This window comes from Nicotiana tabacum, chromosome 24, assembly GCF_000715075.1.
Source record: "Nicotiana tabacum cultivar K326 chromosome 24, ASM71507v2, whole genome shotgun sequence".
Taxonomy (NCBI): Eukaryota; Viridiplantae; Streptophyta; class Magnoliopsida; order Solanales; family Solanaceae; genus Nicotiana; species Nicotiana tabacum.
In genome coordinates this window covers 86,791,180-86,863,268 of record NC_134103.1, presented here as the reverse complement: position 1 = coordinate 86,863,268, position 72,089 = coordinate 86,791,180, and the positions used below count along the sequence as shown (strand labels likewise).

At 38.4% G+C, this 72,089-nt stretch overlaps 4 protein-coding genes and 1 non-coding gene across 8 annotated transcripts in view; 2 read left to right on the top strand and 3 right to left on the bottom strand.

Annotated features, from left to right (window-relative positions):
* LOC107791871 (uncharacterized) overlaps positions 1-15,557 on the bottom strand; it is a 22,545-nt gene extending 6,988 nt beyond the window's left edge. For 2 of the 3 annotated variants that reach the window (XR_012706511.1, XM_075247218.1), the window contains exons 1-11: positions 15,305-15,529; positions 14,619-14,787; positions 13,961-14,059; positions 13,100-13,191; positions 12,720-12,820; positions 10,837-10,927; positions 9,327-9,385; positions 9,059-9,179; positions 8,914-8,982; positions 7,116-7,168; positions 1,030-1,138 (exon numbers count right to left, since the gene is read on the bottom strand). Coding sequence is in view for 1 of the 3 variants with exons in the window: in XM_075247218.1 (XP_075103319.1) it covers positions 1,030-1,138; positions 7,116-7,168; positions 8,914-8,982; positions 9,059-9,179; positions 9,327-9,385; positions 10,837-10,927; positions 12,720-12,820; positions 13,100-13,191; positions 13,961-14,059; positions 14,619-14,751 (927 nt within the window). In the remaining 2 variants the exon portion in view is untranslated. Of the gene's footprint in view, positions 1-1,029; positions 1,139-7,115; positions 7,169-8,913; positions 8,983-9,058; positions 9,180-9,326; positions 9,386-10,836; positions 10,928-12,719; positions 12,821-13,099; positions 13,192-13,960; positions 14,060-14,618; positions 14,788-15,304 lie in introns of all 3 variants that reach the window. The other variant, XR_012706510.1, reaches the window with a different exon arrangement.
* A 10,818-nt stretch (positions 15,558-26,375) lies between these two features.
* LOC107782996 (histone deacetylase HDT1-like) lies at positions 26,376-28,723 on the top strand (the record flags this gene model as incomplete). Its single annotated transcript, NM_001325350.1, is given in 9 exon segments — positions 26,376-26,446; positions 26,550-26,767; positions 26,886-26,902; positions 26,981-27,019; positions 27,102-27,259; positions 27,966-28,016; positions 28,107-28,197; positions 28,460-28,586; positions 28,660-28,723. Coding segments are annotated over 9 exon segments (836 nt in total), but the record flags the coding sequence as incomplete, so codon positions are not given.
* Positions 28,724-30,365: 1,642 nt separating this feature from the next.
* On the top strand, positions 30,366-30,448 carry TRNAL-UAA (transfer RNA leucine (anticodon UAA)). Its single transcript has one exon. It is a non-coding gene; the product is annotated as a tRNA-Leu (tRNA).
* Positions 30,449-32,170: 1,722 nt separating this feature from the next.
* Positions 32,171-35,326, bottom strand: LOC107782995 (enolase-like). Of its 2 annotated transcripts, XM_075247989.1 has the most exons (9): positions 35,035-35,326; positions 34,786-34,849; positions 33,728-33,792; positions 33,594-33,641; positions 33,339-33,425; positions 33,161-33,241; positions 32,695-32,796; positions 32,538-32,618; positions 32,171-32,211 (listed from the first exon to the last, which is right to left on the bottom strand). In XM_075247989.1, the coding sequence occupies exons 1-9, from the start codon at positions 35,098-35,100 to the stop codon at positions 32,176-32,178; spliced, it is 630 nt and encodes a 209-aa protein (XP_075104090.1). In that variant the 5' UTR covers positions 35,101-35,326; the 3' UTR covers positions 32,171-32,175. The 2 variants fall into 2 exon arrangements, with proteins under 2 accessions (XP_075104090.1, XP_016459436.1); XM_016603950.2 differs by having other exon boundaries at positions 32,171-32,618; positions 35,035-35,321.
* A 20,205-nt stretch (positions 35,327-55,531) lies between these two features.
* On the bottom strand, positions 55,532-58,692 carry LOC107782993 (cytochrome P450 76A2-like). Its single transcript, XM_016603949.2, has 2 exons — positions 57,372-58,692; positions 55,532-56,354 (listed from the first exon to the last, which is right to left on the bottom strand). The coding sequence occupies exons 1-2, from the start codon at positions 58,284-58,286 to the stop codon at positions 55,734-55,736; spliced, it is 1,536 nt and encodes a 511-aa protein (XP_016459435.2). The 5' UTR covers positions 58,287-58,692; the 3' UTR covers positions 55,532-55,733.
* Between the last annotated feature and the right edge of the window lie 13,397 nt (positions 58,693-72,089).

Sequence of the window (72,089 nt, the reverse complement as noted above, 5' to 3'; positions counted from 1 at the left end):
TATATCTGATGGATTCAACCTTTAGGTTCTTACCATGAATCCAATACCATTTAGAAATTATAGGTTAAAATTATATTTTTTTCTTATAATTCTAGTGATATTTAACATATATACATATACTCCATATCAAAAATGTTGAGATCATTGAACCATGCTACATCATCCATTGCTATATAGATAGATTATATAAAATTTTGCGATGACAAAGGGAGATCAAGGATTTCAATGTGTTAGATTTGGGAATTTTGAATGAATAAACCAAATAAAAAAAAAAAGAAAAAACTACTTAATTAAAACACAAGAGGAGACACTAGACATGTCTACAAACTAAGAATTGAACATCTAACTTCACTTGTAAAGGTGCACCCTGTAATTGTTGAACCATATGACCCTTTGAGCTTGGGTGCACACATGTATATTTAAGCAATTTTTAAGAAATATAACATTATTATACATGATATAGAGAGAGTATCACGGGTTCACGTGCCCCATGCTCGAACACATGGATACGCCCCTGACTACATCAAAGGAGGGCCACTTGCCCACAAGAAGAACAAAATAATCAAAAGAAAAATGTCTTGGCAGAATAAGTAGGACCGTTTAAGGGAAATTTGAAGTTTGACAGATTTTGCAGATTAGATTAACTGATAATCAATAAGCTAAATTATATAACAAACATTTTCATAAAAAGTTTCACTCCTTGTCATATCCTTCCCGTTTTCTTTCTTTCCTCGTTCCCTTGCCTTCTAATTCTTTTTCTTTTTGAAATCTGTAACACACCCTTGCACCTGAATATTAACTTCTTACCAGACCCGCCAAAGTACGTCTTGATTACTTTGCTGAATCAATTCATTAATAACTTCACATATAGCAAAGGCAGCAGAAAAAACAAAGGCCAAAATCAATAATTGAGTACTGCACTCTATTGTCCAGCATATAAATACAATAAACTGAAATGATCTTGTCTAAACTACATAATTACTAATATAAACGACAAATATCAACAAAGAGGATCAAAGACTTGCATACCGTCTCAGGGTCCCAAATCCTAACAATGTGGCTGTCAGCAGTTATTAACTTTGTTCGTTCAGTGTTAAGCGTTTTATGCCACTTGATGTTCAGTATCGGGCTCCCATACCTATATAAGTGTCAGAATGCATAAGCAACGGAGAACAAGAATTACTTTACCATTTTTTTTTTTTGATAAGGTAAATTGTATTAATCAAAAGGGAGAAAAAAAGCTCCCGCATATAAGAAGTATACAAAAAGTAGAGAATTTACATCAGAACATGATTCTCTACAAATGACGTCCAATCTTCTACACAAGTAGGTGCTACATGTGTGCACCAAAAAGCGATCAAAAATAAAAGACTATTCTTAAGATGTGAAAACGGAGACTCAATCCCCTCAAAAACTCTCTTATTTCTCTCTCCCCAGACTAACCACATGAGAGCTAACGGGACGAACTTCCACGCCTTTTGCTTGCTTCTTCTACGGAAACCGGCCCAGCTATATAGCATTTCCTTTACAGTGTTTGGCATCACCCATTGGACACCAAAAAGATTCAGGATTGCCCTCCATAAACTCCAGGACACAGGGCAATGCAGCATAAGATGATCAACTTCTTCCCCTGAGCTTTTACACATGTAGCACCAACTAACATGTGTAATTCCTCTCTTTCGCAGATTTTCAGATGTCGAGATCACTCCCCTCGCTACTAGTCATGCAAAGAAGCACACCTTCGTGGACGCCTTAGGAATCCAGATCGATGAGTATGGGAAAGTAGCCTCCTGTCTCACCAACATACTCTGGTAGAAGGACTTTACGGTGAACAAGCCATCATCACGCAACCCCCATCTCCAAGAATCATAAGATGGATGGGACATATCTTGTCCGTATAGCAGTGCCAACAAATTTTGGAGCTCCGCAATCTCCCAATCTTGCATGTTCCTTCTAAAAGAGAGGTCCCATACTCTCTCCCCTTCATGCTCCTTGCGAATTTGTTGGACCATCAATTCCTTCTGGTTTGAAACTCTGAAGACGTGGGGGAAAGAGACCCTCAGAGTAGCCTCCCCACACCACCTGTGATTCCAAAAGCTGATTCTCCTTCCATCTCCCACCTTGTAAGTGATGTTGCCATAGAAAGCTTCCCAGTTCTTCATGATGTTCCTCCACATGCCACACCCGAACGGTGCTGTGATTGCCTTGGTCCTCCAACCCCCTCCCGTGGAATCGTACTTTTCTGCTATGACCTCCCTCCATAGAGCATGCTCTTCTACCCCGAATCTCCACAGCCACTTCCCCAGCAAAGCTCTGTTGAATACCCTGAGATCTTTTACTCCAAGTCCACCCCACTTCTTTGGGAAAGTGACTGTCTGCCAATTCACTAGATGAAACTTTCTAGTTCCATCTGCCGCATCCCAGAGAAAATTCCTTTGAAGCCGCTCCAGTTTTTCTGTGATGCTCACAGGTGCTTGCAACAGGAATAAGTAATAGGTAGGGATACTTGACAAAGTGCTTTTAATAAGCACTTCCTTACCGCCTTTTGACAAATACCGTTTCTGCCAGCCTGCTAATCGTTTTTCAACCCTTTCAATGACTGGATTCCAAACAGTAGTATCCTTTTGCAAAGCACCCAATGGTAGACCCGGGTAGGTAGTGGGGAGAGAGCCCATCTTGCATCCGAGAACATGAGACAAAGCATCAATGTTAGCAACCTCACCCACCGGGAAAATCTCACACTTGCCGAGGTTGATTTTGAGTCCTGAAACCACTGCAGTACCTGCTTCAGGCAGGTCAACTGATCCATATCGGCGTCATAGAAAACTAGGGTGTCATCCGCAAAAAGCAAATGAGAGACCCTTCGGGCACTGAGCACCCCGATCGGAGTTGAGAAACCTCTCAAGAAGCCTCCACTCGCTGCACGGTTCATCATTTTACTCAGAGCATCCATCACTAAAATGAATAGCATGGGGGATAGGGGGTCACCTTGCCTGAGCCCCCTGGAGCTGCCAAAGAAACCACACGGGCTACCATTAACCAGGACAGAGAATCTGACTGATGAAATGCAAAACTTGATCCATCCCCTCCATCTTTCCCCAAACCCCATCCGTTTCATAATGAAGTCCAGGAACTCCCAATTGACATGATCGAAAGCCTTCTCAAGGTCCAACTTGCACATTAATCCGGATTCTCTATTTTTCCTTCTGAGTCTACAAGTTCATTTGCCACCAGAGCAGCATCCAGTATCTGCCTACCTTCCACAAACGCATTCTGGGAGGACGAAACAGACACGTCAAGAACCTTCTTTAGTCTGTTGGAGAGCACTTTAGAAATAATCTTGTAAATGCTCCCCACTAGACTGATAGGCCTATAGTCTCTGATACAAGATGCGCCTTCTTTCTTAGGCACAATGGTAATAAAAGAAGCATTGATGCTTCTCTCGAAAGCCCCATTCACGTGGAAGTATTCGATGGCTTCCATCAACTCCCCCCTAACAGTGCCCCAACAGAGCTGGAAGAAGGCCAAGGAGAAACCATCAGGCCCACGGGCCTTATCACCATCACAGCTCGACACAGCATCGTGCACCTCCTCCTCCTCGAAAGCTCTTTCTAGCCACTCATTGTCTCCCTCCCCTATGTGGTTGAACTCTATTCCCCCCAAAGTAGGCCTCCAACTAACTTCCTCTTTGTATAAGTTCTCATAAAGCCCCACTATCGCCCCTTTTACCTCCTCTTCTCCCTCGATCCTCACCCCATCTACTACTAAGGACTCTATGAAGTTTCTCATTCGATTTGCAATCGCAACCCTGTGAAAAAACTTACTATTCGAATCCCCCTCCTTTAACCAGAGCGCCCTTGATTTTTGTCGCCAACTAGTTTCCTGAGCTATTGCTAGCTCGACTATTTCACTCTTAACCTCCCCCAATCTCACTTTCTCAGATTCATCTAGCTCCCTCGCCCCTTCCCCTCTCTCTAATTCCCCCAATTCATGCATAAGCTCCCTCATTTTGACCTCCACCCTCCCGAAGACCTCCTTGTTCCACCTAATAATATCTCCCTTGAGCAATTTGAGTTTCTTCGACAGACGGAATGAGGGTGACCCTGATACCCCGTAGTTGGTCCACCATTCTTTCACTTTGTCACAAAATCCTGGCACTTTCAACCACATGTTCTCGAACCGGAAGGGAGCACGAACCCCCCTCCCTCTGCACCCATCTAGCAAGATAGGCAAGTGATCCGAAGTCAGCCTAGGTAAAGGGATCTGCAACACATTCGGCACCAGCTCATCCCAGGAGGAAGATATCAGAAATCTATCGAGTCTGGACCTTGAGTTTGAATCCTCCGCCCTGGCCCAAGTAAACCTTTCCCCTGACAGAGGAAGATCAATGAGAAAGTGATCATTGATGAAGTCAGAAAACTCCTCCATGGCCCTCGAAATCAAATTGCACCCTAATCTCTCCTCCGGGAATCTAATTGTGTTAAAGTCTCCCCCTAGAACCCATGGAATGTCTCATTCCCCCATAATATTAGCAAGTTCCTCCTAGAAAGACACTTTGGACCCTTCCCCTACCGGCCCATACACTCCCCCAAATCCCCACTCCACCTCACTCACTCTATCTTTGACGAGAGCTGCCAAAGAGAAAGCTCCCTTCCTAATCTCCTTTACCTCCAAACTTCTATCATCCCACATAAGTAGAATGCCCCCGGCACTTCCCGCTGCAAGGACCCAGTCATATTTCACCCAACTACCTCCCCAGACACTTCTCACGATCGCATCCGACAAAACTTCCATTTTGGTCTCCTGAAAACAAACTAGGTTGGCACCCCACTCCCTAACTCCCACTTTGATGATGGCCCTTTTGTTTGGGTCATTCATCCCCCTGACATTCCATGAAAGGATCTTAACTTCCATAAGCAACAATAGCCCCCATTTCCCCACCCCCTAGACGAGGTCCCTTTCTCCATGTCACACACTCGACCCCTTATCTGATACACCACTACATCCCCTATTTTATTTTGATCAACACATTTACCCAACTCCCTCCCCGCGCCTTCGTAACAAGGTTGTTGCTCAATCTCCCTCAACAGTTCCAGCACCCTTTCTTCCTTCCCTTCAAAAGAAACACCTAAGAACTTCCCAAAGTTTAATAGTTTATCCTCCATCCATAAGGACATGTCCACTTCTCCAATCCATGACGAAATTGGACATGCGTCTTCTGTAATTACCTTTTTCTTGCCCCTACCGGAGGAATGCAAGACCATAGCATTTCTAGTAGTAGGAACTCTGGGTGCCGGGTGAATCACGTCGTTTCGTTGAGAGGCACCAACCGCAGGAATTAATGCCTCTCTTGGAGGAGATTGTATTGTAACCTCAGCACATCTAAGCACAGTGGGAGATGAGGGGGCGATGGAGCTGGGTCCATCAGAGGCGGGGGGCCATGGAATAACACCGCCAGCTTTTGCCGGTGCTTCCCCTGAAACAGTGGTTGAAGATGAGCACAAGTCCCTAGTGTTTGGTATAGCACTGTTTGAGGCATCATTGGCAGAAGGAGGAGGAGTGACTGCTCCCATATGTTTAGGAGCCTTATCGGACGCCGTTTGATATAATTTGGGGCCCTTTGGATCGATTCTAATAGAATTGGGAAAAGTTGCTGGGCCCATGTGTAGAGGCCCAGACCTATGCTTGCTGAAATCTTGCCCGACCCTATGATAGTTAAGAGAGGACCGACCCATTCTACCTTCCCAGCCCGCATCACTAACCCATTCACGTCTTTTTCTCCTGTTAAAATTTTGTCTTCTTCTCCCAAGTTCAAACCTCCCGTCACTTCCCGATCTACCGTCTGATTCCAGCTTAGTCCACTGATCCGGTGAGCCCTCCCCTCCCTTCAGATACTGATTTCCCCTTCCCTCCCTTCTATTTGACCTTTCCTTTTCTTCCGCTAAAATCACAGGCATAAAGACAGGGCGAAATTCAGGGCTCAACCAAACCCTGTAGCTCAAGTAGCCATCTTCCACCACAGTGGAGACAGGGATTCTGCCCCCTTTCCTCACCACAATCCTTACTCGCGAGAGATCGTGCAAGCTGCAAGTGACATCAATGAAACCCCCACAGATTTTCCCAACCTTCTTGAATAGGCCAAGACACCAGAGATACACCGGGAGACCCACCATGTTGACCACCAATGTTTCGCCAGTGAAACGAGGGTCGAGACACCCATCGTGCTCCACCCATCTGTCTAACTTTAAGAAATTCCCATCAAACCACCTGTTTCCTCTGACAAGAATTTCTGAAGCTTGAGACTCGTCGACAAATCGAAAGAGATATTGCGTGTCACCCAGTTTCGATATTTTCAGTCTGTCCTTGACGTTCCATGCCTCTGCTGCCCAGTTCCTAACAGCTTCTGGAGAACCAACCCATTTGGAGAAAGACCCAATCAAACAAGAGTCCAAGAAACCTTTACGCCTGAGAGTGTGCTCCTCGAACAGCGAGAAGTGTGGCTCCTGCCCTACGTCAAGCTTTCGCTGGCATCTTCCCCCAAGTTCGAGGGCTGGCCAAGATGCAGCTTTGCTAAAAGACATGCTTTCTAATTTTCTAGATTCTAGGGAGAAATAGGAGCTTCTCTCTGTAGAGTCCGTCATAGCTAAACCAAAAGCCTCGCTAGGAGACTGACTGAAGAAGGGAAAGTGAGAGGGAGTGAAATCTGGCCGGAAAAAGACACCTCCGTCGCCGGAAAATAGCAAAAGTGATCGAAAGTTGGAGGTTGATGGATGGGTGAGGTCGGAATAGCCTCGCGAAGAGGCTGTCCGAAGGAAAAAAGTTGGGATCTAGCCTGAAAAGGCGTCACGCGCCGGCGCGTGGGCTAGGGGTGGTCGGAGATCTGCCGCGCGTGACGGCGCGTGGAGTGTCAGATCCCGGCGATTCTTTCTGGGGTAGAGTCGCAACAGGGTTGGCTCTCGGATGGTGGTGGTGGAATCCTAGGATTCATGGTTCATGGTGGTGGTGAAGGGGTGGGATGGGTTGTTTGTGTGCTACAGTGGGCATCCAGTCGAGAAGAAGAGTCTAACGACAACACTTTACTTACTTTACCATTATAAGCTGGCAAAACAACTTACATATGATCCTTTATCCGCATAGGTTGAGAAGATCGTAAATCATAAATCAGAACCTGCACATTACAAGGTATTGTTAGACATCTTGATCACACAAGACACAACAATAACTACGCATCAGTCATAAACAAGTTAGCTCTGGCTATACGAACCCTCACTAACCATGTTTCTCCATTTAAAATCATTTCAGTCCAACATTATACACAATAAAAATAAAACTTCTCAGAAGCCTCCGCAATGTAAATATATGTTTGCTAACAAGATAACTGTTTTTTACTCGAAGACAATAATTTATTCTTCAATAACTACTTTCTGATGCCCTCAAAGTGACAAGAATTTCACCCCCAAGAAAATCTAGCTTCCTTTAGCCAACTCAATTAACAATGAAAAAGCAAGACTCTAATTGGAGTGGGCTTAATAAAAACATAACTTATTTGTCTTTTTCTGTTCTCTGTTTCTACATGAATCAAAAGACATACCAGAAATTTAAAAAACCTCTCTCCATTCCCTTCCAGTGATGTAACAACTATTCAAGTTAATAATTTCTTATACTTCAAGGACACATCAGTAAGCCAACTTTGTGGGGCATCCCGTAGCTAATATTGTGATACCTCTTTTTGGTAAGTTGTTGAGGGCAATGTCTTAAAATTAGGGTGTGTCTGGCCTGAAGGAAAACATTTTCTGGAAAATATTTTTCAATTCTCTCATGTTTGGTTGGCTTAAATGTTATGAAAAATGGTTTCCTAATGAACTCATTTTCCTTCAATTTTTCCCACAAAGAAGAGGAAAAACATTTTCCAAAACTCTCTTTCAACCTTCCTCACCCCTACTGTCATCTCCCAATCACACCCTCGCCACCTGGGTCCCCAAACCCTGACCTACCACCTTACACCCCGACCTCACACCGGCCACCCTTGATCCACCCCCCACCCTCCAAACCCACATCCCATTACCTCCGCCTCCTAGCAACCCCTCCACCACCACTAACCCAGCATCGGCTCCCCTTCCCTCATCGTCCCACCCCTTCCCTCTACCCTGCCACCCCTCAATTGCCCGACCCAAACTTCGCGACACAAAACACGGAGGTCAAGGGCCAGGTGTGGGGGTCAGGGGCGGGGTGTCGAGGGTGGAGTCAAGGTTGGGGTTGGGGTCGGGGGTCAGTGTCGAGGTCAAGGGTCCGGGGTTATAGTGTTTGCCTAAATTATATTAAAATGCTCTTAGGACAATATTTTCTCCTTACTATCCAAATATCAGAAAATAAGTAAGAAAATAACTTGTTTTAGGGAAATATTTTCTAAAACATTTTCCTAAACCAAACACACCCTTCCTATCATGAGAAAGAACATCTGCAAAAAATTTCACATTGAAGATGCAATGCTTTTAAGTATGATATGTTTTATATATACTCGGTGTAAGGATTTTTAAAATACTCTTTCCTACTTAGTTTCATGTCAATTTTCGTACTACATAGGTTAAAATATATTCTTCATACTACATTAGCTGCCTGTTGTATAAGTCCTCTTAATTAACATCCAATTTGGTGTTGCTAAAATGTTAGGACAGAGTAAGAATTTTCATAATCAAAATGCAGGTGAATTTTCCACCTCCTACAATTTATTAATAGTAACTAGAAAGTTTAGGTGTACTTTATCTAGTTTCAAGCAAAATAAGAAAAAAGACTAAACTCCCGAAATGACAATCATAAATGATTTTTCCAACCAGAACTTCAGACTCAACATTCACCGTGATCATCAGAAAGTTTATCAAAACCTCTTTAAAACTGCATTTCCTTCTATTATACCTTTCCATCACTACTTCCAACAGCCATGAGGTAACCTCCATCTCCGTCGAACTCTATTGCAGTAACCTCCTGTAGTTTATGCATATCATTAGCAACCATTGAAAAAAGATCTGGTTTTTTCAACTACTTTATAGCAGAAAACTACCTGGTCCCCATTCCCAGCAGGTGCAACAGCATTTATCCTGCCAACTGAAGATCTTGCTCTCATGTCAAAGCATTCGAGAGCACCATCCTCCCCTCCACAAGCAACTAATCCATGGACCTTGCTAAAGTGCAGAAGAAAAGAAACCAAAAGATCACAGAAGAAACTGTCAGACAGAAGGTATAGCAAAACTAAAAAGCCAAAAAGAAAATTTTAAAGAAAAAAAGAAACATGGGTTTAAAAGGTGAGCAAAGCAAAATCAACTTCTAACCTCCGCGAAACCACATTAAGTGCCGGGGATCGTGTGCTAAGCGAGGAAAGGAAGCGTCCCTGTTAATAGAATATGATAGTCTCAGTAAACTACACAAGCAAACATCAACGCTATAAGGGGGAAAACTTCAATTAGAATAAGCTGAAATTTGACATCCAACTTTTAGGCTGTACAAGTTAGGATTCTGCACATATCTGATCTATTTTTCTTTGAAAATGCAGCAGATTATGATTTAACACTCTAAAGCTCCATTTATCCTTGGGATCAATGCCATGGAAATCTAGGTGAATTTTAACAGCACATTTACTATTCTTTTCTTACCCTTCTCTCCTCTTCCCTTCCTATAAGTTGTTTCTCCGAAACAGCTTAGCCTTTGCCCCTTTTTTTTCTTTTTTTGGCCTATCGTAACTTTTCGGGCAACAATATTGATCTATAACAGCCCAATCCAAATCACCTGAACATTAGATGACATGGAAAGTGTATAGCTAGCAGAAGACCTTTCCAGATACATATTTCTAAGTCTGAGTGTTTGTTCATCAGAATGTTGGCAAAAGCATTAATGGATGTGGTGCATTCACAACAGAAATTCAAATAAGTGAAATCGAATGAGGAAAGAATTCTTTCATACTTCAAGCAGTGTTGTTGAGTATTGCATCTGTTGCTACTGGTTTGCTAAAATAATTAGTTGTTTCCTCGTAGGAGTAGTCTGCTACTTTTTAAAATTTAAATTTTTGTTAGATATTTAGGTTGTTCAGATATTTTAGGTTTTGAATCTTTGTTCTGCAGATCTTTTGCAGATTTTCTTGTTTTCAAGTGGCTATTTAGAGCCCTATGGTTAATAAAATTTAAGGCGATAAATTTTCAATAATAATACTAACCTTCTTACTAGCGGTATCAGAGCGTCAACAGGTCTTACAGGATCTATGAGCTCACTTAAAAAAAGAGACTTGTAAAATCGATTTTAGCTCATATCTATGTTTATCCTTATTTTCAAACATGGCAAGCAGTAGTCTCTCTTTGAATCTCCCACAAACCTTCACCGGTGAAAACTATCAAATTTGGTATATGAAAATGAAGTTTTATCTTGAAGCCTATGATCTATCAAAAGTTGTAATGGAAGATAGACCCTTACAACGACTCTCAAAAAAAATACCCTTATGTAAATTCAAGCTCATCCAGAAGAGCCTTCAGACAAAATTAAGTTACTCAGACAATTATATAGAAGAAAAGAACCCAACCATTGATGATGTCATCTACCAATGGCGAGAAGTTGGAAATGAGAAGAAAATCTTGTATTTACTGACAGACATAAAGCAATAGTCAACTTCAATATAGGTGCACATATTACTTTAACTATTGTAGAGAAACAGGTGCCATTACAAGTTCAGTTAAGCATTTTGAAGAGAAAAAAAACTTGTAATTCTGCTGCAAAATTTGCCACTTTTTGTTTAAAAAAATTAATTTATACAAACACATGAACGGGTCAAACACTTAAACTAAGGAGGAAAACCTGCTCCAAATTTATTCTGTAGAGATCTGGTGATGAGGCAGCACAAAGCAAATCACAAGACCAGGAATCATATACAATATCCCTTCCCATCCTAAATAAACAGGAGAACATATAAGTGATGTTAAGCTGGCATTTAAAGATGATACAGTTCGTACAGAAAAGTAACAGTAAATTTCAGAAGCAGAGAGGAAGAGCAAAAGCGTTGGGGATTAGCTTCAAGATGAAAGTGACAGATAGTTGAGCAAAATCAAAGAAATCCATCAAGATGAATTGTTGATATCATGCCAGCAAAATATGCTGCTAAGATGTCTGAGTTGCTACTGAAATAAGGTATCATGGCAATGCAGGAAAGATGTTGACCAGATAATGGAACACAAATTAGAGTAGAGCACCTAGAAATTTGTCTTTTGTAAATTTTGAGATACGCTGACTGAAGCATGTCAGGTCTTCCAGGAGATACCCAGGATGCATGGAGCTAAACAACGTCCTTTCCTCTTCAGGCAAAACTGATTAGTGCACCTAAATGTGAGCTCCTTGGCGTTCACATTCAGCTTTAACAATGACTAGTTTAATTCATTCTAAGCCTGATTCAATTTTCATCTGATCTCTAAGAAAGGAAATGCGAGCTAAACAACGTCCTTTCCTCTTCAGCCAAAACTGATAAGTGCACCTAAATGCGAGCTCCTTGGCGTTCACATTCAGCTTTAACAATGACTAGTTTAATTCATTCTAAGCCTAATAAATTTTCATCTGATCTCTAAGAAAGGAAATGTTGAAGCATTAACTTATCTAATTTGTGACCTCACAAAGAGTTGGCTGAGTAATGTGCATTCATTCTCTGCCTATATAGGCTTTAGGGTTTGTATAAAAGGGGTAGTTTATAGGCTTTGGGATTTGACCAAGGTATCCAATACATTAACGTACAGAGTTTTAGATAAGGATACTAGTTTATATGAAAGTTTATACTTAAATATAGATCATGAAACAAGTAGTTACATACAAAGTGGCATGCTTTACTTGCCGGTAGTTAGAGAAGCTGCTCCAACATGGGATAAACTGAGAAAAAGTGAAATACCAATTTGTTCAAGGTGCTACTTTTGTGGTCAAGAGGCAGAGACAATAAGCCATCTGTCTCTACATTGTAGGGTCACTAGTCAGCTGTGGCATTTGTTCATCAACCTCAGGGGTATTTGGTGGACAATGCCAGGAAGAACATCTGAACTTTTGTCATGCTGGAATGAAGGGGAAAATTGTAGTGCTGCCAACAAAGACAGATGAAATTTGTCCCTGCAACTATTTGGCGGACAGTTTGGAAGGAGAAAAATTCAAGATGCTTTGAGGATACAGTCAGCCATATTTAGAAGATTAATAGCTTGTTTGGCCAAGTTTCTCCAAAGCCAAAAGCGGTTTTTTTTCAAAGTTGAAGTGTTTGGCCAAGCTTTTGGAAGGAAAAAAAGTGCTTTTGAGTAGAAGCAGAACCAGAACCAGGAGTGAACTTTCTTCCAAAACCTAGCAGTATAAATGAGTTTCAGGATTAACTAAATTTTTCTGAAGGGTTGCAATTTTTTATGGCATTCAACCACTGAAGACCTTTCTTTCTTTGGTAAAATTATTACAGATACATGCATAGATTATATTTATTCTCTCATTCAGTCCAGTGGTATCTAAGCTTTCAAGTGAGACAGGTTGGGCTCAATCTGTTGTCATTATGCAAGTGTAAGCATGCTAGAGGAAACAAATAGTCCTCCGTGCAGCTCAAAGTTATGTTGCCATTCTTGACACTTAACATGCATTGTTTTCTAAATTTTGCATTTCATCAGTATAGCTTAGCAGACAACATATGGATAAGCACATAAGAATAAAACAAACAAAATAAGTGCTACCTTGGAATTCGCAAACTGTAATGACTTCCATATTTTGCATGGAGGCATACAGAACGATCAGCACAAAGAAATGCCATTTTTGAGTAGTCATCACCCAAGACCTACAAAAGATATCAAAGACGGAATATACATCAGTAAAGATTTCCCAGATTAATTAGAGAAGAAAAATGCAACAGAACATGTTTCCATGCTTCTGGTCTCTAAAGAAAAAACAAATAGGGAACAAGCAAAAACATTTACTATCGCAGCACAAATAATTTTAGCAAAAAAAATGAGCATAAGCACTGGTCATAAAAAGAAGCAATACTTAAGAATCTACTTTGTCATTTTGGGTTAAACGTGCAGCCTTCACAAAGAAAGAGAGGGAAAGCAGTCAGTACCTGAAAGTTAACGATCTCTGACACCAAATGCCTTTCGAACTTTAATGACAGCTCCCGCAGCTCATAAACTTTAACTTGTGGTGGGTAAATACCTGAAAAATCAATATTGACAACTGATACAAAATAGAGGAAATACCAAGCAGCAAAAAGAATGTACTCATCTAATACATGTTCACAAGGGGTCTTTTAGTTTGTTAGAGATCTGATTGCCAGCATAAAATATAGAGAACTTCTGGTGTCGGAGAACCTAACTTACTGAATGACACGGGCCTAAATGGAGCGACATGAACAGTGAGGATTTATATAATTGACCCTATCTTGGTGTCGAGGCATAGTTGTTGCTGTTGTACTCATCTTTTTTTTTTTGAGAAGCTAACATAAGTTAAATCTGTTGTACTCATCTAATACATGTATCAGAAGAACAGGGGGACAGAACAGTGATAAAACATTAATTGGTTACTTCCCTGTGTAGGATATTTTTAATATGAGATAATTATTGTTCAGGTTAAACATGAATAAGTCTAGACCAACACAGGAAATAAGATGAATATCAATGCTTCATTTTAACAACTAATAAAATGAACCAATATATTTATAACCCAACCTGTTCTAAATCAAAAAACAATAGTCAAATATTGAGTTTATATAGAAATAACTGTGTGTGTATATATATATATAAAACACAGAGGGATAAATATGCACGAACATCACGTTTTAACAGTAAAACAGCACAGTGACGCCTTTAATCTGTAACTCAGAAGTAGTTACTTCTCAATAACCTAGAAAAAGATCATTTAACAAAAGAATAATATTTTAAGGAAACAAAAAAAAGAAAGGATATCTCGAACTGCAGATAATCACCTGACGCAATGAGATACTCCCCGTCAGGAGTCACTTTAATTCTTGTCGTTGCAGTTTCAAATCTCAAATCCTGAATCAGATCCACTCTTTGCATATAACCTGCCAAAATAGAGAAAAATATCTTTAATAACATAACCATAATATCCTACAATATCAAATATGTATAAATGGAGCAACATGGATAGAGAGGATTCGTATAGGAATTACACAAGCTGTGCAAATTGGGTTTTATCCCTACCGAACTCCATAAAGATTGGTATCAACAAAATAATGTTGGTCCGACATTGAACACTCTTTTTTACTACAACAATTGAAAACTTTCCATTTTCAAAAGTTTTGATACAACATGATTTAACCAAATATTAATATCAAAGTAAATCTAACCTTTGCATATTGTTCAAAAGAAAAAGAAGAAGTAAAAAAGTATGAATCAATCATCGCAGATGACCATATGATATAAAGACCAAGTATCCAAAAACCCAGAGATATAGATTACTACCCAATTGAAAAACAATCTTGGTACAATTCCAGAATTTCTTCTTTAATACTTCAAATATTGAAACTTTCTTTTTCCAGACACTATGATGCTGCTAGATTTTTACCAAATAATATCCCAAAAGGGAAAAAAAACAAGTGAAAGCAGGAGGGTAATGCATACTTGGATCTTTACGAAGGGCTCTGAGCTTCTTAGGAGGAAGCCATGTTGCCACAGAACGGTGTTGGCCGGCGACAGTGTACATCTTCACTCCATTTATGGCAGTGGACTTCAAGTTTCCCCCTTGGTACGCCATTGTAATTCAATTGGTTGACGAAGTAATGCCCTTTTTCTAAAAGTGATGAATCAATGTCAGAGGCAATTGGCCAAGGAGGGGGTTCAATTGAATCCTCCTCGTTGGAAAATAGTACTATGCAAATGTGTATAAAAAAAATTAATTTTTTTATACACATTTTAACTTTTGAATCCCCTTGTTCATTCCAGGTTCCGCAACTAGTAATGGGGAACCTCATAACTCAAGAGGGAGCTCTTAGGCATTACGATTTTCACAATAAATGATTTGTTTACATGTTAAACGCAAAATACATGGCTATCTAGACTTTCAGCTATTATCAGAAGAAGCAAATACTAGCTAGTAAAAATAGCAAAGTATATACAGAGACAGTTGCTAAGCTGGGATTCTAAACAAGTGAGTCAATATATAAACAATAAAGGAGTACTAATTCCACTAATTATTTTCATATTTTTGCCAAAACAAGGCTATTTTGGTTTCTGCTTAATAAAAATTCATTTAGGTTCAAACAACCTCCTTTATATTGTAGTAGAAATTAAGGCTACTAAAAACTTACGGCGGCACGGCGAAAGAGGCGGCGGCTGTCTGGCGGAGAGGCAGCAGGGGACTAGAAATTTGTTTGTTAGAAGCGGCTACTCCCAACTCAGTATTATTACCGCCAGAATTTTGCAAGGCTTTTAAGTCGGCTGAGTTGTTCTTTTGACTGTGAGAGGGAAGGGTTTAGGGAAAGAAAGGGAGGAGGAGAGAGAAGGATTTTGGGAAAGAAATAATTGTTGCGTTCACTTTTACTTGTTACAAAGCTATGTTTATTTTGATTGTTTAATTAAAATTAGTTATATTGTATTGTTAAATTTATTATTTTGAAATAATAATAAAAAAAATTAAAATAATCTATTTGATGTGGTGGGATAGTTTTCTATTTTTTTTTCTAATTATACCCTAACTTATTACTTTATAGTTTTATTTTATATTTTACCTTTTTTTATTTTAAATAATAGCAAAGTCTCTTTCTCGTATAATTTTATAATAGAATTCTACGTAAAGTTTAATAACCTATATAAATTCTCAAAGACAGCATCCCAAATATAAGCTATATACGTGAAGTCTAATAACGTGAAAATATCTTTGCTTCTGCCGCTTCCAAACTCTTCGGGTATAGGTTTTCCCTAACTTTTGTTTTATTCTTTCTTCTACTTTGATTTGTAATTCCAATTCTAATTACTTTATCTCCAATTAGCTTTATGGTATTGGTTGTTAGGAAATATTACTTATGATCTAAATTCTAAATGGAGTTTACTTAATACTTTATTTTATTTTTATTATTATTATAATCTAATTATGAACATAGTGTATTTATTATTATTTTTAATATTATTAACTTGTTCCACTAATTTCGATAGGATTTGCATAAATTTAATTGCTTAACTTATACATAAGACATAATTGATAATAAATTAGTAGAAAGTGATTTTCTTAAAAATAAATTATGTGTAATTCTTGATAAATTAAATATTTAAAATAATTGAGGGATTTTAGTAAACTTATCAGTTACTGTACAGTACGATACAGTCAAACCAAACAGCAAAATGTTATTTAACAACAATAAACAATACAGTCTATCCAAACATTGTATTCATAAAACGATACGATACAATACAGTACAGTACAATACGATACATTATAAAACGATGGGTAACAATGATCCAGACAAAGTGTTAGTGGGCATTTGGACATAACAATTGTAAAATTCCAGGGAAAAGCGAAATATTTTTCCACTGAAAACTGTATTTGAAAACTAGAGTTGTGTCTAGACATGAATATAATTTGGGGTTGTTTTTTAATTTTTGTAAGTGATATGAGTGAAATTTTTGAAAAATATCTTTTTTGAGTTTTTCAAATTTTCGAAAAATTTCAAAATTCATCTTCAAGTGAAATTTTTAAAATTTATGGCCAAACACTGATTTATGGCCAAAATTTATTGGTACCCATTGGGTACATTTATGTGGTTGAATTATATGTTCAAATTGTAATTTTACACTCAGTCATGTTCATTCATTTCATATCATATCTCAGTCTTTGTTGCTATTTGTAGATGCATCATATTATCATTTTGGGCTATTTTTCATGACATCTTGAGCCCGAGAGACTGGAGAGGTTGCTGACTGAGTGAGGCCGAGGGCCTAATTGTAAGGATATATATGGGATCGGGTTGCACGTCGCAGCATGTTTCATTGTTATATGTCATGATTGGCTTGTTATAGCGTTTGGGCTGAAGGAGCCCCTCCGGAGTCTATACACACCCCTAGTAAGCGCATATACCTACTGAGTTCGAGTGTCGAGTGTAAGTGTCGAGTGATGAGTGACTGTGAGGAATGAGCAAGTGTGAGGAAATAGTGACTGTGAGAAAATAGTGACTGTGAGAAAAATAGTGACTGTTACTGTGAGGGGATGCATTGATTTCATTATTTGTTGCATTTCAGCTATCATATATCACTATTTTGGAAAATTCAGAAAAATATTATTTTCTGTTTCAGTCAAACTTGATATGAAATTTATGTGAAATCTTAAATGTTTAACTTGAGAGCATGCCGACCATTTTATATTGGAAAGTATTATATTTGGACTTAGCTGAGAAGCTCGACACTACTTTCAGTTCCTTATTTGTTATTGTTACTTACTGAGTTGGTTGTACTCATACTACACCCTGTACTTCGTTTGCAGATCCAGGTGATCCCGGACATAGTGGGTATTGATTCTTTCACACAGTTGATTTTTCGGAGATTCAGAGGTAGCTGTCGTGTTTCGCAGACCTTGTCTCTCCTTCCCTATCTCCTTGTTTACTGTATTTGGTCTTAGACTATTATAGACCGTATTTTTCATATTTGTAATGTATAGATGCTCATGTACCCAGTGACACCAGGTTTTGGGAGTAAATTTATATTCAGTATTGGTGAGAGTTTTTCCCTTAATTAATTATTATTATGTTTTCAGTATTTAAAAGAAACTGTGGGCTATTGATGTTATCGGCTTGCCTAGTATCGAGATAGGCTCCATCACGATGGGTGAGATTTTGGATCGTGACACATTCCAAGAGAGCATTTAAATGATGAGAAGGAGACTACAAAAATGCAATCTCTCATTCAACAAGAAAAACATTATACAACAAGGAGACAATTGTTGTGAAGATTTCAGTGGTATTGTATGTTACAATATAATTATAGGAAAAAAAACAGGTTTTATATAAGTTTCAATTTTCCAAAAAGAACTGATGCAACATACAATGTTGTTCTTTTGTTTTAAATTTTGAAGGTGAAACATACGACTACATTAATGTAGGTGATTCGGACAATGACTCCAGGTCTGAAAAGGGGAAGTAACACTTGATGATTTTGAGCTGCCAGAGAACTTCTCCCAAGTTGTTAAGTTCGGCGAGCTTAATGAAGATGAAGCAACCCATGTGCATCAAGGAAGAATAAGGCAGCCTGGAAAGTATACCAGATCCCATTTTCTCCCTTTTTACAGTTCTGGGGGAGTACTTCTGTTGGACCTCCAATTTTCCTCATCAAGCATCCATTTACTGGGGTTATTGGCGACGATGTTGATCCTGACTTGTTGGAAGTATTCAATAAGTGGTTATACTTTGGTACCGATACGGTTTCAAAAAGGTTAGATTATACAATTTTACATATTTTCGAGTGCATTCAATTTTTGGATTTCCAGTTGAAACTACATATTAATTGTAATTGCTATGTGTTTAAATAAGAGGAAGGCGCCTTATTATTTAAAAGATAACCAGATTAAATCGTGGTATGATCTTGGAGTGGAGAAAGTTGATAAAAATGAGTGATTTTATACTTTGGCACATCCTGGGCAAGTCCTCAACGACACGGTAAACACATACCCTGACAAAATTTAATAATTAGCTGTAGTATTCTGTAATTTAAGAAGTCTGTAGTTTTTTTGTTTAAAAATTATAGTTAAATCGTATGAAGCATTGAGAAATAATGAAATCTATTTTTTTGCAGCACATTGATGTTATTTTATACTATTTAAGGAAAAGAGGAAAGTATGGTCCTCGTAACAAAACACGGTTTACAACTATTGACTGTATGTTCAAGACTAGAATTGAACAAATTTATCAGAGGTACGTTAATGCTCCTGCCGATAAGAAGCTTGATGTTATCAAACCCCAGGAAGTCGTATCATAATACATATTGGGGTACAAGTTACTTGCAAATGTTGAATGGGATAAAGTTGATTTTATGATTATGCCCATAAACATTGTGGAAAAATTTCATTTGTTGTTATTTGTATTTGACATTACCGAGAGGGTTCTATATGTTTATGATTCTATGGTCTTTTCACGAAATTACAACCTTGTTGAATCTATTGTCAATAAGTTTGTTGTTATGATCCCCCTCTACTTGTCATGCACCGACTTCTATGACAAGTGTCCAGGTATCAACTACAAGAACACAAAGGTATACATTGAAAAAGGTGTTACTGACCCTCTTGACATTCAGTGGTTGATCGGTGAGATAACCCAACAAAAAGAGGGATCATTGTATGAAAAAACTGTTTTCCTTCTATCTATTTGACAAATTTTATTTTACAATGAATGCTAAATCTTTTTCCCTACATTTTTTTTGCAGCGACTGTGGTGTATACGTGGCGGCATTTACAGAATATGTCAGCATTTGAGAGCTAGCGATTTCAAAGGAAGACTTTTCTGATATTGATCAACACCATAAACGCTATGGAGCGTTACTTTGGGATTATGCTAGAAAAAAGCAAGAGCTTGGTGCAATTAGTGAAAGTGAGGTGACTGGCAGATTAGCAAGAAGAAAATGTGCATCAACTGTGAACGAGAGAACACAAGTCCGAAAAAGGATGAATTAGTTGTCCTTTTCTATAGAAAAATTGTAGTTAAATTGTTTAGTTGTAGCTGGTTTGTAGTAAAGTTGTAGACAAATTGTTAACTAAGAACAAGTCAGCTGCAATTTATTTGTAGCAGATTTGTGCTACAATTGTTTCACCTTTTGTTTTGTTATTCTGCCCATAATTCTACTACTTAGAATAGAAAATATCCGTGTTTTTTTTTTGGTTGAAATTTGTTAGTACTTGATCTCGATATTCTTAGCATATAATTTCTTTACAGTTTAACTACAATTATGTCTACAACTAATATACAAAAAATACATAATCCATTCAATTTTAAGCAGTGTTGTTAGGAAAGGCTGAAATAAATAAACTCAGTAATTGAACAAGACAGCTACAAACCAATTGCATTAAGAGTTGAAAACATTTCGTTATAGGAGACAGTCTTTATTCAAATTAGCAACACAATTACACCTCAACTATAATTCTCCAGAATAGAACAAATACAACTTCATAGCTTAAACTACATATTATCTTAAATAGTACTTAGGGGAAAAAAATCTTGTGACTGTATCAATTTTTATTTCCTTTTGGGAGTATTCTTACAAGATCTTTTGTTATGCCCTTCTAGTCCGTAGTTGCCACGTGAAACCTTGTACTTCTTTGCATTTACTTCATAATATGGTTTGTATCTTTGCTTTTTAGGTCTCCATGGCTGTCTTTTCCCAGTAGGTGGTATTACAACTTCTTCAGCTATATGTTGTGGCACATTCCATTTGCTTTGGTATTTCATAAGTATGCAAAAGGCATTCTCTCGTGTAATAAGGAGAATAATAGTTTTAATAAGACTCGTTCTTGTGCCTCAAAACTGCCGAAGCATGTGCACAAGGAAGTTCATCAAGCTGGAATTGTCCACAACTACATCTTTTGTTTTGCACCACCTATCAAAATATGGATGTAATACGTGGAATCCCTCACCTACAATTTCATTACAAACACACAACAAGTTGACATCAACATATACAAAATAACTACAATTATACAACACTTTATCTACAATTAACAGTATATATTTAGTTTGATGGAATCAATTATCTGATGTTATTGGCTATAGCTTACTCTTATCTTCTGCGATAATGTCATGTTGTCCTCCAACTCTTTGTTGTATTTTTTCCCCAGGTATGTGAACTTACCCCTTTGCTTTCAATAACTTTTCATTAGTCTAACGTTCAAGAAGAGTCTTCATGTACTATAATAGTTCTACTACGGGCAACTCTCTTGCATCTTTTGTTACCGCATTCAATGACTCTGCAATATTTGATGTCATCGTCCACGTTCTGTTCACTGTAGCATGTACCCGAGACCATATGTGATAGCCAATATCGTATAGGTATGCTTTAACATGCGTGTCGATCTCTTCAATCTGTGACATTCTTTCATTAAATTCATCAAGCGTGTATGATTCTGCCGTGGCATAGTACAATCCGCTTATATTTAGATGACCCTTCTTGAACCTTGACCTTACATTTGTCCAAATATGCCACATGCAAGCATAATGTGGCATGCCGGTATAAATAGTAGATGTTGCCTTCAAGATACTCTCACTCTGGTCCGAAATAACACACATATTTGTTTTTTTACCATACACATGTTTGAATTGCTCAAAAAATCAATTCCATGATGCGTCATTTTCTGAATCAACAACAGCGTATGCCAGTGGTAATATGCTACCTATCACACAGGTGGGAAAAAGAAATTCAATTTCTGTAATAAAACTTGAGAGTATAAAAATGCATACTAAAAAATAACTTTACAATAATATTTCTACAATTAATCTACAATGCATGATGCATCCATTGTGCTAGCTGTTAACATTATTCCCATATATGCCGACTTCAAGAAGGTGCCATCAATTACTACATTTGGCCTACAATACTCCCAGCCCTTTATGGACGTACTAAGTGCAACAAATGCGTACAAGAAACAGTCATCTTCAGTCTTCTATAATTTAACTACCGGCTCCGGATATGTATTCTCCAGAATATACAAATAACTTGGCAAACGACTGTAGGAATCAGCAAGATGACCTCTCAAAAATTCCAAAGCCTTTTTCTTTGCTCTCCAACCTTGCATGTATGTTAAGTTCACACCATGTTCAGACAACATATCAGTTTGTATATCTTTTGGCGTGTAAATTGTCTTAGAATCAGCATATTTTGGTATAACCATGCTACCCACTACCATGGCAGTAGGTTTGCGTTGTATGTATGTATTGTCCATCAAAGAGCATGTGTGCAAGCTGTTGAATTTTCGAACCTTGAATAATGTTGATTCGTTTATGCTGGTGGACTTGAAGTGCCATATACAATTGTCCCCAACACATACGAGGCAGTAGTTACAGAATAAAAATAAATTTAAAAATGTGATGAAAAATATAGCTACATAATAAGAGGCTGCTTAAGCACAAAAATCTTATATTAAACTAATTTATATACAAAAAAAAATACAAATTAAATACAAAGAAACTACAAATTATACAAAAAAACTACAAATTAAACAAAAAAAATAAATTTGACAATTGAACTGTTCTTACATTCTTGCGCTAGACCTTTTCACCCTAAGTTAAAACTTATTCATGACATAATAATGCTTCATTGCACTGACAATTGTTTGCTTGTATTGGTAGACTTGTCCTACTTCAATAACATTTTGGCTCATGTTCTGTTATGATGATACTTTCATATTCCACAATTGCCGGAGATGTTGGCCTATCAATCAACTTCACTGTTCCTGATACTTCTCCAATTTTGTTACAATTGCTTGACAATTGAACCACATTACACATACGATAATCGGATGAACTTGCACTCAATTAAAAGTATCTACAATTCAGACCTACATTGTAGATAGGTTGTAGTAAAATTGTAGAACACATGAAATTTAATACTTCAATAGATATAACAGTTGAATTACATTTGTTATGTAGCATCATTGTAGATACGTTGTAAAAAAATTATAGAACACATGAAACTAACAAAACATCACTAGTGAAAAAATAAAGCAAACCTACAATTGTGCTTGAATTAGAGATACTGCATTCCAAATTGGAATCACGTATTGTTATACACAGTGGATACATTCCTAAGCTTTTGTTTTTCTTTTTCGTCTCCATGTATACTCGAACTCCCAAATTATTCCGAATTTTTATTGGAGGACAACGTTCGTTGACAGTGTATGTGATTTCGATAATTTTTGCGGAGGTATCGATCTTTAGATGCTCTGCAATTGCATAATTCAATTGACTATAATTTAAATCCTCGCTGACTACAATTCCATCAATATTAAAATCTTTGTATCTCCCAATGCTATCCTAGTGACTATTTAGCTGAAGCATAATCACTGATTTTGACATTATGTAACGAAATTCAATACAATTGTAGATAATTATTTGTAATTTTTTTTCAAAACTTCCGCTTATGGAACACCAGAGGAAACAGAGAAAACTAGAGAATAGAACTTGATTATGGTGCGATGATAATCAGAGAAAATCGACGTAATAGCAGGATTCTAGAAGTACATTGGCTTGATTAACGTGCGATGATTGCATCGGTAAAATATCTGAAGAATCCTACGCGATCCCAAAATTCCGCGTCTAAAAAGGAAGGCTACTACAGAAAGGATTTTATTTTAAATAAATGTATATATTTTATAGATAAAACCTGTTTAGGTCGGGTAAATAACTAAACGTGGATATTTTTGATAATAAAGTTTCAAATAGTGTATATGAACGAAAAAATCCCTTTCTACATTGCCATATATCCATCCCTATCTATCCAAGTTTGAGTGGGTTTGGGCATTATCCTCAGAACAGTTTCACTTATAATCTCATGTTTGATGACTTAATTTTTCTCATTTTTAATTATAAAATTACAAAACTACTTTTTGTCATATTAAGATACGAATTACTTGTGAATGGCTTTGATAATACAAACAATTAGAAGCTTAATTATACTACGTCATTGCCATGCCAAAGTTCAAGTATTATAAATTCTACCTCACGTTACGAAAGAAAAAAACACTTACATAATGCAATAATTTTTTATTTTTAGTTTTTTTATTCCACCACATCAGGGTAGAAAGGGGACAATAAGAAAATTTAACAGACATTTATTGTATGATAGAGTCATTTGATAATAAACCTTGGCAATTGTTTTATTTGTAAATGTTTTAGTTGTCTTTTATTTAAACATAAATATTTAAAATTTATATGCTATTTTTTTTTTTCTTATGTAGAATTTACTCAACTCATATGGTGAGTGACATTGAAAATTTGATATTTTAGTCATTTTTATAAGAATTCTATATGTATTTAATTTAATTTAATAATGACAAAAATATAATTTTATGAATCCGCGATCATACATGAAATTTGTATCGTCAAGGAAGAAAAAAAACAACAGACAAAATGAGTGCGTTTTGTACAATGCAAAAAATACAAATACTTTTTTGTATTTTTCTAATATTTAGTTGATGGATAAAAACATAATTTTTTAAAAATATATGTTAAAAATTAATGATATTACCAAACGTATGATATCTTGATAAAATCTTTGAATAAAAAATAATAATAATATTTTAGCGTTAGTTATTAGATCAATTAATATGAAGTTAGAAGTTACATAGTAAGTTATATAAAAAATTATTTTCACATTTTCCTGCTTTTTAATAGAAAATGGAATAACAAAACACTAAGAAATGATTTTCTCATACCAAACACTATTGGGTAAAAGGCTATAATTGCCCCGGTACTTTCGTTTATTGTTTACATCAATCCCTCGTTTCGAATTCAGTCCAAGACTAACCCTACCATTAGCAAAGTAAACACATTCACCCTTGACGCTAACGAAATTCCACATGACACCGGTCCCAATATTAAAATCCCACCAAATACATATCCTTTTTTATTTATCCGTCTCGAAAATTATTCATACCCGTTTAACTCTAACCCGAAATAATTTGCCTCCTTCTTAAGTTCGTATGATTCAGATTAATGTTAAACGGGTAAGAATAATACCCGGGGCAGATAAATCAAAGAGAATATATATTTGATGGGGTTTTAATAATGGGACCGGTGCCACATGAAATTCCGTCAGCATAAAGGGTGAATATGTTTACTTTGCTAACAGTAGAATATAGTCTTGGACCGAATTCGAAACGAGGATTAAGGTAAACAATGTACATGGTCAATTTTAGCCTTTTTCCCAACACTATTTGAGCAGACTAGTAATCATAGCCCAACTCGAGTCTCCCGCTTATAAACCTACACTTCCCAACCCTAACACTTCCATTTCTCTCTCTCTCTCTCTCTCTAAAACCCTAGAGTTTTATCTATATTTCTCTTTTCTCGAATCAGCAATGGAATTCTGGGGTACAGTACTCTCTCAATCTATTTGCCTTTTCTCTCTGTCTATCATTTCATTAATTTTAATAATCTGTATTCCTCGATGCCTTTTCGTTATATTTAGTTTTCTCCTTTGTGTTAGATGTTATTGGTTTGATTATACGTTTCATCACAGTCTATTTATCTGCTATTTCAATCTTTTCATTGTTTCTTATGTTTTTGATGTTGATAAATTTAATTTATTGTGCATTTTTTGGATTATTTACTGTTTTGTGATAGCTTCTCGGACTGTGTAATTTTTTTTAATGGTTCTATATTTTGCATGCTCGACATTGTAGAGACCGAGAATAAGCAGCTAGAAAATGCTTGTGTTATAGTGCAAGGCTGACCTTATATGAGTAGATTAAGAGTGGACTCTGCTTTGGCATCTAAAGGGTGGGCCCTTCCCTTGTAAAACATTTTTTTTTTGTATACAGCTAGAAAACAATTTTTTTGTATATATGTAAACTTTTGAATTGCCTTGATATAAGGGAATATAGTTCAAAAAGTGAATTTTTTAAAATCCCCTTGTTGCAATTCATGGCTCTGCGACTGTACATTATGATCCTGAAATATGGTGTGTTTATGTTGCAAATTGGGCATAAAATCTGTCATCACTTTGTCCTTTGGGTTCATTTTCCATACCTACGATATAATAGGCTATGATAAGGTATTTGATTTAGAAGACAAGGCATAAGAGGTTGCTCTGTTAGCTCTCATGTGGGTTGTATGAAATGAGAGGAATAGGAGAGCTTTTGAGGGGATTGAAAATGATTTTGTACATTTGAGGAATAGCCTTTTTGTTTTTGATTGCTTTTTGGTGCACCCATGAGATCCCTACTTGTATAGATGATTGGGTGTCTTTCGTAGAGAACCATGTGCTGTTGTAGGTTCTCTACTTTTTGGTATACAGGATTCTTCCCATTGTTAATAGTATAATTTACCTTATCAAAAAAGGTATTTGATTTATCTCTTTCAGAATCATTTTCTTGGAATCCTAAGTGTTTGACGCAAAAGAGCCTCGACTCTTCATTTTTATATTGGAGTTCTTTCTACTTTACTTAGATGACAATGTGCCTTGATGTTTGTTATATAGCTCAAAAACCAGTACATCAGAAGCTCTATTGGATTTCTAATACAATTTGAATGTATTTTCCTGCCTCAACTCTTGTGTAATAACTGTATTGTCAAACATTTTTCTTTCTTGTTCTTTGTGCTATACTGTTGATACTTCATCGATAATGTGTTTCTTTCCCGCGTTGTATTGGAATTGTGCAAGTGCAGTTTTTCTAAACTTACTGTCATTTAGGTGCTGAGGTGAAAAGTGGACAACCTTTAACTGTACAACCCGGGGATGATATGGTTTTGCATCTTTCACAGGTATTTTAAGTTGTCACGAATTTGATAGGCAAATTCATTTGATATAGCTTGTACCTTGTAGACATCTCATTTTTGTATTCTATCAATGTATTCCTCTTTGTAGGCATCTCTTGGTGAGGCAAAAAAGGATAAAGGATCAGAACCTGTATGCTTGTCTGTGAATGTTGATGGCAAGAAACTTGCTCTTGGAACACTAAACTTAGATAAGCTGCCTCAACAACAATTTGACCTAGTTTTTGATAGAGACTTTGAACTATCACACAACTGGAAAAATGGTAGTGTCTACTTCTTTGGATACAAGGCAGCTAACCCATACGAGCAATATCCTTTTCATCGCCTGTTAACTACTCTATCTTTCTACAATTTCCTTTCTTTCCATTGAAAGAAGGTATAGTTGTCAAAATCTTTTTGTTTCCTTGACTATATTTCTGTGTGACACGGAGGAAGATGAAGATGGTAAGTTAACATCTTTGTTTGAGCTTATTTAAGCTTCAATGGATTAGGTCATGACTTAATTGTTATTTTATTGTTCAGAGTCTGATGAGGAAATACCCCTTACTCTTGCCAACACTGGTAAGGAAAATATTTTTGTTGAGCTATTTCTTAGATGTACCATACATTTTAGTTCTGAAGTATTGCCTTACACGCCAAACAGGAAAGTCTGAAGCTAAGGCTAGTGCAAACGATTCTGCTTCAGGTAAGCAGAAGGTGAAGATTGCGGAACCTAGTAAAGATGCAAAGGCGGATGATGAAGATGATAGCAGTGATGAAGATGATACGTCTGAGGATGAAGAAGATTCTGAGATGGGGGAGGTATGATTTTCTAATACATGCTCAATGCCTTAAAAGTGTTGTTGTAATGCATGTTATCATCCAAGGTTCTTAGACTCTAGGTTAAGCACAAAAAATGGTTTATACTTGTTTGAGCTTGTTGAACAATTTTCAGTCAGTTGTTGAAATAGGTTATTCAACCTCTGGTATTTGAGTGATCTTTCAAGATTTCATTTTTTAAGATTTGGAGCTTGGTCAGCTTTATAAAGTTGCATTGGATTTTATTTCCCAAAGGATATTTTTTGCGTTTGGTCTTCAGAAAACAATAGCCAATTTAATTTCTTTGGTTGCTATTTAACATATTTTCGAGTAGCCAATAACAACCAATATTTGGTTTAAGGAACAAAGGGCCGAAATGCGATTGTCAGCTTTAGGCCATTGTTTTTGCCAATAAAACAGCTATCAAAATGATTATCAGATTGTTTTTGAATGTTGTGGTGCATGTTGAAAAGGCAGAACGCTGCATCTGTTTTGAGCTTTAGATCATCCTCTGGTCTATGCGAATAGTCTTAATTGTTGCTTCAGCAGTCTGAAGCATTAACCACAATGCAAAAGAAATTTTGTTCTGCATAACATAGCTTCCATATTTTTGTACTCCTGCTAATTAAATGTGGGTTCATTGATATCACTTCTAGTGATATATGCTTTCTTTCCATTGGCATTTTTTAATAGACTATTCTCTGTTCAGGATGAAGATGATAGTGATGAAGATCAATCTGATGAGGAGACACCAAAGAAGGTAGCTCGTAGTTATTGGTCCTCTCTTTTCTCCTGAATTTCTTGAGCAGGAAGGTGGGTTAACAGTACCTGGGTCAATTTTCTTTTATAGGCTGAGCCTAGCAAAAAGCGACCATCAGATTCAGCTATAAAAACTCCTGCACCCGATAAAAAGGCAAAATTTGCAACACCTCAAAAGACTGGTTAGTTTTTGTCACCTTAATGTTAATCTTTGATATGCATTTTCTAATGTTGGACTGTCTGCTGCTGTCCTTTGGATTTGCATGAGAAAATTGGACCAGAAACTGGAATAACCTTTGATTCCTTGGGAATATGAGAATCTGACTCTAATGTTCAATATATATATATATTACAAAAGCAAGTGGCTCATTTTTTGCATCTTCACCAAAGTTAATATGGGATTAAATTATCTTGTTCCTGAGTATTTTATTTTGGGTGGTTTAGATGGTAAGAAAGGTGCTGTCCATGTGGCAACGCCTCACCCCTCAAAACAGGCTGGTAAGACTTCTGGAAACAAGTCAAACCAGACTCCAAAATCTGGCGGATCTCTTGCCTGCAAGACGTGCAGCAGGTAACTTCAATGCGGTTTTATTTATTTTAGGAGCATTAGGTTGTTCCCTGGATTCATGTATTTCTCCTTGCAGGACTTTTGGTTCTGAAACTGCTCTGGAATCTCACTCAAAAGCTAAGCATAGTGTCGGGAAGTAAATTGGTGTAGAATCGTTTGCCTGGAGATGTTAGTTTTGTTTTGTCAACGTTGGAGGGAATGATAATCAGAAGAGTGTGTTAGTATTTAGTAAGTACATCTTTCGTTGGTTTACCCTATGTAAAGCAAGAGTTAGGTCCAATTTTGCTGCATACTGGTACTAGTGAAGGTTTATTTTTATTTCGATGTTGACTGTTATGTTGGTTGAGAATCGATTCAAATTAATGGTCGTTACCTATTGGTATTTTGTTGTGTGCTTATATTTTTGCTGCTTGACGAGTTGCCGCATCTGCAGAGCATGTGATTATCTGTTTCTTTATTTGATATTTCCAGATCCCATATTCTCTTTAAGGATGTGGTTTCTGTCTGACCACGTTCTTGGGGAATAAAAGTGCTTATGTATATATAGGAAAAACTGATTGAGTTGTAGACTTAATTGTTTTGGCTGTGGGGAGAAAGCAAAATTTGAGTTGTTCTTGGAAACAAATTTTATTTGGAAAAAAAGTACTTTACAAAATTAACAATATATATTGATTGGAAATGTTATACTAATATATATTGTTTTGAATTTATGATACTCCAAAATGGAAAGCTTAAGTTAGAAATGTGTTTCTTTTGAACAAAATGCTACAAACAACGAAGACCTTATACAAATAGATAGGCATTTCTTTGGAACAAACTAAAATAGAAAAAATGTAGTGTAAGATCGTAAGTAGCAAATATGAAATTGGTGAACTCACCTGCATTTCCCTTCATTTTATGTAGTACGATCAGTGTGTCCTAAAGGGAAAAGAAACCAAACGGTAGTAGTCAGTACTGAGAGAAATTGATGCAAAGAAGCCAATTTATTTTGAAAAGTGTTTTTAAAAAAAATATATTTGGTGGGAAGTAATTTGTATTTGACTAAATAATTTGAGCGGTCATTAGTGTTTGACTAAGCTTTTAAGTATATTTTTCTCAAAAGTACCTTTAGGAAAAACTATTTTTTTCCTTTTCTCAAAAATTAACTCTACTTCTATTCAAAAATACTTTGTTCCTTAACTTTAATTAAAAAACACTTTTCACATAACAAAAAAACGCCTTTATTCAAAAAGAAACTTGGCCAAACAAGACTATTGGTGTGGATATTTGGATAATACAGCTGGTGTGCGTGCCAACAATTCATAAAATAATCAGATCAATAAAGCCAAATATGCGTTTGAAAAACCCGTGTGAATACAAAAAACCATTCAGAAAAATGTCAGTAATGTGCATCAAAACAAGTGCAAATAAAATTTCAGAGAATAAGGCAAAACACCAATAAGGCAATAAACCAACCCAAAAAATAAGAAATAAAAAGCGAGTTATTGAAATAGTTGAGTTCGAAGTTTTATCTCTCTTCTTTTCCACTTTTTTCTTTTTAAAATCTTTTTGAGTGGACAACGCTTTCAAGTTTTATTATTTTCACACAAACAAAGAACGTAATAAGATTACTCATCAAGTTAATGTCAAAATTGGTAGTTATAGTTAAATGAAGATCTAAAAGAGTAGTTCTCTGTTAGTAAGACAAACTTTCAAAAAACATAGACACACACGAAGATTTCAAAATATAAGTAATATATTAACTGATAATAAATATTTTTAGCAACAAACCAAATCATAAGAGCTGGTTTGCCCGAGAGGTTAAGGGGGAAGACTTAAGATCTTCTGCACATAAGTGCGCATGGGTTCGAACCCCATAGCCAGCATGTTTTTTCTTCTTTTTTTTTAAAAAAAAAAAAAAAAAAAAAAATCTATTTTCTTTCTTTTGTCTAAAACTTTACTCCTTTTCTAATATTTGAACTCACGCTTGGTAGCTTAGCTTTTTCTATTTTTATTTTTCATTATTTTCAGATATATCCAAGATTGTGTCTAACACTTCACACAAGGATTCTACTTTCATATCAACTATAAAATTTTGAAGAATTAACCCAAATAACTGCCCACCCAACCGCTTAAACTGAAAATAGACAGTGGAGGTATAATAAAAGCATAATTTATGTATTATATGTGTATAATTATGTATAATCAATGTATAAATAAACTATGTATATGGCTATAAATGTAAACAATGAATATTTTCATTATTTTCAGATATATTTAATTGTGTCCAACACTTCACACAAGGATTCTACTTTCATATCAACTATAAAATTTTGAAAAATTAACCCAAATAGCATTCCAATCAACTGCTTAAACTGAAAATAGGTCGTGAAGGTATAATATAAGCATAATTTATGTATTATATATGTATAAGTATGTATAATCAATGTATAAAATATATATGACTAGAAAAAGTAAACATTGAATACAGACAGCTCTTTGCGTAAAGATCCCCTTGCAAAACATTTTTTATTTTCAGGAAAATAAATTAATAGAAAAATCTCCTTTATAACTTGAATTACGTATTTTGCTAGTTCTAACCTAGGCTTGAAGTGTGAAGTAAATTTCAAAGATATTTAAAGGAATTAAAAATATGATTTATGATGGTAATAAAGTTTCATATACAGTAAAAATCTCTTATACTAAAGGGTGATCAGCAAGGGCCTTTCAAGCCAAGTGCCATTAAAACATTTGTTTAAGTCCCAAAAGTTAAAGGCATCAAGTGGACTAAATCATTTTTCACTTTAAAATAAATTTGAACTATTTAAATGTATGAAAGTATTACTATTCTAGTTAGTGGTAAAAAAATGAAATTACTAGACATGAGAGTTTAAAAAATGTACGACGATATGGTTTTGCTTCAAAATAAATTTGAACTTTTCAAAATATAGTGAATTATTTTTGTCATTTAGTGGTAAGAAGATTGAGATTACTAGGCTATGAGAATTTCAAAAAATTAAATATTACATTATCTTTGATTTTTTTTAAATATTACATAAGTCTTTGTGAATGGAAAAAAAGCATGGAAAATGGTTAACTATTACACATTCGGACGAAAACATACACAATAAGTTCAAAAAAACTTATTAAAGTTTGGTTTTAAGTCGTTACTTATCTTTTTCAAGTCGGCTTTGGTGAATATGTGAAATAATATGAAACATATAGACTATAATACAACATGCCACTTTTATCAAACACAAAATTTGATGAACAAATATAAATCAATGAAATTTTCTAAGAGAGTATTAGTACAAAATATTCAATTAAATCAAGAGAAACTGTTGAGATGGTAAGCCTTTGATTATACATGTACTAACAACGATAACTGTCGGCAGGTTGCTTAGGTCTATATAGTCCAAATGATCCGCTTAGAAAAGAAGTCCAAATTTACTTTTTGCGTAGTTTGTATGGAGATGCAGGAAGGGGTGCTCCTAGGTGTTAAAAGGAAGATCTGCGAGGAGCCAACCCTAGTATGAGAGGACTGGGTTGGGCTAACTTATGGTGTACCGATTTTTATGCCAATAGCAGCGTCGAACATCTATCTTTAATTGAATTATGAAACTTTCTCCCCGAGCAACAAGTCTACAAACTGCACATCCGGTTACAAAACCAGCAGTCAGAATAAGATATGCCCTGCCTACAAGAACCTTTTCCCAGTTCAGAATTGTCAAGACTCAAAATATCAGAATAAAAACTGAAAGTTGAAATTTGAAAATCGGTTACTATCCTAGAATGACCATTTCCTTATTGGAAATTTTGGTCAGCCTAAGAGAGTCCCCTCTACATTCCAGACTAACAGTTCATGTTTAGTAGGGCTCAACAGGGATGCGGAAGCTTGCTCCAGCTTATACAGCATCTTGACTTTTGAAACAAATAAATATTAAGGGAATAGAAGCTAGAACGACTATGTGAAACCTTCAAATGGTGATACACTTCACAACCCATCTTCATGGCCTCCTTAAAACTAGAAGCTCCAACAGGAAGAATCATAAATTCCTGTAAATAACAAATAATGAATATATTTTATCTAAACATCATTTCACTAAATCTTTTAATGGGAGAAAATACATACCTGCATCGCAAGTTTGTTTCCAGCATGGGACCCACCATTGATGACATTGAAAGCAGGAACTGGCAAAACCAACTTTTTGTTACCCGCCAAATCGGCAATATGCTGCAAAGAGAAGGCAGCTCAAATTGTAACTCGTAATCATATATTTTTTCAGACTGGATATATGGAAAGAAGAGAAAGGAGGTTTGGATCTTTTGTTTTCTCTTTTGGGCGAACAAGTGGCCACGATTCTATTACCTTATGATGGGGAGAACTAATATAGTAATAGGAATAGTACCTATTTGAGCAAACTTTAAACAGTAGATTGTTACCCCCACACGTAGAACAATAAATTCAAAATACAAAAATGTTCCCACATTGAAGAAGAAATGGATGGAGGTTTGGGGTCAATATCTTTCCATTTGGACTCCGCTTATTTGGCAACAGAAGATCATTGGATTCTATAAAAAACAATTGTTTAATATACCTTATAAAGTGGAATGCTCTTGACAGCAGCGCCAGCTTTACACACTGTAAGCGACACAGCAAGGATGGCATTTGCACCAAGCTGTCAAAAAAGCCAACACAAGTAAATTGGTAATTTGTGCGCTTCTGACAATTACAACTTACAAGTGAACTTAATGTTGAAGCTTATTCTTGGATACCTTTTGCTTGCACCAACCCCACTCATTTTGAGTTCCATCTAGCTGATGAACCATATAGTTATCAAGACCAGTCTGATCAGTTGGGTCCTACAAAGCAAGGGAACCTCGCGTATTAGGCACAGAAACCTTTATCCGCTAATGTTACTCAACACAATAATAAGAAGCATTGTGTTCTTTCACACCAAGCAAATAACCATCAAATTCTCCAAGAAATATCCTCTTCAAAGGTAAAAGAAATTACAGGAGGAAATATACCTTGCCAACAAGAGCAGGGCCAATAATTGAGTTGACATTGTTTACAGCCTAAATGAGTGGAACAAGGGAGCAAACCAGCAGTCAGCAGTGAACGATATATCAACCAATTATGTGTTCTGAGATGCAATACCAACCTTTGAAACACCCTTGCCAAGGTAGTCGGATCCTCCATCCCTCAATTCAAGGGCTTCATATATTCCTATTAAATGAACGACAAAATTGAATTCGACAGAGTTCAATAGAAGGTACTAGGAACAGAGGAAGCTACAATGTCAAGAACTAAACACACACACTTCACATTTCCATCCGAATTAAAAGTACATTGTCTTGCAATATCCTTATAGATACAAATGGTTTAAAATTCAAGAAAATACTATGAAAATGCCGATACTAAACACATTTGCCTAAAAAAGTGAGCAATGGTTGGTCACTCTTCTTATCTAAACAGCCAGACAGAAACTCATAACAAGAAAGGGTGAAATCAACAAAGCCATACTCGGAAAAGATATGGCATTTTGCTAAAAACTTAAAAGCAATCATCATCTTATAATACTTATAATCATGGGATGGAGCCAGGGAGTTAATCGCCGAAAAATTACATTATATATACAGGTCACAGTTATTTTTTATGTATATATTATAGATGTTGAATCCCTTTGACTTTTTCGTATGTTTACTTCTTTATATTTTGAACTCACTTACTGAAATTTCTGGTTCCGCCACTGCTTATAATATAATTTTTTTTGCAAATGAGAAATCCCTAGTGGCCCACAGTTCCAAACTTTATGGATAATGGGCCCACCTCTCTATCCTTTTCCATTTAAATACCAAGTCTCTGTGACATGGTAAAAATTTGCGATGTGCACTTACCGCTAAACCAAAGGCCTAGTGGCAACATACTTATAATATAAATCAATGGCCAGAGGCGGAGCCAGGATTTGAAACTTATAGGTTCGGGGTTCTAATCATTTTAAGTTACTGGGTTCTAAATTTATAATTTGTACATATTCAATAGATTTTTTAAGACAAATACATGGATTAGACCAAAGTGATTGGGTTCGGCCTAACTTGTACCCGATGGGCTAGCTCCGCCCCTGTGACAATGGCTTGCAGGTCTGCGTAAATACTCCAAACCCATACATGCTGTACGTAAAAATTCAAATAAATACAAGGAAAATAAATAGAACTTCACCAGTGGATGCACCACTAGGAACAACAGCTCTAGCCCAGACACCATTTGACAAATGTACATCAACCTACACAATGTACAAATCAAGTAGTAACTAAACTATTACCAATTTTACACTAATATACTACACCTGTCTGAAATCAGAATGTTATATATACAAACTTAACATAGAAATAGAACGATAAAGGAAGAATGTAATATAGGGAACATCGTAAAGGGCTGAAACGGACGGAGATTTGGAGGAGAACGAACCTCAACCGTAGGATTACCACGGCTATCGAAGATCTGACGAGCCTTGACGGACTTGATAGTCGCCATTGTGGTGAGTTTGGGATATGCGTTCGAAGGTGTTGGGTTGTTTGTGAGAGTGGGAATGAGACGCTACGCTACGAATTTGTTGGTTTTGATGGATCTCTTAATTTTTGTTTTCCTGAATATTCTTTTAATTAACTTTTTTTTCAAATTCTTTTACTAATTATTACTCCTTTCGAAATTGTTAGCGTGGACATAATAGCCAAATAGATGCCTAGAGTTGGGCATTATTAGCCTGCAAAAGTGTTAACCCCCAAACAATAAACAAAAATATAATTGCTTGGGCACTTTATTAGAATAAAAAGGAATGAGTCAAGGTATTGAGTCGATTTAAGTTGGGGTTGAGTTCTAAATTGATCCAGGTTCTTAATTAATATTCACGTTAGTAAATCTCATCGTAAAATATAAAATACGATGAAGATTACCACTGAGCTAATTAGGTAAAGTAAGATGACTTTGGGAAGATAAAAAAAGAAGAAGATAAATGACCATTGAAGCTAATTAAGTAAAGTAAAGAGACTTTTGTTACAAAAAAAAAAAATACTCATATATAACTTTGATGACCAATTACCTATAGTCAGAGTGACCATATGAACAATCAACTCAATAAACAACTAGTATAATGTTTTGGGAACGGAGAATGAGATGATACAATAACGATGGATGTAAATTGATATATAGACAAACACTTTAACTATCACAAAAATTCTACTTGAACACCTCAACTAACACTTTTACTATATCTTTACCACACCATTTTAACATGTCCGACCTAAGCTTATAAAAAAATTTCACGCGTGTTATCATGCGCTGCCAGCATGGATAATGTAACCAATGAAAAATTTCCACGTTTATTTACAATATCACATAGACTTCTTTGCCGAGTAAAACCAAATATAATTACCCTCTTCCTAATAACCCTCTCATTTTTACACATTCCTAAAGACAACAACAACAACAACAACAACAACAATAACAACAACCCAGTATAATCCCACTAGTGGGGTCTGGGGAGGGTAGTGTGTACGCAGACCTTACCCCTACCCTGGGGTAGAGAGGTTGTTTCCAAATGACCCTCGGCATCCTTCCCTCCAAGAACTCCCCACTTTGCTCTTGGGGTGACTCGAACTCACAACCTCTTGGTTGGAAGTGGAGGGTACATTCCTAAAGACAAACGACCAAAAAAAATCCCAAGTCCCAAATTCGATTCCAGTAAAATCCGTCCAAAGCGATGCATGTCCATTGATTCTACTTCGTTTTTGTTCGTTATTCGGTGGTAATCAGTGCTATAGGTTGATATTTGTTCGATTTACCTTCTGTGCTTGAAGAACCATCATCAATCGAAGTACTAAAATGTTGAAGCGTCGCTTGATACTCATCACTGAAGTGCTGAAATGGAAAGTCTTTTTAGTATTTTGTATTGTAGTCATTTTAGTGGTGGGCTTCTGTGCGAGTTGGGACCGATTTGGGACCACAATTAGGGTTTTTTTTTTTAAAAAAAATTTGGGAATATTAAAAACAGTGATGTCAGACTTTATTGCTGTTAATTTTAACCGTGGTGGTAACTTTACCCTTGACCATAACTCGAAATATGTGGGGGGGGGGGGGAACAATAAGTGTTAATAGCTAATATTGACAAAGACCACTTTTCAATTCCAGAACTATTATATTACACTAAAAAATGGGATATGCTACAGTGAGTGGCTTCTATTACCAAGACCCAAAAAATAAGAATTTTATCTATGTGGATAGTGATGCACAATTATTTAATATTGTGTGTAACCTAAAAAATTAAGATGAGATACATTTGTATATTCAACATATTGTTCTAGACGCTGAGTTAGTGGATGATGTGGCACCTACTGGACTTATTGGTGGTCCAGAATTATGTGTAACTGAAGTGAATGGCGCATCTAGGGAAACAAACATAGAAGAGAAGGAAGATATTTTTGCTGAAAATGAAGTAAGGGAAGATGTTGCTGCTGAAACTGAAGTGAGGGAAGATATTGCTGCTGAAACTGAAGTAAGGGAAGATGTTGCTGCTGATTTAAATAGTGTGAGGGGGGAAGGGGTTGTTAGGAAAGATGTTGCTGCTGATATAAATGGTGTGGGGAGGGAGGAGGTTGTTAGGGAAGTTGTTTCTGCTGATTTAAGTGGTGTGGGGAGGGAAGAGGTTGTAGAAGGTGATATTATAGATCTCGGTGGTACTATTTTAGATTTGGAGAGTAGTAGTGACTCAGATTTTGATGTTGTACCATAAGAAGATGATAGTGATGCTGATGAAGAGTTGATAGCTGTCAAGAATGCAAAGAGAACAAAGCTAAAGGCTATAAGAAGTAAAAAACCAACTGTACATGTAGAAGTACCTCTAGGAGAAGGAAAAACAGATAAAGGTTTTGAAGACACCGACAAGAACAAGGCAGACAAATATACTGGTAAATTAGGGGGGATGAGGACTATGTTGATAGTTCTGATATATGTAGTGATGATTCTGATGATGAGCTAGATGTAAAAGCTGAAATTGGTGTTGATTTACCAAGTAGAAGGAAGAGTACAAAGTTAAGATACGATCCAAATTGTGTTGTGGCTATTTTTGAACTTGGCATGATATTTTGAGAATGTCAATCAATTTAGGAAGGCGGTAATTGACTATGCTATTGAATACCATGCATAGTTGAAACTCAAACCTAATGAGCTAACTTGGGTGAGAGTGAAATGTAAATCTAAGATTTGCGAGTGGGATTTATTTGCAAGTCTTGACAGGGATTCAAGGAATTTTATAGTTAAGAAGTATCATCCTATTCACAAGTGCACTCCAATGAACAAGAACAAGATTTGTAATTCTAAATATATTGCTAACAAATTCAGAGATATGATCACTTCTCAGCCCTATATTAGGATATGGGGAACACAAGAATTGGTTAGAGACAAATGTTTATATGTTGGTAGAACCAAATGTTACCGGGCAAAACAGATAGTTCTTAGGAAGTTTATGGGGGATTGGGAGATAGAATTTGCTAGATTATGTGACTATGCTGATATTATTACACAAACCAATCCTGGCAGCACTTGCTTGGTCAAAACTGACAGAACTTCAGAGCCTCGAAAGAATCTATTTAAATATTTCTATGTTTGCTTTGATGCATTGAAGAAAGTTTGGTTGGAAGGATGCAAGAAGATCATTGGATTTGATGGGTGTTTTCTAAAGGGAGCATGTAAGAGTGAATTGTTGGTAGCTATTGGGAAAAATGAGAATCAACAAATATATCCCATTGCATGGGTTATGATAGACAATGAGTCAAAAGCATCTTGGAGTTGGTTTATAAATAACTTAATATCTGATTTGGAGTTAGGAGACGGAGCTGGATTAACAGTTATGTTTGATATGCAATAGGTATTTTACTTTATCTCTACATTCTTTTTTAACTTACTACTTCATCTCAACTTTCTGTTTTAACTTTCTTAGTCATCTCTACTTTCTGTTTTAAATTTCTACTTCATCTCAACTTTTGGGGGGTTCTGTTTGATTTATTGCTGTTTTGTAGGGATTGGTACTAATAATTCAAGAGTTATTGCCAAATTGTGAGCATCGAATGTATGCTAGGCACATATGGTCTAACTGGTCAAAAACTTGGAGAGGTGAGGAGATGAGAAAGCAATTTTGGAGGTGTTCTAAGGCTAGTTTTGAGGTGAAGTTGGAAGAAGAACTAGATGCTTTGGGAAAGCTTGGAAAAGGTATATGTGAAAACTTATTGAAGTATAACAAAGAATATTGGTAAAAAGCTTTTTTCCTAGAACACTCTAAATGTGATATTGTAGAAAATAATATATGTGAGACTTTTTAATTCTTAGATAATGGCACATAGGCACAAGTCTATTATTAGCATGTTAGAGGACATTAGACATAAAGTAGTTAGGAGACATGTTGATATGATAAAGTTTGCAGAGACTTGGATTACAAACATTTCTCCTGTGGAAGGGTGATTCTTGATGAAAATAAGGAGTTTTTGTAGGAAATTCAAAATTTTGTGGATTGGAACTGATGGGTTTGAGGTTGATGAGTATGAATACAAATATATAGTGAACTTGAGGATAAGAACATGCACTTGTAGATCCTGGCAGTTAAGAGGGATCCCTTGTGCACATGCAATATGTGCAATCTATCACCAAGAAGAATAACCATACAATTATGTGGATCACTGGTATAGAAAGAAGACATTTCTCAAGGTATATCAATACTTTTTTGAACCAATCCTCAACATGAAGATGTGGTCTGACACTAATAATATGGTAATTGAGCCTCCTGCACCAAAGCCAATGCCAGGCAGGCCCCAAAAGAAAAGAAGAAAGGCCAAGAATGAGCCTAAGAAAAAGTAGTATGGCAAGCTCTCTAAGCAATAAATTAAGATGACATGTTCAAAATGTCATCAAGCAGGCCATAACAAGTCTACATGCCAATCAAGGGTATGTTGTAATATTTTTCACCTTTTTATTCACTTCAAATGCTAACTTATATATGTGTTATAATTGGAATTTTTTTAGGGTGGAATGGGAGAGTCTACAAGTAGACAGTCAACTCAAGCAACTCAACAATGCCAAGAAAGTCAAGCAACTCAAGAATCTACAGCAACTAATACAAGCAGTGGCAGAGGAAGGGAAACAACACTAGATTTGGCAGGGGTGCATTTCCAAATGCACCTCCAGCAACTGCTCCTAGAAAACTTACTGTTGGGGTGTCACGACCCATAAATCAATCGTCGTGATGGCGCCTATCGTGGATCTAGGCCAGTCTCAACTCAACAACCCAACACCAACAATATTAAGATTGAAAACGTTAACGGAAGCATTTAGCATTAAAGAAAAACTATTTGAAACATAAGAAAATCCCAAAGTGATACAATCCAGCCCAAAACCAGGGTGTCACTGAGTACATGAGCGTCTAGATCAGAAATACAGTCTACTACAGTGTCTAGAGATATAAACTGAAAGTACGATAAAGATAAAGAAGGAGAGTCAAGGCCCGCAAACGCCGTGCAGCTACCTTGATAGTCTCCAAAACTCTAGGATCCTCAATCAGCAACCGCCGCTACGACCGGTATCGCCTGGATCTATACACGAGGTGCATGGAGTAATGTGAGTACACCAACTCTGTAAGTAACAAGTCCAAACTTTGGACTGAAAGGTAGTGACGAACTCAACCTCAACAGGTATAACATAAATAAATGTGCATAAATGTAGACATGCTTTCAAGTCAAATATACAACTCAAACATTAAAGGAAATACAGATCTGAACAGTATAAGGTATACAACTCAGCTATCTCTACATATCAATGCACAGACTGTATAAAATGCACCATGTGCTCCACTCTCAAGTATTCAACCACTCGGTACAGTATATGGCCATCCGGCCCAGGGAAATCCATCCCGGAACATATACAACACTGACTATAAGTCACCAGTACCGAGAAAAAAGGGCAATCTAACCGTGTGGAGAAATCCATCTCCAGGTATCAAGTACTTCGGACAAATCCATGTCGAAGGAAAATCCATCCCTCAATAATATCATCCGCGCTCACTGGGGGTGTGTTACAGACTCTGGAGGGGCTCCTACAGCCCAAGCGTTATTATAATCATCAACATAACTACTGCGTCATGCAGCCCGATCCCATAACTGTCACTCATAACCAGGCACTCGGCCTCACTCAGTCATCAACCTCTCCAGTCTCACCCACGGGCTCACAATGTCAAGAAAACAAATCCGGAACAATGATATGATGAATCAATAAATAATTGAGACTGAGGTATGCTATAAAAATGCATGAACATGACTGAGTACGGAATATTAATGAAAATAGTAAGTTGACAGTAAGAAACGACCACTAAGGGTCCCAACAATACCGGCATAAAGCCTAAACATGATATCTAGTATGATTTACTACTCAATTACTTTATCACATGATGAAAACATGGATATCAACACGATAGAGTCGCTAAATGGTGCCATAGAATCACCCAAGTCACAATTCTCACTGTGCACGCCCGCACGCCCATCACTTGGCATGTGCGTCACCTCAATACCAATCACATAGCATATAATTTGGGGTCTCGAACCCTCAGAACCAAGTTTGAAAATATTACTTACCTCAAACCAAGCAAAGTCATACTTCGGAATGCCCTTGCCTCTCAATTCTGCCTCCAAACGTCCCGAATCTATCCACACGCAATACAATACGATCAATATAGGCTAAAGGAATCAATTTCACAAGAAAAATACCAAATTATAGCCAAAAATCCGAAATCGGCTCAAACCCGGCCTCCGGGCCCACGTCTCGGAATCCAACAAAAATCACAAAACCCGAAATCCCACTCACTCACGAGTCTAGTCATACCAAATTTATCAAAATCCCCTTCAAAACCTCAAAATCCCATCTCAAGGACTCTTCTACTTTTTCTCCAATTTTCACCCCAAATCACAATTTAGATGATAAAAATCAAGATATAATCATGGAATTTATCCAAAACTATCAACTCCGCTAAAATCCCTTCAAGAATCTCCCAAATCCGTGATCTCTAGCTCAAAATATGAAAAATGAACTCGAAACCTCAATTTTGAATTTAACACTATCTGCCCAGATTTCCTTCTTCGCGAACGTGACCGTCCTCTCGCGTTCGCGTAGGCCAACTTGACTGCCGCTCCACTTTACTCTTCGTGAACACGACACGTGCCTCGCGAACGCGATGCTTTACTATCTCAGACCTTCGCGAACGTGACCACCACCTCGCGAACGCATAGAACAAGGACCTGGGGTCCCCAACTGCCTCACTCCTCTTCGCGAACGCGACACCACTTACGTGTTCGCAATGCACACACTGCCCTACCCTTCGCGTTCGTGTCCGCGTCCTCACTTTCGCGAAAGCGTAGAACAAAAATTCACCATCTCAGAAACACTCTTCGCGAACGTGAAGCCCCTCTCGCGAACGCGTAAGAGGAAACCAGAAACAAAATACAGTAGTAGATCAACTATCTCACCAAGGCCAAAAATGATCCGTTAACCACCCGAAACTCACCCGAGGCCCTCGTGACCTCAACTAAACATACAAGCACGTCTTATAATATTATACCAACTTAGTAAAACCTTCGAATCACTCAAAACAACATCACAACACCAAATTACACCCGGATTCAAGCCCGAAGAACTTCTAAACTTTCGAATTCCACAAACGATGCCGAAACCTACTGAACCACGTCCGAATGACCTCAAATTTTGAACACAAGTCAGAAATGACACCACGAACCTACTTCAACTTTCGAAAATCCAATCTGACCCCAATATCAAAATTTTCACTGCCAGCCAAAATTCTAACTTTCGTCAATTCAAGCCTAATTCTACTATGGACCTCCAAATCATATTTCGGACACGCTCCCAACTCCAAAATCACCTAACAGATCTAACGGAACCATGAAAATTTAAATCTGAGGCCGTTTACACATAAGTCAACTTCCGGTCAACTTTTTCAACTTAAGCTTTCAATTAAGAGACTATGTGTCTCAATTCACTCCGAAACTACTCCGGACTCGAACCAACTAACTCGGTATATCATAATATAGGTGAAGAACACAAAAAGAAGCAGAAAATGGGGGAACGGGGCTATAACTCTTGAAATGACCGCCCGGGTTGTTGCATGGGGTTAAAAGAACAAGGGGAAGAGATGCTGAATCTACACCACCATCTAATGGACAGAAGAGGCCAAGAAATGTTGGTTTTGGATGTTACACCAACCCTACAACTGGAATGACTGTTATTAATGTAAGGACTGTCTATTCATAACTTCAACTTGTTATTACTACCATTTTTTATGACTAATCTATATGCTTTTATGTCAATTTCAGCCTGGTAGTTCAGGTGAAAGAGTTGTATCATATGGGACTAAGGTTGTGAAGGATACCAGTGCAGTCAATATTGATCTTGGTTTTAAACCTCCTGGGCTTAAGTTTAAAGACATAAATGTTATAACTACTTCCCAACTACAACAACTAAGTGCAAACAGGAGAAACCAAATTGGGGCTTCATCAACTACCTCTTCAGTTGCAAGTCCAACCCCTCCAGCGCTATAGTTGTGTTAAGATTGTGCTATTTTGAGTTTGAGTTCATGTCTTTTGCTAAGTATCCAGACTTGGATTGATTTTATGTCTTTTTTGGGTCACTAGTTGGCACTACTTTAAGATGTAAACACTTTAGTTGTTTGAAATTGTGACTGGTGTTGTAAACACTTTAGTTGTGAATGCAATTTAAATGCTATTGCTAGCCTCAGTTTAAATCATTCGTGTATGTGCTTTTATGAAGCATTCAGTTTAAAGCATTCAATTTAAAGCATTTAGTTAGTAGCATTAGTAGCCTTTTGCATCAGTTATGAATAACCTGTTTGGCCAAGCTTCTCAAGAGTAAAAAAGTGCTTTTTTTCTCAAAAGCATTTTTTTCTCCTAACTTGAGGTGTTTGGCCAAGCTTTTTTGGGAGAAAAAAGTACTTTTGGGAAGAAGCAGAAGCAGTTTCTGAGAAGCAGAAAAAAGTAGCTTCTTCCCAAAAGCAGAAGTAGAAGCAGTTTTGACTTTTCTTCTTACCAAAAATACCCTTAACAAAATATAGTATATACCATAATAACCGTTAAACCTAATACTTAGGATATTAATGTATAAGTATTTTTTATTATTTTTAGGATAGCTTTCTAATATATGGTGACTTTAGGGGTGAATGCTTTTATATTTGTTGAATGATTTTTAATATATTTAATTATATTAAAAGAATTAAGTACTTTTAAATTTTATTTTCATATTTTACTTAAATAAAATGAAAAGATTTAATTATTGCATGTAATAACAAATTTTGAAGATTATTTATTTACTTATAATATTAATTATTAAGCAAATCTAATCATGTACTTATTCGTAATTTGATACTTAAAAGCACTTTCTGAAAAGCTTGGCCAAACATAAATTATTATTCAAAAGTGCTTTTCAGAGTGATTAGCCAAACATAAACTGCTTCTATGCAAAAGTACTTTTTTCAAAAGCACTTTTAAAAAAAGTACTTCTCAAAATAAGTTGATTTCTTTAGCTTGGCCAAACAGGCTAGAATGCAATTGCACTGTTTTTTCTGCATAAGTTGGACTGTATGTGCTTGGTAAATATGGATGATGGTAGGCTGCGATGGTTATTTGTTATGACTTATCGGTTGAGTTCATGTTACAACTTCAACATTTTAGCACTTTGAATTCCATATTTGAACTAATACATAAAAGGCAATTGTAGAAAAATTCTTTATTTCATTGAAATAAGGCCACATGCCACAATTACATTCAAACAAACTAGATACACCCAAAATATATCAACCACCATTACAAACACAAAATACAGCAGCTAAGACACAAAATACATCAACTAAGACACAAAATACAGCAGCTACTCCAACCACCAGCAAAACCGCTACAACTTCAACGATCGACGACACAGTAGCTATAACGACCAGACCGGTCGTTTTGAGAGTATTATCCCTGAACCCCTATTTACTGCTTCCTCTATTTTATTTTGTGGTTACGTGACTTACCAGGAGGATTTATTTTTGGTTTCGGAGTGAAATGAGACACATAGTCCCTAAATTGGAGGTCTAAGTCGTAGGAATCGACTGTAGTTGATTTACGTGAAGACGACTCCGGAATGGACTTTTAATAGTTTTAATAGCTCCGTAGGGTAATTTTGGTCTTAGGAGCGAGTTCGGATGTTGAATTGGAGGTCTGTATGTCATTTTAACGTCAATTGGCAAAAGTTGGAAAATAGGATGATTTTTGAGAAATTTGACAAGAAGTGGACTTTTTGATGTCGGGGTCGGATTCCGATTCTGTAAGTTGGAGTAGGTCCATAATATCGATTATGACTTGTGTGCTAAATTTGAGGTTAATCGGACTTGATTTGATAGGTTTCGGTGCCAGATGTAGAAGTTGAAGTTTTAAAGTTCATTATGCTTGAATCGACGTGCAATTCATATTTTTAACGTTGTTTTGATGTGATCTAAGGGCTAGAATAAGTCCGTATGAAGTTTTAGGACTTGTTGGTAATCTTGGTTGAGGTCCTGGGGGCCTCGGGTATATTCCGGAGGGATAACACATCAAATTTGGACTTGTGAGCATGGCTGAAGGCACCAGTTTTGGTGTAATCCCACATGCACAAGATTGATCGAAGGTGCGAGCCCGCAGAAGCGAATATTGGGTCGTATAAGCAGGATGGAGAAGTGTGGGCAGAGGTCGCATATGCAAGGAAAATTCCGTATCTGCGAGATCGCAAATGCAGACAAGGAGGTCGCAGGTGCGCTTGAGCCGTAGAAGCGGACTGCTTCTCGTAGAAGCGAGTCCGCAGAAGCGGATAGGAGGCAGCCTAGGCGAAATTGCAGAAGCGGTTAATTTTCCGTAGAAGCGGGACCACAAATGCGATCAAGTGATCCGCAGAAGCGAAAACACTGGGCAGACTCTATTAATTCAAAGGTTCCGGATTTTTGCTCATTTTAGACATTTCGAGCTCGGGTCTTGGCGATGTTTGAGAGCATTTTTGAGGATTTTCTTGAGGTAAGTCCCTTGAATTTATTTTTTATCAATTATCTTGTTTCACCATTTGTTTTCTCACCTAGTTAGTGTGTATTTAAGGTGAAAATTGAGAGTTTAAGATTAAGGATTTAAGAGTTGATTTGAGGAATTAAGTGGCGTGTCGGACTTTGGTAATTTTGGTATGGGTGAACTCGATATCGAATGGGTGTTCGTATTTTGTGACTTTTTTCCGATTCCGAGACGTGGGTCCGGGTCAACATTTTAGGGTGATTTTTCGATTCTTTACTAAATTTGTAGATTTATTATTTAAATTAGTTTCTTGTAGTTTTATTCATGATATGTAATTGCTTTTGGCTAGATTTGGGCCATTTAGAGTTGGAAAATCGAGGGAAAGACATCCTTATCGATTGATTGAGCAAGATTTAAGGTAAGTGACTTGTCTAACCTTGTGTGGGAGAAATTCCCTTAGGATTTGGTACTGTTGTAACAGTTGTGATATGTGAGCGCCGTGTATGCGAGGTGACGAGTGCGTACACGGGCTAATTGTGGAAAGTTCGGTTCTTGCTGAGTTGTCTTCTTTTAAATTCCTTAACTGAGTTTCCTTAGCATATGTAGTGATCATGTTTAGCTTAGTATCTCATATTTACATGCCTTAACTCTTATTTGAAATTTGTGCTACATGCTTAGTTGAATTACCTGTTTTCCTTGATTTGAATTAAATCTTTAACTGTAAGATTTCTTGTTGTAAATTCGTTGCTCCTTCAGTTATCTGCTGCATATTTACTTTGGGACTATGAGGCGTTTACTCGGGAGATCTCCCATGTCTTGCATATTTACTTTGGGACTACGAGGCGGTACCTCGAGAGATCACTCCCTTGTGTTGCATATTTACTTTGGGACTACGAGGCGGTTCCTCAGGAGATCCCCTTGTACTGCATATTTACTTTGGGACTATGAGGCATTTACTCGGGAGATCCCCCTGCACTGCATATTTACTTTGGGACTACGAGGCATTTACTCGGGAGATCCCCCATGTCTTGCATATTTACTTTGGGACTACGAGGTGGTGCCTCGGGAGATCCCCCCTGTCATGCAAAATACATGTGGGACTACGAGGCGGTACCTCGGGAGTGCTCCTGTTGTTTACCTCTTTTTGTTGTGCTATTATTTTCTGAAGTTTCTCGTTATTTAAATTCTAAGTCATTTCAATCATTATTTTATCTTCTGTCTTAGTTTTCTTTTAAACTAGTAGGGCCCTAGACCTGACCTCGTCACTACTCTACCGAGGTTAGGCTTGGCACTTACTGGGTACCGTTGTAGTGTACTCATACTACACTCTGCACATCTTTTTGTGCAGATCCAGGTTCTTCCTACCAGACTAGATACTAGTGTGCTGGACCGCACGTGGAGACTTCAAGGTATATCTGCCAGCGACCGCAGACCTTGGAGTCACCCTCTATCCTTATTATGTTGTTTCCTTATTCTCTTTAGACTCTGATGTATAGAAACACTTAATATTTTCTTTAGAAGCTTATGACTTATTTCTACCTGGTTTTGAGAGTTGTAATTATAGATTTGCAGTTTTATATTTATATATATCATGTGTTGAGATTGGAGTTCAGTTTATTATTCATTTATTCTGCAAATTGTTAGGCTTACCTAGTCTTAGATACTAGGTGCCATCACGACATCGTACAAAGAGAAATTAGGGCAGTGACAAGCTGGTATCAGAGCTCTAGGTTCATAGGTGTTATGAGTCACAATCAGGTTTAGTAGAGTCTCGCGGATCGGTACGAAGACGTTTGTACTTATCTTCGGGAGGATATGGAACTGTTAGGAATAGTTTCACTTTCTTTGATTCTTTATCGTGCGAGATTTTGACTTCGAACTCTGAACTTCTGTCTTTCTATTCTCTCAAGATGGTGAAGACACATACAGCTGGATCGGATGACCAAACACCTGCTAGAGCTGCGAGAGGTCGGGGCTGGGGCCGGGGCTAGGTAGAGGCCGAGGACGTCTACGTGGTGTGTCCAGTGCACCCACACAAGCTACTACAGAAGAGCCACCAGTAGCTCTAGTTGGAGGGCAGACACCTCAGATGCCTGTTACTGCACCAGCCCTCTAAGAGACTCTAGCTCAGTTTTTGAGCATGTTCAACACCTTGGCTCAGGCATGATTGATACATCTTGCTCCTGCCACATTTGAGGCCGGGGGAGGAGCATAGACTCCCGTTGCCAGTACCCTAGAGCAGCGGGGGAGGAGCACAGACTCTCGTCCCCGGTACCCTAGAGCAGCGGGTTCAGGTAGACCAGGATCTAGAGATCATACCGATACATCCGGTATATCTAGTTCAGCTCGAGGTTAGGGCAGCAGTTTCTGAGGCAGAGAAGCTCAGACTCGAGAGGTATAAGAAGTACTACCCTCCTACTTTTAGTGGCTTAGCATCAGAGGATGCCCAGGGTTTTCTTGAGGAGTGCCACCGTATCCTCTGTACTATGGGTATTTCAGAGACTAGTGGGGTTTCTTTAACTGCCTTCCAGCTTAGAGGAGCGGCCTATCAGTGGTGGCGCGCATATGAGTTGGATAGTCCGGCTGAGGCAGCTTCACTCACTTGGACTCAGTTCTCAGATATGTTCTTGAGAGAGTACATTCCCCAGAGTCTCAGAGATGCTTGGCATGCAGAGTTTGAGCAGTTACGCCAGGGTGCTATGACTATGTCAAAGTATGCGGTTCGATTCAGTGATTTGGCCAGACATGCACCGGCCTTGGTTGCTACTGTTTGAGAGCGGGTTCATCAGTTTATTGAGGGGCTCAACCCCAGTGTCAGATTGAGCATGGCTCGAGAGTTGGAGATGGATATTGCGTATCAGAAGGTAGTGGGGATTGGTAGGAGGTTAGAGGGCATGCTGACTCGGGATAGAGGAGAGAGAGGCCAAGAGGTCTAGAGAGTCTGGCGCTTATAGTGGTACTCGTGCCCCAGTGACAACTTGTCAGGGCAGGGGTTATATGTGTCGCCCTGTTCAGCACTTCCAGCCGCCAGCGGTGCTCCGGCCATACTAGGCCCAGGGTCCTTATTATGTACCGCTAGTGTCTAGTGTGCCTCCTGTACGGGGTGCTTCTAGTGGTCAGTCCAGTCGATCAGGTTCGAGCCAGTCGATGCAGCCACGTCCTCTGAAAGCTTGTTTTGAGTGTGGAGACACTCTTCATTTGGTGAGGCATTGCTCCAAATTTAGGAGGGGTGCACCTCCACAGATATCTCAGGCACCGCGAGCTCTACCGGGTCCTTAGGCTATGATTATAGCACCAACTACCTCTCCACTTGCACCACCAGCTAGGGGTGGAAGTCAGACAGGCAGAGGTTGCCTTAGAGGGGGAGGCCATGCTTGATATTATGTCCTTCATGCTAGGACGGAGGTAGTTGCATCAGATTCTGTTATCACATGTACTGTTTCGGTCTGTCATAGAGATGCATCAGTCTTATTTGATCCAGGCTCCACTTATTCCTATATGTCATCTTATTTTGCTTCGTATTTGGGTGTATCCCGTGATTCTCTGAGTTCACTTGTTTATGTATCTACACACGTGGGTGATTCCATTGTTATTGACCGTATGTATCAGTCATGTTTGATTGTTCTTAGTTTTTTTGAGACCAGAGCCACTTTATTATTGCTCAGTATGGTGGATTTTGATGTCATTTTGTGCATGGACTGGTTATCGCCCTATCATGCTATCCTCGATTGTCATTCCATAACGGTGGCGTTGGCTATTCTAGGTCTACCGTGTCTAGAGTGGAGAGGTACCTTGGATCATGTTCCTAGCAGGGTTGTTTCATTTCATAAAGCTCAGCGAATGGTTGAGAAGGGGTGTGATGCGTATCTGGCCTATGTGAGAGATGTTAGTGTCGATACTCCTACCGTCGAGTCAGTTCCAGTAGTGAGGGATTTTGCAGACGTATTTCCAGCGGACCTTCCGGGCATGCTGCCTGACAGAGATATTGACTTTGGCATTGATTTGTTACGGGCACTCAGCCTGTTTTTATTCCACCTTATCGTATGGCCCCAGCAGAGTTGAAAGAATTAAAGGAACAGTTGCAAGAGTTGCTCAATAAGGGATTCATTCGGCCTAGTGTGTCGCCTTGGGGTGCTCCTGTCTTGTTTGTAAAGAAGAAGGATGGTTCGATGCGAATATGTATTGATTATCGCAAGTTGAACAAGGTTACAGTGAACAATAGGTACCCATTACCACATATTGATGACTTATTTGATCATCTTTAGGGTGACAGAGTGTTCTCTAAGATTGACTTGCGTTCAGGCTATCATCAATTGAAGATTCAGGAGGCAGATATCCCGAAGACTGCTTTCAAGGCTTGGTACGGTCATTACGAGTTCCTTGTGATGTCCTTTGGGTTGACCAACGCCCCAACAACATTCATGCTCTTAATGAAAAATGTATTTCAGCCTTATCTTGGCTCTTTCATCATTGTGTTTATTGATGACATTCTGGTGTACTCCCGGAGTCGGGAGGATCATGAGCAGCACCTGAGGACTGTGCTTCAGACCTTGAGACGGAAGAAGTTATATGTAAATTTTTTGAAAGTGTGAGTTTTGGCTAGACTCAGTGGCATTTTTGGGTCATGTAGTATCGAGTGAGGGGATCAATGTAGATCCGAAGAAGATTGAAGCAGTGCAGAGTTGGCCTAGACCGTCGTCAGCTATAGAGATTCATAGTTTTCTCGGCTTGGAGGGGTATTACCGTCGATCTATAGAGGGTTTCTCATCTATTGCATCACCTATGACCAGATTGACCCAGAAGGGTAGTCCGTTCAGGTGGACCGAGGAGTGTGAGGAGAGCTTTCAAAAGCTTAAGACTGCTTTGACCACAGGCCCAGTGTTAGTATTGCCTACTAAATCGGGGTCGTATACGGTATATTGTGACGTGTCGCGCATTGGTCTCGGTGCAGTGTTGATGCAGGATGGTAGGGTGATTTCCTACGCATCCAGACAACTAGAGGTGCATGAGACGAATTATCCGGTCCATGACCTTGAGTTAGAAGCTATTGTTCATGCCTTGAAGATTTGGCAGCACTATTTGTATGGTGTTCCTTGTGAGGTTTTCACCGATCACCAGAGTCTACAACATCTGTTTAAACAAAAGGAACTTAACTTGGGGCAGTGAAGATTGTTGGAGTTTCTTAAGGATTATGACATCACCATTCTCTATCATCCCGGGAAGGCCAATATAGTAGCCGATTCCTTGAGTAACAAGGCAGAGAGTTTGGATAGTTTAGTATATCTACCAGTAGCAGAGAGGCCTTTAGCCTTGGATGTTCAATCCTTGGCCAACTAGTTTGTCAGATTGGATGTTTTCGGGCCGAGCAAGATTTTGTCTTATGTGGTTTCTCAGTCTTCTCTTTATGATTGTATCAGGGAGCGTCGGTATGATCACCCCAAGCTACTTGTCTTGAAGGACACGGTTCAACACGGTGATGCCAAGGAAGTTATTATAGGAGACGACGGTATATTACGGATGCATGGCAGGCTATGTGTGCCTAATGTAGATGGTTTGCATGAGTTGATCCTCTAGGAGGCTCACAGTTCGCGGTACTCCATTCACCCAGGTGCCGCAAAGATGTATCCAGATTTGAGGCATCACTATTGGTGGAGGCGGATGAAGAAGGACATAGTGGAATATGTGGATCGGTGCTTAAATTGTCAGCATGAGAAGTATGAGCATCAACGACTGGGTAGATTGCTTCAGAAGTTAGAGATCCCATAGTGGAAATGGGAGCAGATCACTGTGGATTTCGTTGTTGGGCTCCCACGGACTCAGAGGAAGTTCGATACAGTTTGGGTGATTGTGGATAGATTGACCAAGTCAGCTCATTTCATTCTTGTGGTTACTACTTACTCTTCGGAGCAGCTGGCTCAGGTTTACATCCGAGAGATTGTCAGGCTCCATGGCGTACCGGTATGTATCATCTCTGATCGGGGTACGCAGTTTACATCACTATTCTGGAGAGCCGTACAGTGTAAGTTGGGTACTCGTGTGGAGTTGAGTACAACATTTCACCCTCAGACGGACGGACAGTCCGAGCGCACTATTCAGATATTGGAGGATATGCTTCGTGCGTTTATGATTGATTTTGGGGGGTGCTTGGGATCAGTTTTTGCCACTTGCGGAGTTTGCCTACAACAACAGTTATTGGTCGAGCATTCAGATGACGCCGTATGAGGCTTTATATGGTAGACGGTGCCGGAATCCAGTGGGTTGGTTTGAGCCGGGCGAGGCTAGGCTATTGGGTACAGACTTGGTTCGGAATGCTTTGGAAAATGTTAAATTAATTCAGGATAGACTCCGTACAGCCCAGTCCAGACAAAAGAGTTATGCAGATCAGAAGGTTCGCGACATTGCATTCATGGTTGAGGAGCTGGTCTTGCTCCGGGTTTCACCCATGAAGGATGTTATGAGGTTCGAAAAGAAGGGCAATTTGAGCCCTAGGTATATCAGGCCTTTATTGAGAGGGCTGGAGAGGTGGCTTACATACTAGCACTACCACCTAGTCTCTCTGCAGTTCATCCAGTATTCCATGTTTCCATGCTCCGGAAGTATCACGGCGATCCGTCTCATGTGTTAGATTTCAGCTCAGTCCAGATGGACAAGGATCTATCCTATGTTGAGGAGCCGGTGGCCATTTTGGATAGGCAAGTTCGAAAGCTGAAGTCAAAGAACATCGCGTCTGTGAAGGATCAGTGGAGAGGTCACCCGATCGAGGAGGCAACTTGGGAGACCGAGCATGATATGCGCAGCCGTTATCCTCATCTTTTTACCACTTTAGGTATGTCTTTATACTCGTTCAAAGGCGAATGTATATTTTAAGAGGGGGAGGATATAACGATCCGGCTGGTAGTTTTGAGAGTATTAGCCCTGAACCCCTATTTACTTCTTCCTCTATTTGATTTTGTGGTTACGTGACTTGCCGCTAGGATTTATTTTTGGTTTCAGAGTGAAATGGGACACACAGTCCCTAAATTAGTGGTTTAAGTCGTAGGAATTGACCGTAGTTTGATTTGTGTGAATACGACTCCGGAATGAAGTTTTGATGGTTTCAATAGCTCTGCAGGGTGATTTTGGTCTTAGGAGCGTGTTTGGATGTTGAATTGGAGGGCCGTAGGGCATTTTAGCGTCAATTGGCGAAAGTTAGAAAATAAGATAATTTTTAGGAAGTGTGACCGAGAGTGAAATTTTTGATGTCGGGGTCAGATTCCGATTCTGGAAGTTGGAGTAGGTCCGTAATATCGATTATGACTTGTGTGCATAATTTGAGGTCAATCGGACTTGATTTAATAGGTTTCGACGTTGGATGTAGAAGTTTGAAGTTTTAAAGTTCATTAGGCTTGAATCGACGTGCAATTCGTATTTTTAACGTTTTTTGATGTGATCTAAGGGCTCTACTCCGTATGATATTTTAGGACTTGTTGGTAAGTTTGGTTGAGGTCCCGGGGGCCTTGGGTGGATTTTCGATGGTTAACGGATCAAATTTTGACTTGTGACAATGGCTGAAGGCACCAGTTCTGGTGTAATCGCACCTATGCAAGATTGACCGCAGGTGCGAGCCCGCAGAAGCGAGCATTGGGTCGTAGAAGTGAGCTGGAGCAGTGTGGGCATAGGTCGCAGATACGAGGAAAATTTCGTATCTGCGAGACCGCAGATGCGGAAAAGGAGGTCGCAGGTGCGCTTTAGCCGCAGAAGCGAGTCCGCAGAAGCGGATAAGAGATCGCAGAAGCGGAGGTGAAGCAGCCTGAGCAAAACCGCAGAAGCGGGACCGCAAATGCTGTTAAGTGATCCGCTGAAGCGAAAATACTGGGCAGACTCTATTAATTCAAAGGTTTGGGAATTTTGCTCATTTTAGACATTTTGAGCTCGGGTCTTGGTTATTGTTGAGAGCATTTTTGAGAGGTTTCTTGAGGTAAATCCCTTGTGTTTATTTTTGATCAATAATCTTGTTTCTCCATTGATTTTTCTATCTAGTTAGTGTGTATTTAAGGTGAAAATTGGGAGTTTGAGGTTATGGATTTGGAGAGTTGATTTGAGGAATTGATTGGCGATTTGATGACATATTTTGGTAATTTTGGTATGGGTGAACTCGATATCGAATGGGTATTCGTATTTTATGACTTTTACCCGATTCCGAGACGTGGGCCGGGGTCGACTTGGGGCGATTTTGCGATTCTTTGCTAAAGTCGTAGATTTATTATTTAAATTAGTTTTTTGTTGTTTTATTCATGATATGTAATTGCTTTTGGCTAGATTTGGGCCATTCAGAGTTGGAAAATCGAGGGAAAGGCATTTTTATCGATTGATTGAGCGAGATTTGAGGTAAGTAACTTGTCTAACCTTGTGTGGGAGAAATTCCCTTAGGATTTGATATTGTTATAACAGTTGTGATATGTGAGCGCCGTGTACGCAAGGTGACTAGTGCGTACACGGGCTAATTGTGGAAATTTCAGTTCTTGCTGAGTTGTCTTCTTTTAAATTCCTTAACTGAGTTGCCTTAGCATATGTAGTGATTATGTTTAGCTTAGTATCGCATGTCTACGTGCCTTATCTCTTATTTGCAATTTGTACAACATGCTTAGTTGAATTACTTATTTTCCTTGATTTGAATTAAATCTTTAACTGTAAGATTTCTTGCTGTAAATTCGTTGCTCCTTTGGTTATTTGTTGAATATTTACTTTGGGACTATGATACATTTACTCGGGAGATCCCCCCTGTCTTGCATATTTACTTTGAGACTACGAGGCGGTACCTCGGGATATCCCCATATCGTGCATATTTACATTTGGGACTACGAGGTGGTACCTCAGGAGTGCCTCTGTTGTTTACCTCTGTTTGATGTGCTATTATTTTATGAAGTTTCTCGTTATTTAAATTCTTAGTCATTTCAATCATTATTATATCTTCTGTCTTATTTTTCTTTTAAACTAGTAAGGCCCTGACCTGACCTCGTCACTACTCTACCGAAGTTAGGCTTGGCATTTACTGGGTATCGTTGTAGTGTACTCATACTATACTCTGCACAACTTTTTGTGCAGATCCAGGTTCTTCCTACCAGACTAGATACCAGTGAGATGGACCGCATATGGAGACTTCAAGGTATATCTGCCAGCGTCTGTAGACCTCGGAGTCCCCCTCTATCCTTATTATGTTGTTTCCTTATTCTCTTTAGACTTTGATGTATAGAAACACTTAATATTTTCTTTAGACGCTTATGACTTATTTCTACCGGGTTTTGAGAGTTATAATTATGGATTTGCAGTTTTATAGTATTTATATATCGTGTGTTGAGATTGGAGTTCAGTTTATTATTCATTTATTATGCAAATTATTAGACTTATCTAGTCTTAGATACTAGGTGCCATCACGACATCATACGGTGGGAAATTGGGGTCGTGACAAGTAGCAAACCCAAAAGGTGAAGAACTAGGGCTGGTAAAAAGGGATGAGGGTGAAGAACTAGGGCCGGTAAATAAGGATGAGATTTTAATTATATAATGGGTAAAGGGTGTATTTTACCGTTTGTATTGTACCGTTGAAATAGTTTTTGTCACCATATTTTTACTGTTCACGCGCTCAAAAGCAGTGATGTTCACGTTATTGCCACGTCAGGTCGGACGTGTTAAAATGGTGCAGTAAAGGTATAGTAGGTGCAGTAAAGGTATAGTAAAAGTGTTCCGGTGGAAAATGACTTAGTTGAGGTGTTTTAAGTGAAATTTCTGTGATAGTTGTGTCTGTCTATGTATTCTGCCGTGTAAATTCAAGGATATTTGTTATGCAGAACAAAAACAAACAATAACAATTAATATGTTTTATTTCCATATAAATTAAGGTATATTACATAAATTTTTACTATTCATGTTATTTCATTTAAGTCTGTCATCCATAATCGTTCTGTGGAACATAGATTGAAAAACTTTAGATACAAAAAAAAAAAAAGGAAATTAAATGAGCACTCCTAACAGAGGGAGAAACACTAAAATGTAAAATCATAGAGTTTTGTTTTTTCTCTTTGGAATTGCTTTCAATGGCTTTAATTTTCTAACAGTCACTCCCATTCTGTCCTGTGTATCCAATACCTCATCAAGAAGAGAATTATCAATCTCCCAGTCAAATTCATGTAACAACGATCCCAACAGCAAATGCAACATTCTATGAGCAAGTGGAATTCCAGCACAAATCCTTCTCCCTGCACCAAACGGAATAAACTCAAAATTCTGACCCCTGTATTCAGTTTTCAAATCCAAGAACCTTTCTGGCTTGAAATCAAAAGGGTCTTTCCAACATTCGGGATCTCTTCCAATTGCCCAAACGTTCACGAAAACTTGTGTATCTTTTGGAATATTATACCCCAAAAATTCAGTTTCTTGAATTGCTTTTCTAGGAACTAAAAATGGAATTGGTGGGTGCAATCTTAAAGTTTCTTTTACGACAGCTTGTAAATACTTGTGATTATCGATGTTAGTTTCTTCGAATTTCTTGTTGGTATTTCCAAGAACCTCAGTTAGCTCGGCTTTAACTTTGTCCATTGCTTCTGGATTGCTTAACAACTCTGTCATTGCCCATTCTATACTGCTGCTTGTTGTCTCTGAACCAGCTAAAAATATTTCCTGTATTTAACCAATTAGTACAATCAGTAATGACTAGAAAACCTTTTTCAAAATTTTGCAATTCCTTTGTTGTCCGGTTATGGTTTTAGTTACGTTTCAGTTTAGGCTGCACAGTAATTATTTTATTATAAAAACTGCTGGTCTCTATAAGTATAAGGCGAATCAAACTACATAAAAAATTGGGAATTTTACACGAATAATTGGCCACTTTTTATTTTTTCTAGCCGATATACATAGATTATATACTGATTGTACATAAATATACATATATTATATATTCGTAGACTATTTTTAGTATAAGTGGTTGGGAAGATGGCTATTTAGGTTAACGCTTCTAAATTTTTTTACTCATCTGGATTCTGTTACCTCCTGCTCTGTTCCACGGTTGCCCTGTCATTTAACACTTTAAAGTTAAGACCCTAACGGGTCGTTTGGTATGATGGATAAACAAAAATTATTTTGGGATAAAAAATTAGTACCCCCTTATTCCCTATTTGGTGATTAATCCTAGAATAAGTTATTTTGGGATTAAAAATAGTATCAGATAGCTTATACTTGCCAGAGAATGAAATAGTAATCTCAATATAAGTTATCACAGGATAAAATAGTAAAATTGACAATTACAAGATTAATACAACATATCAAACAGTCAACAAAACATAATTTCAGGATAAAATCTCAATATAAATAATTTCAGCATAACTAATCTCAACATAACTTGTCTTCAATAAAGATTTTACGCATAACAAAAGGTAGGGATTCATTTATTAAGAATTCAAGTTATGTGCAGTTTATGAACATTTTTGCACCATTAAGGTAAGTTGACTTACAACGAGTAATTTTTCATTGCGAGCCTAATATAGTAATTTAAAAAGTAGAGCAATAGCCTCTTATAGGAGATAAAATTGGCAATAGTAGTGTAAAATTTTTTTTACCCAAAAAGTGTATACATAAGTTAAAAACGAGCTAGTATAAGAAAGAATATGAAAATGCTTGTAGTGTAAAATGCAAAATTACCAGAATAATCAAGATGAGTTCTTGATCTGATAGCTTTTCAGGTTCATCCTTGCCTTTGCCTTCATATTCCAGCAAAACTTCCAAAAAATCTTTCTTCTTCTCTCCCGTTCTTTCTAATTCTTCAAACCGTTCGTTTAAAAAACCCGAAACAATTTCAATTGTTTTCCCAAGTCCACGATCCATCTTCTTTCTCAAACCTTGAGGATCAATCCATCTCAGCCATGGAAATACATCTACAATATTCTGATGTCCAGAACATTCCATTAACTCAACCATAGCAGTAAAAAATTCAGACCCCTTTTCGGATTTTGGATCGACTAATTCCCGCGATAATAACAGCTTTCCCAACATGTTAAACGAGGCAAGAAATATAAATTTAGCTACATGAATTCCACCAGAGGAGTTAATTCTACCTTCATTATTTATCCATTCGGTCAAATCATCGATACATTTTCGTCGGATATCAACTGTTTCATTGATCCGTTTGTTGACTAACATTTGAACGGTCATGATTCGTTTCATGATTCGCCAGTAAGTACCGTAGGGTGCTAAAGCTAGAGACCCTTTATGATATCCATGTGATTTCATCACATCGGTTACTGACCTCTCCGCGAAAGCCACATCATGGTTCTTGAAAAACTCTGCCGCGGCTTCTGCGGAGAGAATCACCATAGTATTAATAGAACCGAGCTTTAACCAAACCACTGAACCGTATTTTTGTTTTAGACTCATTAGTGTCTTGTGTGGCTCGTTGCCGAGTTCGAACATGTTGCCAAACACGGGCCACCCTTGTGGCCCGGGTGGCAGCAGCCGGCGATTTTTGTTTGATCTTCGCCGGTGGAAGTGCAGAAGTAATAATAATGGAATCAAGATACTAGTAATAGACCAAAAGACATAGTCCCAATTCCAGTCCATGAATTCAATTCAATAGGCTGATTGTTGACAAACTATGCTTTGCTTTCTCCTTTTGCACTCTTCTACTCTTTAAATACTAGTTCTGTTTCTAAACTCTTTTTCTTCTTTTTTTCCTTTTCTTTTCTTCGCTCATTTTATGAAGCCCTTGTATAGGTTGGGCGTTAAGACTTTAATAGTAGAATTAAAAAATTAGGATCAATTGCTGAGCAAAACTCTGACGCTATCTAAATTTAGCTACCCTACAAGTTCAATTGCTAAGCAAAATTGTGAGGCTACTTAAATATAGCTATATAGCTAACCTCCGATCCTTTTTCTCTATCACGTTAATAAAAAACAAATAGTGCAATATGTTTTTCATTTGAGAAAACCAAAAAATATTACGTATTTTTTTTCAAGTTCACGCTTATTATTCTAAAAAGGCATAGAGTTATTAAGGGGTACTTATTACTTATATAACAGAAGAAATAAGAATCAATTTAGTAGAATATTCCTTATATTTAATATTAATAAATTATATTTTGTCTAGTAGGTGTGATAAAATCTTAAACACGAGTGAAAGTGACCAGATAGAGTAGTAAATTGGCAACAACAAACAAAAAATTCTATTGCCAATTTACTATGTCATAATTGAATCAGACAAGCAAACAAATGTTTGAAATTAAACGACGGTAAATTAGGTTCCCATGACTTTTATTGGCTAATCTAAAAAAGAAATAAGAAAATAGTGGCATATTACCAACTCCTCAGAGTATTTTCTTTTGCCGGCATTAATAGTTCTTTTCATTGACTTGGCAAATAATCAGGAGCCGTTTGAACATAATTATTTTTCCTTTTTTGTCAAAATATATTTTTAAATCAGTGTTTGGTTATATACATAACTGAATTTTTTAAGATGAGTTTCAAATAAAAACTAATTTTTCTAAGTAAACAATATTTTTCTCTCACAAACTGCAATATTTTTTCAAGTCAAATGCATGTCCAAATACAATTTCAATTTTTAAATACCTTCTTTTTAGCGTAACTTCAATTTTTTTTCTTTAAAATCTCATAATTTTTTATGGCCGTACACCTACCTAATCTTTATAAATATATTTCATCTGCGGTTTTAATTAAAAAAACTAGGGGTCTAAAAAGTATATGCCTACAACAGCATTGGCATTGACGAGCATCGTCTGGGCTACTGGTGAAAAGGCAAAAGAATAACATTTCCATATTATGTTACATCATTAAGAGACAAATATTTTGATTATGGAATCATTTCATAATTGGAAGAAATATGCCATTTTTCTGCAATCGGCAACAGCCTTGGGAATATAATAGAATCTAAAGATTATAATATCATGGATGTGGTCATAAGGGGCGGATCCAACTTTGTGGTAGCGGATCATCTCAACTCAGTATTGCACTAAATAATAAATATAAACCTATAACTTTAAAAATATAATAGGTTCAATGTTAAAACATAAAAGGGTGAACTCATAAAATTTAAATATTGAATCCACCTCTTGTTTACCCGAAAAACGGTGCAGTTGAATTTGTTTATGGTTTTTAGACAAGTGAATTAATTTGATCCAAAAAGTAATGAAATAAATGATAAAATATGAAATACTTAGCCTTAGAATGTAGATGAAATAACAAAGCTAATGAGTCCGGGAACAAAGTTTCCGGGCACAACAATAATAAGATCAAAAGCGAGAAAATCAAAATGTATTAAAATCCTGTATAGAATGTAATATAAGTTAGAATGAAAATTCGTGTCCTTACAGTGATAACTAAGCTCTCTATTTATAGCTATGCCTAGGGAAGGAAGTCATAGGATCATGCACTTCTTTAATGTCAATTATGAGGGCCATTGATGAAGATGTAACGTTAGACATAAATGTTAAATTTCTTATAACGGACCATCATCCTTAATGCTGTAAAATATTATGTATTAAATGTTACTGGGCTCAAAATATTTAATACTCCTTTTATGATCGTTATTCCTTCCGTTGATAAGCGGAATAGTTATGTTCGGTGGTCATCTCCATCTTGTGTTCCACGTGTCCTTCATTTAAGCGGCCACGTGTCATGTCGTATTTTTTCCTATATAGATAGTCCCCCTAGTAGAAATACTCTTTTGGCGGGAATTACTATAATTTCTTTTGAAGGCCACTGACAGTTGATTATACGTTTGTCTCTCCGCATTTAATGCCCCGAATACGTGTCTTCCCATGATTTAGCACGCCTTTTGCCGATTATCGAGGTAATCATGGCTATGAATTTAGCCGCCAAAATTTTAGTTATATGCATCATCCCTCTCTTATATACTTCATAATCTCTCAAACTTCTAATTTGCATCTTTATTTCCCAACTTTTCTCTGATCTTCTTCGAACCAGAAATTTTCCTTCCTTCTATTCAAATGGCTTCATTTTCAAAACGTACTAGTTTTTCAAAGGGCAAGAACAAAACCGAGGATTCCGTTCCTCCAACGGTGGGTTCCGTTATCACAAGAAGGCTTAGTACTTCGAAGGATTTTGCAGAGAAACTTCCTATTACTAACCCTCGCACATAGGCTGTTAGTAGGTACACTTCTTCTATTCGCCCTTCCAGTATTCCTGTTGTGAAGGAGGACTGTCGATGTCATGAGTTGGACATCATTGCTCCTGACCTATCGAAGCGAGTGACCCTTCCCAAGGAAGGGTTTACATATTTTTCACGTATCCCTTTACTTTGGGTGCACTTTCTTTGAGTGGAGAGCTTGATTCTGTGATTGCAGAGTTTTACCTTCGCTACCAAGTGTGTTTGGCACATGTAAGTCCTTCAGTGTGGAGGACGGTTGCCTGCCTTCGACATCTGTGCCTAGAAACTGGAGAGGAGCTAACCCTAGCTTATATGATGAATCTCTATTCCACCAAAACTTTCGCGGGGGAATGATAAACCTATGCAAGTGTGGCCACCATGCTTTGCAGTCTAGCATGGACGATGACAACGACCGTGGGTGGATGGAACAGTTCGTTGCAGTTGCCACCAGTGACATTTTTCCAACAACGGCATAATCCTTTCTGGTTGATTGGAACCGCTCTCGTAAGTTCTCTTTAATACCTCTTTTCTTACTAAATATTCTTTCATGCTTGTATTGATCCTTCAACCTTCATTTGTTACAGCGACTCGATGGATCCTATCGGTGATAGAAGGATTGGACCGGTGGGTTCAGAAGATCTTAGATATCACAACGCCCGAAACCCATTTGTGGAAAGAATTATCCATTAAATAAGGGTGGAGGGCCAAACATTATGGTAACTTTAATTTACCGCATTTCCACTTTTTGTATATGAAAAACTTAGTCGAACCCTTCTGACTTGCTCACTAAATTAGGTCTACCTGCGGGCTCACTTGATGTCCCCAAGGAGGATATTTTGGCTCACCCTGCTGATGCGGTGATGCTGCTTCAGGAGGCACTTACTCGAACAGGTGTCTCTGAGCCTACTTCGGGTGCAAGCGTTTCTTCATAGAGTCCCCAGCCAAAGAACAAGCAACTAAAAAGAAGACGTTCCTCTGCGGCCGGGGAAAAGAATAAAATGGCAAAGGTTGATGTCCTCGAGTCATCTCTGGTGGCGATAGTGACCGGTCCTCCTTCCGGGCCGGTCATAGACACTGAGATGATCGACGATGATGAAGAAGCTAGTGATGAGGGATCTTCTTTACATAGAAGGATACGATCCTCATCATCTCATCAAGATGCTCGACCTGTTGAGACAATTGCAACAACTGAAGATGACGTCTCAGCACTTTGGGGAGAATTTGATTTGGTAGATAATGCCAATTCCCGCTCTCGGGCCCTAATTTCTGTAACCGGTACTGCGAGGCTGAGTATCGGGTCCATGACGTCTTTGGTTGGCGAGCGTCAAACAACCAGCACTGCATTTGATGTAGCTGTTTCACACTCTTCAACTATGTCAACTTCATTTCACATTCATCATCACCAACAACTGCCACATCATTCCCATCTTCGTCCACTCTTCAAATAGCGGTTGCCACATCATCATCTCCATCGGCCACACCTGACCATGAAGAAGGTATCCCTCATCCCAAGTCCCCAGTTCATAGGAATTTGGGGCAAAATTATGCTTCCCCTTCTGAAGATCTACAAAGGAGGAGGAGTGTTACCCTTTCGGTTTCCACCAGGTGTAACTTGCTTTCGAGGCTGGTAGAGCTTGCTAAATATCTGTTATTTCTTCTACTTTTGAACAAATGTACTCTAAGTTTTACCTCTTCTTGTTTTGTAGGCCAACTTTATTGCTTTTGAGGGCCTCCAAAGGCTGATTCGTGAGAAGGAAGAACTTACTTCTGAACGGGATTAACTTTTGACGGAACGAGACCAGACTGTTCTCCGTCTCTTGGAACTGGAAACCAAGGCTACCGAGGTCGTTGTTTTGGAGGTATATTTGCAACAGAGCGAGCAAGAAGTGGTGACCCTTAGACAAAAAATTGGGCTGCTGAGAGTTAGATTTGATGAAGCCAAGGCTAAATGGGCAGAAGTCCAGAATGTCATTCTTGCTGCAAACGATCGTAAGGCTGCCTTTATTGAAAGAGTGATTAACTTATAAGCAACCTTAAACTCCAAAAGCGAAGAGCTTGCTGCTATGGTAGCGAAACATGCCCAGCTGGAGAAGTACATGAAAACTATCGAGCATAATTGGTTATATAGTTCAACTATCCGTGAGCACGATGTCAGTCTCAAATCTGCTAAGTCCGTCCGGGAAAACTTTTCCTTCGAAATTACTCAACTCAAAGAAGAAATCAAGCGTCGAGTGGCTTCCCTCATTGTTGAAAGAACTTATTCCATGTATAGTATGAGGAGAAAACCCTTGGAAGAGGCCAAGACTGGTATCATTGACATTGATGCCAAAATTGTTAAGGCTAGAGAGCTTGAGTTGGCTGCAAAAAATGAACTTCTAGTGCAGTCTGATGCTCCAGGTTCTTCTGATTCCGGTTCTGAGTTTTCGATAACTGAAGAGGGATCGGAAGGTGATGATGCCGAAGACCAAGCTGGGGAAACATTGAGCCATCAGTGGACCCAACTCCCGGGAATGTGGATACTTCTCTTCCTCCTGATTCCGGAGATGCTGCAGTTTAACTTTTTCTTTCTTTTTCTATTTTGTACCTTTATCACTCTGACGTGCCCTTGTAAATAAAAACATATTTTTTGCTCAAGTATCGTTTGAGTCTTATTTTCGTTTTGAATATTCATGCAAGTCTTTAACTTTCGTACTTGCTTAAGTATTATGCGCATGTTGTTCTGTTCGTGCTTTATTGTGTGTAATCTCAGATGCTTTTTATTCGAAGCATTTCGGTACAGAGAATTATCCCTTTTACATGAGGGTTTAAATAAGTATTTGCATAAGTTTGCATTTTGCATCTTTTTCATATGCAGCTTCGGGTGTATTTTTTCCTTGATGGCATTATGGATTCCGGGCATTGATTCTTCCGGAATCAACCCTTTAATGTTAGGATTTTTATAAGAGAGGGCCCTCTTATGTTTATGGTTCTCTTGAAGAGGACGTCTCATGTTCATTATGGCAAAAATATTTGAAGTACTTATTTAACTTTCAAATGGTAAAATTAATCATCGTTCAGACAAGAAATAGGATAAAAACAAAAAGGATTTCATTTCATTTAATTCCTTCTATTTTCAAATGTACATAAGCATTTTTCTATGTAGAAAAGAAATTGCCATGACTTGTGGCTATAAAGAAATTTTCACATGACCTGTGGCTATCTTGTACAATGTGTTTCTATGGGGCTGGCTGCGCAGTCCCCAGTCCCGATGATGTATTTTATTCCAAATTTACTTTCCCCGATTGACGTGGCATTCAATGTTGCCTGGCATTCAGTGTTGTCGTAACCTCATATCATTCCCTCAGTGTTCGAATGCGAATTGGAACACTGGAAGCCTTGTACATTCGAAGATCCACCAATGAATTGCTAGGTAATCATTCACTCAGCAACATATCTTGTTTCCCATCAGGAACCCATGCTATCGAGCGAAAGAATACCTAACAATCCTCTAGTGGTTTATGCTCGTGAACCATCGAGTAACCTCTTTTCGATACCAAATTTAACTTCCCGGTGGGAATTTTCTATCAAAGCAAAGATTATCTAATCGTCCCCGAGTGGAAACTTGGTTATTTGCCTTGTTATCAAAGGTCTTATCACTCGGGACTTCATAGCATGCTTTCCATCGCTGCCTCGTTAAAAAACTTGCCAGAAAAACCCAATTGGGACAAAAACTGAATGAAAGAAAAAAGAGTGCAGCACATACTTTCCGTTTGACTTTTATTCGTCAGCAATAATATCTTTTGAGGTGAGCCACGTTCCAGCTGCTGGGAAACTTCTCTCCGTTTTGGTTCTCCAACTCGTATGATCCTTTCCCAGTGATAGCTAAAACCCGGTAAGGTCCTTCCCATGTTGGCCCTAACTTGCCTGAGTTGAGTTCCCGGGTGTTTTGAGTTACCTTCCTCAAGACCAAGTCTCCTACTTTGAAATATCAGAGGTTGGCTCTTCGATTATGATAACGCTCCATTCTTTGCTTTTGGGCTGCCATTCTGACATGCGCCAAGTCCCTGCGTTCCTCGAGCATCTCCAAGTTTATTAGTATTGCTTCGTTGTTCGATCCTTTGCTCGCCTTGAAATACCTTAAGTTGGTTCCTCCAGTTCCACCGTTATCAAAGCTTTTGCACCGTATATAAGGGAAAAATGGGTCTCTCTCGTGCTTGACTTAGCCGTTGTTCGGTAGGCATAGAATACTAGGTAATTTTTCGGGCCAGTTGCCTTTTGCTGCTTCCAACCTTTTTTTGAGGTTTTGAATATTTACTTTCTTTGTTGACTCCGCTTGACCATTTGCGCTCGTATGATAAGGTAAAGAGGTAATCCTCTTTATCTTCAAGTCTTCAAGGAATTTTGTAACTTTTGCGCCGATAAACTACGGCCCATTATTCCATGCAATCTCTTTTGGTATTCCAAACCTGCAAATTATATTTTTCCACAAGAATTCGATCACTTTGCGTTCTCCGATCTTCTGATAAGGACATGTTTCCATCCATTTAGAAAAATAGTCAATCAAAATTAAAAGAAACCTTACCTTTCCAGGAGCCGGTGGCAGTGGTCCGATGATGTCCATCCCCCATTTCATGAATGGCCACGGGAACAAAACCGAATGTAGGGGTTATGCTGGTTGATGTACTAGTGGTGCGTAGCGTTGGCACTTATCACATTTTTGTACGAAGTCTTTGGCATCTTGTTCTATACGGGGCCAGTAATATCCTGCTCGAACTAATTTCAGCACCAAAGAATCTGCACCCGAGTGGTTGCCACATATCCCTTCATGGACTTCTCTCATGACATAGTTAGCTTCTGATGCTCCTAAGCATCGGGCCAACGAGCCTTGAAAGGATTTTCTGTACAATTGGCTTTTCTTGAAGCTACAACGTGCAGCTTTGGCGCACAACGCTCTTAATACTTTGGGGTCTTCGGAAAACTTTCCATGCTCGAGATAATTGATTATTTCGTTTCTCCAGTACCAAACCAAACTAGTCGAATTTACCTCATAGTAACCATCTATGTTCAAGGATGAGTTCATCAGTTGTACTACCATTCTTGATTCCGATCCTTGGATTTCTGTTGATGAGCCCAAATTTGCCAATGCATCTACCTCCGCGTTATCTTCCATCAGGATATGAGTTATTGACCACTCCCGGAATCGTGCCAATAGAGCCTGAACCTTTACCATGTATTGTTGCATATGTTTCTCTTTGGTGTCAAAAATTTCGTAGACTTGATTTACCACCAACTGCGAATCATATTTGATTTCAATGATATCAAAGTCAAGTCCCCGGGACAATTTGAGCACTGCAATCAAAGCTTTGTACTCTGCTTCATTGTTAGTTAAAGGAATCATTCTAATGGCTTGCCTTAAGGTTTCCCCCGAAGGCGTGATTAAAACTATTCCAGGACCGGACCCTTTTACTTTTAAAGCTCCATCCGTAAATAAGGTCCAAACTCCCGATGTCGATTATGACACCATTATTGCATCCTTAGTTGCCATAGGCAGTAGTCTCGGACTGAAGTCGGCCACTGAGTCAGCCAAGATTTGCGACTTAATTACAGTCCTTGATTTATACTTTATATCAAATTCGCTCATTTCGATGGCCCATTTGGCCAATCTACCCAAGATATTGGGTTTATGGAGGATATTCCTCAAAGGGAAAGTAGTTACCACAACTATCAGGTGGAATTGGAAGTAGGGCCTCAACTTTCGAGCGACGACTACTAGAGCTAAGGCCAGATTTTCCAGATATGGGTAGCGAGTTTCTGCTCCCGTTATAATCTTGCTAACATAATAAATAAGAGATTGCGTACCTTCGTCCTCTCGGACTAAAACTGTCACGACCCAATTTTACCTATAGGTCGTGTGCGGGGATCCCAGTTACATGTAGAGGTTTTGCCCCAGGCTTCGGGGTAGACAAATACAGCAGGGTCAGCAGCCTATGCTTACCGGACCAGTTGCTCCACCAGTAGTCCGACCACCAAGAGGTGGAAGACAGGTGGGTAGGGGTTGTCCTAGAGGTGGATGTTAGCCAGGTGGAGGCCAGCCAGTTGGCGCTCCAGCTCGGTTTTATGCTTTTCCGGCTAGACCAGATGCAGAGGCCTCAGATGCTGTGATTATAGGTATTATTTCTGTTTGCGGCAAAGATGCCTCAGTATTATTTGATCCAGGATCCACGTATTCATATGTGTCATCTCTATTTGCTCCATTCCTGAGTGTTTCTCGTGAGTCCTTGAGTACTCCTGTTTATATGTCCACTCCTGTAGGCAATTCTGTTATTGTGAACTGGATCTATCGGTCTTGTATTATTACGTTCAGTGGTTATGAAACTAGAGCAGATCTCTTATTGCTCGAGATGACCAATTTTGAAATTATTCTGGGTATGGACTGATTATTTCCATATCATGCTATTCTAGATTATCATGCCAAAACTGTTACCTTGGTTATTCCATATTTTCCTAGGCTGGAGTGGAAGGGTTTGTCGGTTAGTTCATTTAATTGGGGTGTTTCTTTTATAAATGCTCAACACATGTTTGAGAAGGGTTGTTTGGCTTATCTAGCCTATGTTCGGGATACTACTGCAGAGACTCCGGCTATTGATTCAGTGCCAGTAGTTTGGGAGTTCTCCGATGTATTTCCTTCAGATCTTCCAGGTATGCTACCTGATCGCGATATTGATTTTTGTATTGACTTAGCTCTAGATACTCAGCCTATATCTATTTCACCGTATCGCATGGCTCCGAAAGAATTGAAAGAGTTGAAAGAACAACTTGAAGAGTTACTAGCCAAAGAGTTCGTCAGACCGAGTGTATCACCTTGGGGTGCACCAGTATTATTTGTGAAGAAGAAAGATGGCACAATGTGAATGTGTATTGACTATCACCAATTGAACAAAGTTACTATTAAGAACAAGTACATGTTGCCGCGTATTGATGACTTATTTGACCAATTGCAGGGTGCTAGGGTGTTCTCTAAGATCGACTTGAGGTCGGGGTATCATCAGTTGAAGATTCGAGATTCGGATGTTCCGAAAACTGATTTTCGTACTAGATATGGTCATTATGAGTTTCTGGTAATGTCTTTCGGTTTAACTAATTCCCCGGCAGCATTTATGGATCTGATGAACAGGGTATTCAGGCCATATATTGATTCATTTGTCATTGTCTTCATTGATGACATTTTGATCTACTCGCGCAGTAAGGAGGAACATGAGCAGCATATGAGAGTAGTGCTTCAGGCATTGCGGGAATAAAAGTTATATGCTAAGTTCTCCAAATGTGAGTTCTGGCTAGAGTCTGTAGCATTTTTGGGGCATATTGTATCAGGTGATGGTATTAAGGTTGATCCCAAAAAGATTGAGGCAGTTCAGAATTGGCATCGTCCCACTTCGGCGACTGAGATCAGGAGTTTTCTGGGATTAGCAGGTTATTATCATCGGTTTGTGGAAGGTTTTTCATCTATTGCAGCACCTTTGACCAAATTAACCCAGAAAGGTGTTCAGTTCCGATGGTCCGATGATTGTAAGTCAAGCTTTCAGAAGCTCAAGATAGCATTGACTACATCACCAGTGTTAGTGTTACCTTTCGGTTCGGGAATGTATACAGTGTATTGTGACACTTCACGCGTTAGTTTGGGTTGTGTATTAATGCAGGAAGGGCGAGTTATTGCATATGCTTCACATCAATTGAAACCCCACGAGCAGAATTATTTGGTACATGATTTGGAGTTAGCTACGATTGTTCACGCCCTTAGGATTTGGAGGCATTATCTTTATGGGGTGTCTTCTGAAGTTTATACTGATTATCACAGTTTGCAGCATTTGTTCAAGCAGAGGGACCTAAATTTGAGGCAGCGCAGATGGCTGGAATTACTAAAAGATTATGATATTACTATCCTATATCATCCAGGTAAAGCAAATGTAGTTGCAGATGCCTTGAGTGGAAAGGCGGAGAGTATGGGTAGTTTGGCTTTCATTTCAGCAGAAGAGAGGCCATTAGCTTTGGATATCCAGTCCTTGGCCAACAGACTTGTGCGACTAGATATTTCAGAGCCCAGCCAAGTTCTTGCATGTGACGTAGCTCAGTCTTCACTATTTGAGCAGATCAAGGCTCGCCAATATGATGACCCACACTTAATGGTTCTTCGAGAAACGGTACTACGAGGTGGTGCCAAGGAAGTTATTATTGGTGCGGATGGTGTTCTGCGACTCCATGATCATCTGTGTGTTCCTAATGTGGATGAACTGAGGAAAACGATCCTGGAGGAGGCACACAGTTCTCAGTATTCTATTCATCTAGGTGCTACGATGATTTATCGTGACTTGAGACTGCATTATTGGTGGTGACGAATGAAAAAGGACATAGTTGAGTATGTAGCTAGGTGTCTAAATTTCCAGCAAGTTAAATATGAGCACCAGAGGCCAGGTGGCCTACTTCAGCAGATGACCATACCAGATTGGAAATGGGAACGAATTACTATGGACTTTGTAGTTGGGTTGCCGCGGACCTTGAGGAAGTTTGATGAAGTTTGGATGATTGTTGACAGGTTGACCACGTCGACACATTTTATTCCTGTTGTGACTACGTATACTTTAGAGAGGTTGGCCCAGATTTATATTCAGGAGATAGTTCGGTTGCACAGTGTGCCAATTTCCATCATATCAGATAGAGGCCCTCAGTTTACTTCACATTTTTGGAGAGCAATACAGAGTGAATTAGGTACCCGTGTAGAGCTCAGCACAGCCTTTCATCTGCAGATCGACGGGCAGTCAGAGCGGACAGTTCAAATTTTGGAGGTTATGCTCAGGGCATGTGTGATTGACTTTGGAGGTCAGTGGGATCGTTTCCTGCCTTTGGCCGAGTTTGCTTATAATAACAATTACCAATCCAGCATCGAGATGGCTCCATTTGAGGCTTTATATGGCCGTCGATGCCGTTCACCTATCGGATGGTTTGAGCCCGGTGAGGCTAAGTTATATGGTACTGATTTGGTAAATGATGCCTTTGAAAAGGTAAAGTTGATTCAGGAGCGACTTCGTATAGCACAATCCAGACAGAAGAGTTACGCAGATTAGAAAGTGCGTGATTTATCATTTATGGTAGGTGAAAAAGTTCTCTTGAAGGTTTTGCCGATAAAGGGAATTATGAGATTCGGGAAGAAGGGCAAGTTGAGCCCAAGGTTTATAGGCCCATTTGAGGTGTTGAGGCGAGTTGGGGAGGTTGCTTATGGGCTTGCATTGCCTCCCAATCTATCGGGAGTTCATCCGATTTTCCATGTATCTATGCTCCGAAAGTATCATGCTGACCTATCACATGTGTTGGACTTTAGCACAGTTCAACTAGATAAGAGTTTGGGTTATGAAGAAGAGCCATTTGCCATTGTTGATAAACAAGTTCACCAGTTGAGTTCCAAGAGGATTTTTGCAGTAAAGGCCCAGCGGAGGGGTCAACCAGTCGAGAAAGTGACTTGGGAGGCCGAGGAGGACATGCGGAGCAAATATCCACACTTATTTAGCACTCCAGGTATCATTCTAAACTCGTTCGAGGAAGAACGTTTGTTTAAGAGGTGCAGAATGTAATGACCCAATCGACCATTTTAATTTTTAGAAACTCGCCACCTAAAATAAAACTCCCGAACATACTTTTATTAATTTATGACTCGCGGGGATGGTTGGTTCGGGATTTGGAAGTATGTGGGTTGAAATCGGAACACTTGGTTCCTTAAGTTAGCTTTAAATGGACAAGTTTGACTTCGGTCAATATTTTGAGAAAACGACCCTAGAATCGGGATCTGACGGTTCCAATAGGTTCGTATGATGATTTTGGACTTGGGCGTATATCCGAATAGGGTTTTTGATAATCCAGGAGCGTTTTGACGCTTAATAGTAAAAATCAACTATTTGAAGGTTCAAAATTCTTTAAATTTGGTTTGGGGTAGGTTTTTGAGTAATTGAAGTCCGTTTGGAATTTCGAGTTTGGGAATAATTCCGTATAGTGATTTAAGACTTGCACACAAATTTTCATATCATTCTGAATAGTTTAAGTATATTTCGACGCATTGGAAGTAAATTGAAGAACTTGAAATTGTTAAGTTTGAATCAATTTGGTTTAGGGTATGATTCTTAGATTTGATGTTGTTTTACGTGTTCCGAGAGTTCGAGCGAGTCCGTTTTATGATTTCAAACCTGTTGGTATATTCGGGCGGGGCCCCGGGGGTCCCGAGTGTTAACCGGACGAGGCTCGGACCAATTTTGGGAAATTGAGCAAGGACTGAAGTTTCCAGCTACTGTCATAATCGCACCTGCGCTTGGACAGCCGCAGGTGCGAGCCACCAATCACAGGTGCAAACGAGAGAAGCCTGCCCAGCCATCGCAGATGCGAAGCATTTGGTGCACCTGCAAACGCGCAGGTGCGATGGCCTTGTGCGCAGAAGCAAAAAAATGCGCAAGTGCGAAGGGATGGGCGCACCTGCGCTTGATCAGAAGCGAGCACTTCTTCCGCAGGTGCGGAACCAGGAAAAGAAGGAAAATGCGCACCTACGAGGAATTTCCGTAGGTGCGAAAGCCGCATGTGCGGTACTCCTTCCGCAGGTGCGAAAAACCTGCCTGGGCAGAACCTTAAAACGGACGAAAACTCAGTCCATTTCTTTCTATTTTTCATCCATTGTTGGGTAATTTTAGAGCTCTTTGTGAGGAGTTTTCAATTATCAACTTGGAGGTAAGTTAATTCCACACCCCTTGAGTTAAATACATAGATTATAGATAGATTACAACTAGTAAATCTTAGAAATCAAAGATTTAGATGAAAAAACTAGATTTTTATAAAAAATGAGATTTTAACCACGAAAATAGTTATGGAATTGGGTAGAAATTATATATTTAAATTCTTGAGATTACGGGTAGCGTTTTCATCCGAAAATTTCAAAAATCCGATCACGTGGGCCCGGGGTAAATTTTAGAAATTTTACCATTTTAGATAAGATAATTTATTTAATAGATAAATTCCGAATCATTTAGCATATATTAATTATTTTGTATAATATCTGGATAGTTTTGGATTTTCGGCGTCGAATCGAGAATTCAACGTGACGTGATAATCGGAAAGTGGACTTTGAGATGAGGTAAGTCTATTGTCTAATCTTGTGAGGGGAAAATTATCCCATAAGGATTAAATTGAATAATTATTGCTAATTGCGGGGGCTACGACGCACGAGGTGA

Excerpts from the sequence above, each read along its gene's own strand:
- LOC107782993 (XM_016603949.2), bottom strand. The coding sequence starts at position 58,286 with ATGGACTGGAATTGGGACTATGTCTTTTGGTCTATTACTAGTATCTTG. Across the intron at positions 56,355-57,371 it reads AACTCATCTTGATTATTCTG|GAAATATTTTTAGCTGGTTC; the intron begins GTAATTTTGCAT and ends GGTTAAATACAG.
- LOC107782995 (XM_016603950.2), bottom strand. The coding sequence starts at position 35,100 with ATGGCGACTATCAAGTCCGTCAAGGCTCGTCAGATCTTCGATAGCCGT. Across the intron at positions 33,426-33,593 it reads GCCCTGCTCTTGTTGGCAAG|GACCCAACTGATCAGACTGG; the intron begins GTATATTTCCTC and ends CTTGCTTTGTAG. Across the intron at positions 32,619-32,694 it reads GAAACAAACTTGCGATGCAG|GAATTTATGATTCTTCCTGT; the intron begins GTATGTATTTTC and ends TGTTATTTACAG.